At 43.5% G+C, this 72,089-nt stretch overlaps 2 protein-coding genes and 1 pseudogene across 3 annotated transcripts; 2 read left to right on the forward strand and 1 right to left on the reverse strand.

Annotated features, from left to right (window-relative positions):
* The first annotated feature begins 29,325 nt into the window (after positions 1-29,325).
* Positions 29,326-34,511, forward strand: LOC125510066 (PTI1-like tyrosine-protein kinase 3). Of its 2 annotated transcripts, none has more exons than XM_048675156.1 (8): positions 29,326-29,520; positions 30,804-30,939; positions 31,615-31,850; positions 31,960-32,086; positions 32,219-32,492; positions 32,888-33,020; positions 33,794-33,880; positions 34,001-34,511. In XM_048675156.1, the coding sequence occupies exons 2-8, from the start codon at positions 30,852-30,854 to the stop codon at positions 34,148-34,150; spliced, it is 1,095 nt and encodes a 364-aa protein (XP_048531113.1). In that variant the 5' UTR covers positions 29,326-29,520; positions 30,804-30,851; the 3' UTR covers positions 34,151-34,511. The 2 variants fall into 2 exon arrangements, with proteins under 2 accessions (XP_048531113.1, XP_048531114.1); XM_048675157.1 differs by having other exon boundaries at positions 29,326-29,505.
* Positions 34,512-34,796: 285 nt separating this feature from the next.
* Positions 34,797-38,109, forward strand: LOC125510068 (U11/U12 small nuclear ribonucleoprotein 35 kDa protein). Its single transcript, XM_048675158.1, has 8 exons — positions 34,797-35,156; positions 35,284-35,381; positions 35,490-35,541; positions 35,912-35,982; positions 36,078-36,168; positions 36,251-36,326; positions 36,452-36,530; positions 37,052-38,109. Exons 1-8 carry the CDS (start codon positions 35,009-35,011, stop codon positions 37,772-37,774), a joined length of 1,338 nt encoding a protein of 445 aa, XP_048531115.1. The 5' UTR covers positions 34,797-35,008; the 3' UTR covers positions 37,775-38,109.
* A 4,061-nt stretch (positions 38,110-42,170) lies between these two features.
* LOC125556417 lies at positions 42,171-44,024 on the reverse strand (annotated as a pseudogene).
* Positions 44,025-72,089: the final 28,065 nt, after the last annotated feature.

Consider the following 72,089-nt stretch of genomic DNA (forward strand, 5'->3'; position numbering starts at 1 on the left):
CATAGGAAATATCATCATACATGATTGCCTCTAGGGCATATCTCCAACAAAGTCCCTCGTACCTACACAAAACAATAGCTCAACGCAACCAACGCGCTTAGGGGTTGTCAATCCCTTCACGGTCACTTACGAAAGTGAGATCTGATAGAGATGATAAATAATATTTTGGGTATTTTTGGTATAAATATGCAAAGTAAAAAAAGTAAAAGCAAAGCAATAATAAAGTGATGGAGATTGATATGATAAGAAACAGACCCGGGGGCCATAGGTTTCACTAGTGGCTTCTCTCAAGAGCATAAGTATTCTACGGTGGGTGAACAAATTACTGTTGAGCAATTGACATAATTGAGCATAGTTATGAGAATATCTAGGTATGATCATGTATATAGGCATCACGTCCAAGACAAGTAGACCGAAACGATTCTGCATCTACTACTATTACTCCACTCATCGACCGCTATCCAGCATGCATCTAGAGTATTAAGTTAAAAACAGAGTAACGCCTTAAGCAAGATGACATGATGTAGAGGGATAGTTTCATGCAATATGATAAAAAAAAACCCATCTTGTTATCCTCGATGGCAACGATACAATATGTGCCTTGCTGCCCCTTCTGTCACTAGGAAAGAACACCGCAAGATCGAACCCAAAGCTAAGCACTTCTCCCATGGCAAGAACAACCAATCTAGTAGGCCAAACCAAACTGATAATTCGAAGAGACTTGCAAAGATAACCAATCATACATAAAAGAATTCAGAGAAGATTCAAATATTATTCATAGATAAACTGGATCATAAACCCACAGTTCATCGGTCTCAACAAACACACCGCAAAAAGAAGATTACATCGAATAGATCTCCACAAGAGAGGGGGAGAACATTGTATTGAGATCCAAAAAGATAGAAGAAGCCATCTAGCTACTAGCTATGGACCCGTAGGTCTGAAGTAAACTACTCACACTTCATCAGAGAGGCTTGGATGATGATGTAGAAGCCCTCCGTGATCGATGCCCCCTCCGGCGGAGCTCCGGAATAGGCCCCAAGATGGGATCTCGTGGATACAGAAAGTTGCGGTGGTGGAATTAGGTTTTTGGCTCCGTCCCCGATCGTTTGGGGGTACATGGATATATATAGGCGGAAGAAGTACGTCGGTGGAGCTCCGAGGGTCCCACGAGGCAGGGGGCGCGCCCTAGGGGGGCGCCCCCCACCCTCGTGACCACCTCGTGGCTTTCTTGACGGGGGGTCCAAGTCTTCTGGATATTATCTGATGAGAAAATCACGTTTCCGAAGATTTTATTCCGTTTGGAATCCGTTTGATATTTTGTTTCTCCGAAACACAGAAATAGGCAAAAAAAACCAGCAATTCTGGGATGGGCCTCCGGTTAATAGGTTAGTCCCAAAAATAATATAAAAGTGGAAAGTAAAGCCCAATATAGTCCAAAACAGTAGATAATATAGAATGGAGAAATCAAAAATTATAGATACGTTGGAGACGTATCAATTGACATGTGTTGTCATTTGATGAACGGGATCACATCATTAGAAAATGATGTCATGGACAAGACCCATCTGTTAGCTTAGCATAATGATCGTTTAGTTTTATTGCTATTGCTTTCTTCATGACTTATACATGTTCCTCTGACTATGAGATTATACAACTCCCGAATACCGGAGGAACACCTTGTGTGCTATCAAACATCACAGCGTAACTAGGTGATTATAAAGGTGCTATATAGGTGTCTCCGATGGTGTTTGTTGACTTGGCATAGATCGAGATTAGGATTTGTCACTCCGTGTATTGGAGAGGTATCTCTGGGCCCTCTCGGTAATGCACATCACTATGAGACTTGCAAGCAATGTTAATAATGAGTTAGTTACAGGAGATGCATTACGGAACGAGTAAAGAGACTTGCCGGTAACGAGATTGAACTAGGTATGAAGATACCGACGATCAAATCTCGTGCAAGTAACATACCGATGACAAAGGGAGCAACGTATGTTGTTATGTGGTTTGACCTATAAAGATCTTCGTAGAATATGAAGGAACCAATATGAGCATCCAGGTTCTTGGTTATTGACAGGAGATGTGTCTCGGTTATGTCTACATAGTTCTCAAACCCATAGGGTCCGCACGCTTAACATTTGATGACGATTTGTATTATGAGTTATGTGATTTGATGACCGAAGCTTGTTCGGAGTCCCGGATGAGATCATGGACATGACGAGGAGTCTCGAAATGGTCGAGAGGTAAATATCGATATATTGGAAGGTTATATTCGGACACTGGAATGGTTCCGAAGTGTTTCGGCTGTTTTTCGAAGTACCGGGAGGTTACCGGAACCCCACGGGGATAGTGGGCCTTAATGGGCTTTAGTGGAAAGGAGAGAAGGGCCGCAAGGGGTGCCCCCCATGGCTGGTCCGAATTGGACTAGGAGGGGGCGGCGCCCCCCTCTTTCCTTCTCCCTCTCTTCCTCCTTCCCTCTCTCTCCCTCTTGGAAAAGGAAGGGGACTCCAACTAGGATTGGGAATCCTAGTTGGACTCCCGTGGCGCACGCCCCTCCTAGGCCGGCCTCCTCCTCCACCCTCCTTTATATACGTGGGTGTGGGGCACCCCAAAGCACAGCAGACAATCTCTTAGCCGTGTGCGGTGCCCCCTCCACAGTTCAACACCTCGGTCATATCGTCGTAGTGCTTAGGTGAAGCCATGCGCTAGTAGCTTCATCATCACCGTCGCCACGCCATCATGGTGACGGAACTCTCCCTCGTCCTCAACTGGATCAAGAGCTCGAGGGACGTCATCATGCTAAACGTGTGCTGAACACGGAGGTGCCGTACGTACGGTACTCGGATCAGTTCGATCGTCAAGACGTTCGACTACATCAATTGCGTTAACCTAACGCTTCCGCTTTCGGTCTACGAGGGTACGTGGACACACTCTCCCCCTCTCGTTGCTATGCATCTCCTAGATAGATCTTGCGTGATCATAGGAAATTTTTGAAATACTGCGTTCCCCAACAATAACTACTCAAAAGATGTTACAAACATATCACACAAAACATGGGCTAACACAAACAAGACAATGATCTTGAACCATGATGCAACATAGAATATAACTGCTAATTGTAGGCCTACATCAAGCAATTTGCCACAAGCATGATTATGTTCTAAAATAATGTACCAACTCACGACAACTAATCTTCTTATCTAAATAGCTCGTCCCACTAACCTATTTATCTTAACATGCAAGTTGAAGGAAATATGCCCTAGAGGCAATAATAAAGTTGTTATTTATATTTCCTTATATCATGATAAATGTTTATTATTCATGCTAGAATTGTATTAACCAGAAACTTAGTACATGTGTGAATACATAGACAAACAGAGTGTCACTAGTTTGCCTCTACTTAACTAGCTCGTTGAATCAATGATGGTTATGTTTCCTAACCATAGACATGAGTTGTCATTTGATTAACGGGATCACATCATTAGAGAATGATGTGATTAACTTGACCCATCCGTTAGCATAGCACGATGATCGTTTAGTTTGTTGCTATTGCTTTCTCCATAACTATACATGTTCCTATGACTATGAGATCATGCAACTCCCGAATACCGGAGGAACACTTTGTGTGCTACCAAACGTCACAACGTAACTAGGTGATTATAAAGGTGCTCTACAAGTGTCTCCGATGGTGTTTGTTGAGTTGGCATGGATCAAGATTAGGATTTGTCACTCCGATTGTCGGAGAGGTATCTCTAGGCCCTCTCGATAATACACATGAAGGAAATATGCCCTAGAGGCAATAATAAAGTTATTATTTATTTCCTTATATCATGATAAATTTTTATTATTCATGCTAGAATTGTATTAACCGAAAACATAATACATGTGTGAATACATAGACAAACAGAGTGTCACTAGTATGCCTCTACTTGACTAGCTCGTTGATCAAAGATGGTTATGTTTCCTAACCATAGACATGAGTTGTCATTTGATTAACGGGATCACATCATTAGGAAAATGATGTGATTGACATGACCCATTCCGTTAGCTTAGCACACGATCGTTTAGGTTGTTGCTACTTATTTCTTCATGACTTATACATGTACCTATTACTATGAGATTATGCAAATCCCGTTTACCGGAGGAACACTTTGTGTGCTACCAAACGTCACAACGTAACAGGGTGATTATAAAGGTGCTCTACAGGTGTCTCCGAAGGTACTTGTTGGGTTGGCGTATTTCGAGATTAGGATTTGTCACTCCGATTGTCGGAGAGGTATCTCTGGGCCCTCTCGGTAATGCACATCACTTAAGCCTTGCAAGCATTGCAACTAATGAGTTAGTTGTGGGATGATGTATTACGGAACGAGTAAAGGGACTTGCCGGTAACGAGATTGAACTAGGTATTGAGATATCGACGATCGAATCTCGGGCAAGTAACATACCGATGACAAAGGGAACAACGTATGTTGTTATGCGGTCTGACCAATAAAGATCTTCGTAGAATATGTGGGAGTCAATATGAGCATCCAGGTTCCGCTATTGGTTATTGACCGGAGACGTGTCTCGGTCATGTCTACATAGTTCTCGAACCCGTAGGGTCCGCACGCTTAACGTTTCGATGACAGTTATATTATGAGTTTATATGTTTTGATGTACCGAAGGTTGTTCGGAGTCCCGGATGTGATCACGTACATGACGAGGAGTCTCAAAATGGTCGAGACATGAAGATTGATATATTGGAAGCCTATGTTTGGATATCGGAAGTGTTCCGGGTGAAATCGGGATTTTACCGGAGTACTGGGAGGTTACCGGAACCCCCCGGGAATCTAATGGGCCTTAGTGGGCATAGGTGGAAGAGAGGAGAGGCGGCTAGGGCTGGGCCGCACGCCCCTCCCCCCAGTCCGAATAGGACAAGGAGAGGGGGGCGGCGCCCCCCCCCCCCCTTTCCTTCTTCTCCGCCACTCCTTCCCCCTCCCAAGTCCTAATCCAACTAGGAAGTAGGACTCCTCCCGGCATGCCCTCTCCCTTGGCCGGCCGCACCCCCCCTTGCTCCTTTATATACAGGGGCAGGGGGCACCCTAGAGACACAACAATTGATCATTGATCTCTTAGCCGTGTGCGGTGCCCCCCTCCACCATAGTCCACCTCGATAATACTGTAGCGGTGCTTAGGCGAAGCCCTGCGTCTATAGAACATCAACATCGTCACCACGTCATCGTGCTGACAAAACTCTCCCTCAACACTCGGCTAGATCAGAGTTTGAGGGACGTCATCGGGCTGAACGTGTGCTGAACTCGGAGGTGCCGTGCGTTCGGTACTTGATCGGTCGGGTCGTGAAGATGTATGACTACATCAACCGCGTTGTGCTAACGCTTCTGCTTTCAGTCTACGAGGGTACGTGGACAACACTCTCCCCTCTCGTCTCTATGCATCACCATGATCTTGCGTGTGCATAGGAAATTTTTTGAAATTACTATGTTCCCCAACAGTGGTATCAGAGCCAGGTTTTATGTGTTGATGTTATATGCACGAGTAGAACACAAGTGAGTTGTGGGCGATATAAGTCATACTGCTTACCAGCATGTCATACTTTGGTTCGGCGGTATTGTTGGATGAAGCGGCCTGGACCGACATTACGCGTACGCTTACGCGAGACTGGTTCTACCGACGTGCTTTGCACATAGGTGGCTGGCGGGTGTTAGTTTCTCCAACTTTAGTTGAACCGAGTGTGGCTACGCCCGGTCCTTGCGAAGGTTAAAACAGCATCAACTTGACAAACTATCGTTGTGGTTTTGATGCGTAGGTAAGAACGGTTCTTGCTTAGCCCGTAGCAGCCACGTAAAACTTGCAACAACAAAGTAGAGGACGTCTAACTTGTTTTTGCAGGGCATGTTGTGATGTGATATGGTCAAGACATGATGCTAAATTTTATTGTATGAGATGATGATGTTTTGTAACCAAGTTATCGGCAACTGGCAGGAGCCATATGGTTGTCGCTTTATTGTATGCAATGCAATCGCCCTATAATGCTTTACTTTATCGCTAAGCGGTAGCGATAGTCGTGGAAGCATAAGATTGGCGAGACGACAACGATGCTACGATGGAGATCAAGGTGTCGCACCGATGACGATGGTGATCATGAAGGTGCTTCGGAGATGGAGATCACAAGCACAAGATGATGATGGCCATATCATATCACTTATATTGATTGCATGTGATGTTTATATTTTATGCATCTTATCTTGCTTTGATTGACGGTAGAATTATAAGATGATCTCTCACTAAATTTCAAGATAAAAGTGTTCTCCCTGAGTATGCACCGTTGTCAAAGTTCGTCGTGCCCAGACACCATGTGATGATCGGGTGTGATAAGCTCTACGTCCATCTACAACGGGTGCAAGCCAGTTTTGCACACGCAGAATACTCGGGTTAAACTTGACGAGCCTAGCATATGCAGATATGGCCTCGGAACACTGAGACCGAAAGGTCGAGCGTGAATCATATAGTAGATATGATCAACGTAGTGATGTTCACCATTGAAAACTACTCCATTTCACGTGATGATCGGTTATGGTTTAGTTGATTTGGATCACGTGATCACTTAGAAGATTAGAGGGATGTCTTTCTAAGTGGGAGTTCTTAAGTAATATGATTAATTGAACTTAAATTTATCATGAACTTAGTACCTGATAGTATCTTGCTTGTCTATGTTTGATTGTAGATAGATGGCCCGTGCTGTTGTTCCGTTGAATTTTAATGCATTCCTTGAGAAAGCAAAGTTGAAAGATGATGGTAGAAATTACACGGACTGGGTCCGTAACTTGAGGATTATCCTCATTACTGCACAGAAGAATTACATCCTGGAAGCACCGCTGGGTACCAGGCCAGCTGCAGGAGCAACACCAGATGTTATGAACGTCTGGCAGAGCAAAGCTGATGACTACTCAATAGTTCAGTGTGCCATGCTTTACGGCTTAGAACCGGGACTTCAACGATGTTTTGAACGTCATGGAGCATATGAGATGTTCCAGGGGTTGAAGTTAATATTTCAAGCAAATGCCCGGATTGAGAGATATGAAGTCTCCAATAAGTTCTATGGCTGCAAGATGGAGGAGAATAGTTATGGCAGTGAACATATACTCAAAATGTTTGGGTATCATAATCACTTGACTCAACTGGGAGTTAATATTCCTGTTGATAGTGTCATTGACAGAGTTCTTCAATCCTGCCACCAAGCTACAAGAGCTTCGTGATGAACTATAACATGCAAGGGATGGATAAGACGATTCCCGAGCTCTTCGCAATGCTAAAGGCTGCGGAGGTAGAAATCAAGAAGGAGCATCAAGTGTTGATGGTCAATAAGACCGCCAGTTTCAAGAAAAAGGGCAAAGGGAAGAAGAAGGAGAACTTCAAGAAGAATAGCAAGCAAGTTGTTGCTCAGGAGAAGAAACCTAAGTCTGGACCTAAGCCTGAAACTGAGTGCTTCTACTGCAAGCAGACTGGTCACTGGAAGCGGAACTGCCCCAAGTATTTGGCGGATAAGAAGGATGGCAAGGTGAACAAAGGTATATGTGATATACATGTTATTGATGTGTACCTTACTAGAGCTCGCAGTAGCACCTGGGTATTTGATACTGGTTCTGTTGCTAATATTTGCAACTCGAAACAGGGACTACGGTTTAGGCGAACACTGGCCAAGGACGAGGTGACGATGCGCGTGGGAAATGGTTCCAAAGTCGATGTGATCATGGTCGGCACGCTACCTCTACATCTACCGTCGGGATTCGTTTTAGACCTAAATAATTGTTATTTGGTGCCAGTGTTGAGCATGAACATTATATCTGGATCTTGTTTGATGCGAGACGGTTATTCATTTAAATCAGAGAATAATGGTTGTTCTATTTATATGAGTAATATCTTTTATGGTCATGCACCCTTGAAGAGTGGTCTATTTTTGATGAATCTCGATAGTAGTGATACACGTATTCATAATGTTGAAGCCAAAAGATGCAGAGTTGATAATGATAGTGCAACTTATTTGTGGCACTGCCGTTTATGTCATATCGGTGTAAAGCGCATAAAGAAACTCCATACTGATGGACTTTTGGAACCACTTGATTATGAATCACTTGGTACTTGCAAACCGTGCCTCATGGGCAAGATGATTAAAACGTCGTTCTCCAGAACTATGGAGAGAGCAACAGATTTGTTGGAAATCATACATACAGATGTATGTGGTCCGATGAATGTTGAGGCTCGTGGCGGATATCGTTATTTTCTCACCTTCACAGATGATTTAAGCAGATATGGGTATATCTACTTAATGAAGCATAAGTCTGAAACATTTGAAAAGTTCAAAGAATTTCAGAGTGAAGTTGAAAATCATCGTAACAAGAAAATAAAGTTTCTACGATCTGATCGTGGAGGAGAATATTTGAGTTACGAGTTTGGTCTACATTTGAAACAATGCGGAATAGTTTCGCAACTCACGCCACCTAGAACACCACAGCGTAATGGTGTGTCCGAACATCGTAATCGTACTTTACTAGATATGGTGCGATCTATGATGCCTCTTACTGATTTACCGCTATCATTTTGGGGTTATGCTTTAGAGACGGCCACATTCGCGTTAAATAGGGCACCATCAAAATCCGTTGACACGACGCCTTATGAACTGTGGTTTGGCAAAACCAAAGTTGTTGTTTCTTAAAGTTTGGGGTTGCGATGCTTATGTGAAAAAGCTTCAACCTGATAAGCTCGAACCCAAATCGGAGAAATGTGTCTTCATAGGATACCCAAAGGAGACTGTTGGGTACACCTTCTATCACAGATCCGAAGGCAAGACATTCGTTGCTAAGAATGGATCCTTTCTAGAGAAGGAGTTTCTCTTGAAATAAGTGAGTAGGAAAGTAGAACTTGATGAGGTAACTGTACCTTCTCCCTTATTGGAAAGTAGCTCATCACAGAAATCTGTTCCTATGACGCCTATACCAATTAGTGAGGAAATTAATGATGATGATCATGGAACTTCAGATCAAGTTGTTACTGAAACTCGTAGATCAACCAGAGTAAGATCCGCACCAGAGTGGTACGGTAATCCTATTCTGGAAGTCATGCTACTAGATCACGATGAACCTACGAACTATGAAGAAGCGATGGTGAGCCCAGATTCCGCAAAGTGGCTTGAAGCCATGAAATCTGAGATGGGATCCATGTATGAGAACAAAGTGTGGACTATGGTTGACTTTGCCCAATGATCGGCAAGCAATTGAGAATAAATGGATCTTCAAGAAGAAGACTGACGCTGACGGTAATGTTACCGTCTACAAAGCTCGACTTATTGCGAAAGGTTTTCGACAAGTTCAAGGGATTGACTACGATGAGACCTTCTCACCCGTAGAGATGCTTAAGTCTGTCCGAATCATGTTAGCAATTGCCGCATTTTATGATTATGAAATTTGGAAAATGGATGTCAAAACTGCATTCCTTAATGGATTTCTGGAAGAAGAGTTGTATATGATGCAACCGGAAGGTTTTGTCGATCCAAAGGGAACTAACAAAGTGTGCAAGCTCCAGCGATCCATTTATGGACTGGTGCAAGCCTCTCAGAGTTGGAATAAACGCTTTGATAGTGTGATCAACTTATTTGGTTTTGTACAGACTTTTGGAGAAGCCTGTATTTACAAGAAAGTGAGTGGGAGCTCTGTAGCATTTCTGATATTATATGTGGATGACATATTACTGATTGGAAATGATATATAATTTCTGGATAGCATAAAGGGATACTTGAATAAGAATTTTTCAATGAAAGACCTCGGTGAAGCTGCTTATATATTAGGCATCAAAATCTATAGAGATAGATCAAGACGCTTAATTGGACTTTCACAAAGCACATACCTTGACAAAGTTTTGAAGAAGTTCAAAATGGATCAAGCAAAGAAAGGGTTCTTGCCTGTGTTACAAGGTGTGAAGTTGAGTAAGACTCAATGCCCGACCACTGCAGAAGATAGAGAGAAAATGAAAGATGTTCCCTATGCTTCAGCCATAGGATCTATCATGTATGCAATGCTGTGTACCAGACCTGATGTGTGCCTTGCTATAAGTTTAGCAGGGAGGTACCAAAGTAATCCAGGAGTGGATCACTGGACAGCGGTCAAGAACATCCTGAAATACCTGAAAAGGACTAAGGATATGTTTCTCGTTTATGGAGGTGACAAAGAGCTCATCGTAAATGGTTACGTTGATGCAAGCTTTGACACTGATACGGACGATTCTAAATCGCAAACCGGATACGTGTTTACATTGAACGGTGGAGCTGTCAGTTGGTGCAGTTCTAAACAAAGTGTCGTGGTGGGATCTACGTGTGAAGCGGAGTACATAGCTGCTTCGGAAGCAGCAAATGAAGGAGTCTGGATGAAGGAGTTCATATCCGATTTAGGTGTCATACCTAGTGCATCGGGTCCAATGAAAATCTTTTGTGACAATACTGGAGCAATTGCCTTAGCAAAGGAATCCAGATTTCACAAGAGAACCAAGCACATCAAGAGACGCTTAAATTCCATCCGGGATTTAGTCCAGGTGGGAGACATAGAAATTTGCAAGATACATACGGATCTGAATGTTGCAGACCTGTTGACTAAGCTTCTTCCACGAGCAAAACATGATCAGCACCAAGGCTCCATGGGTGTTAGAATCATTACAGTGTAATCTAGATTATTGACTCTAGTGCAAGTGGGAGACTGAAGGAAATATGCCCTAGAGGCAATAATAAAGTTATTATTTATTTCCTTATATCATGATAAATGCTTATTATTCATGCTAGAATTGTATTAACCAGAAACATAATACATGTGTGAATACATAGACAAACAGAGTGTCACTAGTATGCCTCTACTTGACTAGCTCGTTGATCAAAGATGGTTATGTTTCCTAACCATAGACATGAGTTGTCATTTGATTAATGGGATCACATCATTAGGAGAATGATGTGACTGACATGACCCATTCCGTTAGCTTAGCACACGATCGTTTAGTTTGTTGCTACTGCTTTCTTCATGACTTATACATGTTCCTATGACTATGAGATTATGCAACTCCCGTTTACCAGAGGAACACTTTGTGTGCTACCAAACGTCACAACGTAACTGGGTGATTATAAAGGTGCTCTACAGGTGTCTCCGAAGGTACTTGTTGGGTTGGCGTATTTTGAGATTAGGATTTGTCACTCCGATTGTCGGAGAGGTGCCTCTGGGCCCTCTCGGTAATGCACATCACTTAAGCCTTGCAAGCATTGCAACTAATGAGTTAGTTGCGGGATGATGTATTACGAAACGAGTAAAGATACTTTCCAGTAACGAGATTGAACAAGGTATTGAGATACCGACGATAGAATCTCGGGCAAGTAACATACCGATGACAAAGGGAACAACGTATGTTGTTATGCGGTCTGACTGATAAAGATCTACGTAGAATATGTGGGAGCCAATATGAGCATCCAGGTTCCGCTATTGGTTATTGACCGGAGACGTGTCTCGGTCATTTCTACATAGTTCTCGAACCCGTAGGGTCCGCACGCTTAACGTTTCGATGACGGTTATATTATGAGTTTATATGTTTTGATGTACCGAAGGTTGTTCGGAGTCCCGGATGTGATCACGGACATGACGAGGAGTCTCGAAATGGTCGAGACATGAAGATTGATATAATGGAAACCTAGGTTTGGATATCGGAAGTGTTCCGGGTGAAATCGGGATTTTACCGGAGTACCGGGAGGTTACCGGAACCCCCCGGGAACCTAATGGGCCTAGGTGGAAGAGAGGAGAGGCGGCTAGGGCTGGGCTGCGCGCCCCTCCCCCCCCCTAGTCCGAATAGGACAAGGAGAGGGGCGGGCGCCCCCCCCCCTCCCCTTTCCTTCTTCTCCGCAACTCCTTCCCCCTCCCAAGTCCTAATCCAACTAGGAAAGGGGGGAGTCCTACTCCCAGTGGGAGTAGGACTCCTCCCGGCGCGCCCTCTCCCTTGGCCTGCCGCACCCCCCCTTGCTCCTTTATATACAGGGGTAGGGGGGCACCCTTGAGACACAACAATTGATCATTGATCTCTTAGCCGTGTGCGGTGCCCCCCTCCACCATAGTCCACCTCGATAATACTGTAGCGGTGCTTAAGCGAAGCCCTGCGTCGGTAGAACATCAACATCGTCACCACGCCGTCGTGCTGACAAAACTCTCCCTCAACACTCGGCTGGATCGGAGTTTGAGGGACGTCATCAGGCTGAACGTGTGCTGAACTCAGAGGTGCCGTGCGTTTGGTACTTGATCGGTCGGGTCGTGAAGACGTACGACTACATCAACCGTGTTGTGCTAACGCTTCTGCTTTCGGTCTACGAGGGTACGTGGACAACACTCTCCCCTCTCGTTGCTATGCATCACCATGATCTTGCGTGTGCGTAGGAAATTTTTTGAAATTACTACGATCCCCAACAGCACATCACTATAAGCCTTGCAAGCAATGTAACTAATGAGTTAGTTACGGGATGTAGCATTACAGAACGAGTAAAGAGACTTGCCGGTAACGAGATTGAACTAGGTATTGAGATACCGACGATCGAATCTCGGGCAAGTATCATACCGATGACAAAAGGAACAACGTATACCGTTATGCGGTTTGACCGATAAAGATCTTCGTAGAATATGTCGGAACCAATATGAGCATCCAGCTTCCGCTATTGGTTATTGACCAGAGATGAGTCTCGGTCATGTCTACATAGTTCACAAACCCATAGGGTCCACACGCTTAACGTTCGGTGACGATCGGTATTACGAGTTTATGTGTTTTGATGTACTGAAGGTAGTTCAGAGTCCCGGATTTGATCACGGACATGACGAGGAGTCTCGAAATGGTCGAGACATAAAGATCGATATATTGTAAGCCTATATTTGGACATCGGAATGGTTCCGAATGTTTCGGGCATTTTTCCGGAGTACCGGGGGGTTACCAGAACCCCCCAGGGAGTATATGGGCCTTATTGGGCCTTAGTGGAATAGAGGAGAGGGAAGGGAAAGGAGGGAGGCGCGCCCCCAAGCCCAAACCGAATTGGGAGGGGGGGCGGCCCCCCTTTCCTTCCTCCCTCTCTCCTCCTTACTTCCTCTCCTACTCCTACTTGGAAGGGCTACTACTTCTACTAGGAAAGGGGGGAATCCTACTCCCGGAGGGAGTAAGACTCCCCCAGGGAGCGCCATAGAGAGGGTCGGCCCTCCCCATCCTCCACTCCTTTATATACGGGGGAGGGGGCACCCCATGGACACACAAGTTGATCATTGATCTTTTAGCCGTGTGCGGTGCCCCCCTCCACCATAATCCACCTTGGTTATATCGTAGCGGTGCTTAGGCGAAGCCCTGTTCCGGTAGCATCATCATCACCGTCATCACACCGTCATGCTGACGAAACTCTCCCTCAAAGCTCTACTAGATCGTGAGTTCGCGGGACGTCACCGAGCTGAATGTGTGCAGATCGCGGAGGTGCCGTACGTTCGGTACTAGGGATTGGTCGATCGTGAAGACGTACGACTACATCAACCGCATTGTCATAACGCTTTCGCTTATGGTCTATGAGGGTACGTGGATGATACTCTCCCCTCTCGTTGCTATGCATCACCATGATCTTGCATGTGCGTAGGAAAATTTTGGAAATTACTACGTTCCCCAACAGTGGCATTCGAGCCAGGTTTATGCGTAGATGTTATATGCACGAGTAGAACACAAAGGAGTTGTGGGCGTGGGTATATACATATTGCTTGCCATCACTAGTTGATTCTTGATTCAGTGGCATTGTTGGATGAAGCGGCCCAGACCGACATTACGCGTACGCTTACGCGAGACTGGTTCTACCAACGTGCTTCGCACACAGGTGGCTAGTGGGTGTCAGTTTCTCCAGCTTTAGTTGAATCAGATTCAATGAACAGGGTTCTTTCTGAAGATCAAAAAGCAATCACTATACCGCGTTGTGGTTTTTGATGCGTAGGTAAGAACGGTTCTTGCTCAGCCCGTAGCAGCCACGTAAAACTTGCAACAACAAAGTAGAGGACGTCTAACTTATTTTTGCAGGGCATGTTGTGATGTGATATGGTCAAGACGTGATGAGATATTAATTGTTGTATGAGATTATCATGTTTTGTTAAAGTTATCGGCAACTGGCAGAAACCTTATGGTTGTCTCTTTATTGCATAAGATGCAAGTGCCATGTAATTGCTTTACTTTATCGCTATGCGATAGCAATAGTTGCAAAAGAAATAGTTGACGAGACGACCATGTGATGACACATTGATAGAGATCAAGATGATGGAGATCATGGTGTCAAGCCGGTGACGATAGTGATCATGACAGTACTTTGGAGATGGAGATCAAAGGCGCAAGATGATCATGGCCATATCATGTCACATATTTTGATTGCATGTGATGTTTATCCTTTATGCATCTTATTTTGCTTAGTTTGGCGGTAGCATTATAAGATGATCTCTCACTAAATTTCAAGGTATAAGTGTTCTCCCTGAGTATGCACCATTGCGACAGTTCGTCGTGTCGAGACACCACGTGATGATCGGGTGTGATAAGCTCTATGTTCACATACAACGGGTGCAAGCTAGTTTGGCACACGTGGAATACTCAGGTTAAACTTGACGAGCCTAGCATATGCAGATATGGCCTCGGAACACTGAGGCCGAAATGTCGAGCGTGAATCATATAGTAGATATGGTCAACATAGTGATGTTCACCATTAAAAACTACTCCATCTCACGTGATGATCGGACATGGTTTAGTTGATTTAGATCACGTTATCATTTAGATGACTAGAGGGATGTCTATCTAAGTGGGAGTTCTTAAGTAATATGATTAATTGAACTTTAATTTATCATGAACTTAGTCCCGATAGTATTTGCGTAACTATGTTGTAGATCAATAGCTCGTGATGTAGCTCCCCATTTATTTTTTGATATGTTCCTAGAGAAAAACAAAGTTGAAAGATGTTAGTAGCAATGATGCGGATTGGATCCGTGATCTAAGGATTATCCTCATTGCTGCACAGAAGAATTATGTCCTTGATGCACCGCTAGGTGACAGACCGATTGCAGGAGTAGATGCAAACGTTATGAATGTTTGGCAAGCCCGATATGATGACTACTTGATAGTTTAGTGCACCATGCTTTACGGCTTAGAATCAGGTCTTCAAAGACGTTTTGAATGCCACAGAGCATATGAGATGTTCCAAGAGTTGAAATTAGTATTTCAGACTCATGCCCATGTCGAAAGGTATGAGACCTTTGACAAGAACTTTGCCTACAAGATAGAGGAGAATAGCTCAGCTAGTGAGCATGTGCTCAGAAAGTCTGAGTACTACAATCACTTGAATCAAGTGGGAGTTAATCTTCCAGATAAGATAGTGATTGACAGAGTTCTCTAGTCACTATCACCAAGTTACTGGAACTTCATGATGAACTATAATATGCAAGGGATAACGGAAACGATTCCCAAGCTCTTCGTGATGCTGAAATCGACGAAGATAGAAATCAAGAAAAACATCAAGTGTTGATGGTTGACAAGACCACTAGTTTCAAGAAAAGGGTAAAGGGAAGAAGGGGAACTTCAAGAAGAACGGCAAGCAAGTTGCTGTTCAATTGAAGAAGCCCATGTCTAGACCTAAGCCTGAGACTAAGTGCTTCTACTGCAAAGGGACTGGTCACTAGAAGCAGAACGGCCCCAAGTATTTGGCGGATAAGAAGGATGGCAAAGTGAACAAAGGTATATTTGATATACATGTTATTGATGTGTACTTTACTAGTATTTATAGCAACCCCTCAGTATTTGATACTAGTTCAGTTGCTGAGATTAGTAACTCGAAACGGGAGTTGCAGAATGAACAGAGACTAGTTAAGGGTGAAGTGATGATATGTGTTGGAAGTGGTTCCAAGATTGATAATATCATCATCGCACACTCCCTATACTTTACGGATTAATGTTGAACCTAAATAAATGTTATTTGGTGTTTGCGTTAAGCATGAATATGATTTGATCATGTTTATTGCAATACGGTTATTCATTTAAAGTCAGAGAATAATTGTTGTTCTGTTTACATGAATAAAACCTTCAATGATCATACACCCAAGGTGAATGGTTTATTGAATCTCGATCGTAGTGATACACATATTCATAATATTGAAGCCAAAATATGCAAAGTTAATAATGATAGTGCAACTTATTTGTGGCACTGCCGTTTAGGTCATCTTGGTGTAAAGCGCATGAAGAAAATCCATGATGATGGGCTTTCAGAATCACTTGATCATGAATCAGTTGATGCTTGCAAACCATGCCTCATGGGCAAGATGACTAAGACTCCGTTCTCCGGAATAATGGAGCGAGCAACAGACTTGTTGGAAATAATACATACTGATGTATATAGTCCGATGAGTGTTGAGGCTCATGGCAGGTATCGTTATTTTCTAACCTACACAAATGATTTGAGTAAGATATGGGTATATCTTCTCGATGAAACATAAATCTGGAACATTTGAAAAGTTCAAATAATTTTAGAGTGAAGTGGAAAATCATCGTAACAAGAAAATAAAGTTTCTACGAACTGATCATGGAGGAGAATATTTGAGTTACGAGTTTGTTCTTCATTTGAAACAATGCGGAATAGTTTCGCAACTCACGCCACCTAGAACACCACAGCATAATGGTGTGTCTGAACATCATAACCGTACTTTATTAGATATGATGCAATCTATGATGTATCTAACCGACTTACCGCTATCATTTTTGGGTTATGCATTAGAGACAGCTGCATTCATGTTAAATAGGACACCATCTAAATCCGTTGAGACGACGCCATATGAACTGTGGTTTGGCAAGAAACCAAAGTTGTCGTTTCTTAAAGTTTGGGCTTGCGATGATTATGTGAAAAAGTTTCATCCTGATAAGCTCAAACGCAAATCAGAAAAATGTATCTTCATAGGATACCCAAAGGAGACAGTTGGGTACACCTTCTATCACAGACCCGAAGGCAAGACATTCGTTGCTAAGAATGGATCCTTTCTAGAGAAGGAGTTTCTCTCGAAAGAAGTGAGTAGGAGGAAAGTAGAACTTGATGAGGTAACTGTACCTGCTCCCTTATTGGAAAGTAGTTCATCACAGCAATCTGTTCATGTGACTCCTATACCAATTAGTGAGGAAGCTAATGATGATGATCATGTAACTTCAGATCAAGTTACTACCGAACCGTGTAGGTCAACTAGAGTGAGATCCGAACCAGAGTGGTACGGTAATCCTGTTCTGGATGTCATATTACTTGACCATGACGAACCTACGAACTATGAGGAAGCGATGATGAGCCCAGATTCCGCGAAATGTCTTGAGGCCATGAAATCTGAGATGGGATCCATGTATGAGAACAAAGTATGGACTTTGATTGACTTGCCCGATGATCGGTGAGTCATTAAGAATAAATGGATCTTTAAGAGGAAGACAGACGCTGATAGTAGTGTTACTATCTACAAAGCTCGAATTGCCGCAAAATGCTTTTGACAAGTTCAAGGTGTTGACTACGATGAGATTTTCTCACTCGTATCGATGCTTAAAAGTCTGTTCGAATCATGTTAGCAGTTGCCGCATTTTATGAAATCTGGCAAATGGATGTCAAAACTGTGTACCTTCATGGATTTCTTAAAGAGGAGTTGTATATGATGCAACCAGAAGGTTTTGTCGATCCTAAAGGTGCTAACAAAGTGAGCAAGCTCCAGAGATCCATCTATGGACTGGTGCAAGCATCTCGGAGTTGGAATATATGCTTTTATAAAGTGATCAAAGCATATGGTTTTATACAGACTTGCGGTGAAGCCTGTATTTACAAGAAAGTGAGTGGGAGCACTACAACATTTCTGATAAGTATATGTGAATGACATATTGTTGATCGGAAATAATGTAGAATTTTCTGGGATAGCATAAAGGAGTGTTTGAAAAGAGTTTTTCAAAGGAAGACCTCAATGAAGCTGCTTACACATTGAGCATCAAGATCTATAGAGATAGATCAAGACGCTTGATAAGTTTTTTCAATGAGTACATACCTTGACAAGATTTTGAAGTAGTTCAAAATGGAACAGTCAAAGAAGGAGTTCTTGCCTATGTTGCAAGGTGTGAAGTTGAGTAAAGACTCAAAACCCGACCACGGCAGAAAATAGAAAGAGAATGAAAAGTCATTCCCTATGCCTCAGTCATAGGTTCCATAAAGTATGCTATGCTGTTTACCAGTCCTATTGTATACCTTAGCATCTTTCTGGCAAGGGAGTACAATAGTGATCTAGGAGTAGATCACTGTACAGCGGTCAAAATTATCCTTAGAGGACTAAGGAAATATTTCTCTGTTATGGAGGTGATAAAAGAGTTCGTCGTAAAGAGTTACGTCGATGCAAGCTTTTTACATCGATCTGGATGACTCTAAGTCTCGATCTAGATACATATCGAAAGTGGGAGCAATTAGCTAGAGTAGCTCCGTGCAAAGCATTGTAGACATAGAAAATTTTCAAAATACATACGACTCTGAATGTGGCAAACCCATTGACTAAATTTCTCTCACGAGCAAAACATGATCACTCTTTGGGTGTTAATCACATAGCGATGTGAACTAGATTATTGACTCTAGTAAACCCTTTGGGTGCTAGTCACATGGAGATGCGAACTAATCACATAAAGATGTGAACTATTGGTGTTAAATTACATGACGATATGTGAACAAGATTATTGACTCTAGTGCAAGTGGGAGACTGAAGGAAATATGCCCTAGAGGAAATAATAAAGTTGTTGTTTATATTTCCTTATATCATGATAAATGTTTATTATTCATGCTAGAATTGTATTAACCGGAAACTTAGTACATGTGTGAATACATAGACAAATAGAGTGTCACTAGTTCGCCTCTACTTAACTAGCTCGTTAAATCAATGATGGTTATGTTTCCTAACCATAGACATGAGTTGTCATTTGATTAACGGTGTCACATCATTAGAGAATGATGTGATTGACTTGACCCATCCGTTAGCTTAGCACGATGATCGTTTAGTTTGTTGCTATTGCTTTCTCCATAACTATACATGTTCCTATGACTATGAGATCATGCAACTCCCGAATACCGGAGGAACACTTAGTGTGCTACCAAACGTCACAACATAATTGGGTGATTATGAAGGTGCTCTATAGGTGTCTCCGATGGTGTTTGTTGCGTTGGCATGGATCAAGATTAGGATTTGTTACTCCGATTGTCGGAGAGGTATCTCTGGGCCCTCTCGATAATGCACATCACTATAAGCCTTGCAAGAAATGTAACTAATGAGTTAGTCACAGGATGTAGCATTACGGAACGAGTAAAGAGACTTGCCGGTAACGAGATTGAACTAGGTATTGAGATACCGACGATCGAATCTCGGGCAAGTAACATACCGATGACAAAAGGAACAACGTATATCGTTATGCGGTTTGACCAATAAAGATCTTCGTAGAATATGTCGGAACCAATATGAGCATCCAGGTTCCGCTATTGGTTATTGACCGGAGATGAGTCTCGGTCATGTCTACATAGTTCTCAAACCCGTAGGGTCCGCACGCTTAACGTTCGGTGACGATCGGTATTACAAGTTTATGTGTTTTGATGTACTGAAGGTAGTTCGGAGTCCCGGATTTGATCACGAACATGACGAGGAGTCTCGAAATGGTCGAGACATAAAGATCGATATATTGGAAGCCTATATTTGAACATCGGAATGGTTCCGAGTGGTTCGGGCATTTTTCTGGAGTACCGGGAGGTTACCGGAACCCCCCGGGGAGTATATGGGCCTTATTGGGCCTTAGTGGAATAGAGGAGAGGGAAGGGAAAGGAGGAAGGCGCGCCCCCCAATCCCAATCCGAATTGGGAGGGGGGCCGGGCCCCCTTTCCTTCCTCCCTCTCTCCTCCTTCCTCCCTCTCTCCTCCTTCCTTCCTCTCCTACTCCTGCTTGGAAGGGCTCCTACTTCTACTAGGAAAGGGGGGAATCCTACTCCCGGAGGGAGTATGACTCCCCCAGGGCGCGCCATAGAGAGGGCCGCCCCTCCCCCTCCTCCACTCCTTTATATACGGGGGAGGGGGCACCCCATGGACACACAAGTTGATCATTGATCTTTTAGCCATGTGTGGTGCCCCCTCCACCATAATCCACCTCGGTTATATTGTAGCGGTGCTTAGGCGAAGCCCTGTTCCGGTAGCATCATCATCACCGTCATCACGTCGTCGTGCTGACGAAACTCTCCCTCGAAGCTCTACTGGATCGTGAGTTCACGGGACGTCACCGAGCTGAACGTGTGCATATCGCGGAGGTGCCGTACGTTCGGTACTAGGGATCGATCGATCGTGAAGACGTACGACTATATCAACCGTATTGTCATAACGCTTCCGCTTATGGTCTACGAGGGTACATGGACGATTATATCCCCTCTCGTTGCTATGCATCACCATGATATTGCGTGTGAGTAGGATTTTTTTGAAATTATTACGTTCCCCAACACAAGTATGTCACCACATCTTGCAGCTTGCAGGAGAAAAGACCCACCTCAGCATTTAATTATGTATGTGAAGTAACTCACCTCAACATGCAAACATGCATGAGTATTGTCATTTTAATTATAATGTTATTTATTTTTAATAAATGTTTTTGTAGAAATTACAACTATACTATTATATATATAAACATATGTATTATACATTCCAATTATCATATTATTACTTCAAATATTCATGTTCTGTAGAACCAAATCTAACTACTCCTTTTAGGTGTATAAGTCAATTTACGAAAACCAAATAATCCCAAAACACTTAGGCATGGTACATTAACTCCCACCTCGTTTCTTGTTTCATGACATATCAACCATTAAGAGATGTGGGTCGTGCATGCTTTCAATGACTTGAGACTACCAAACACGACATGCAGTGGTTAGTTCATTGCATGCAATGTTATTAATTAACAAAAAAATATCAAGTTCTCTCGTTTTTCCCTCTGTCTTGGTCGCGGTGCACAACCTAAGATGACTTATACACATTTCTACAACTATGTACGCGATATCAACAAGAATTCTGTTAATACATGACAGTTCTAGTCCATCACTGATTAATGAAAAACTGTCATGGGTTCCTTTCCATGACGGACTTGAAATCCGTCATGTATATCGCGTTATAATTTGACATGGTAGCTTCCATGACAGTTCTTGGCCGTCATGGATCTACGCCAGGCCCGCCCAAGCCCAATCTTCTGTGACGGAACAAGCCGTCATGGACGTACGCCATGTTGGATTTTTGCTTGACCAATTGGAATGACATGGCAACCTACGTGGACACTACTGGACAATTGTTTTTGTGTTTTTCTTCTTGAACCCACATCAGGTGGAGATAACAATTAAATATTTTTGTTATCTATAAATTTCACGCCTAATATTCAAACAAAGCCATAAATAAAATTTAATTTTCACATGACAGCCAAACTTATTACAAGCACGGCAATGTTCAGATACCAAAAATACATATTTACATAGATAGCTCATCAAGTATTTACAAACATTATTACTACATCACTTTGCATTTTCTTGGAACAGATATGTAAAAGGAGTCTCTAAACAAAATTACTACATTACTTTGCATTTTTCTTGGAACCGATCTGAAAAAAGGAGCCTCTGATTTCTCTATGTCTTTCACTGTGTATTCGTTTTGAAAAAAGGAGCCTCTGATTTCTTGGAACCCGCACTAAACAAAGGCATAAAAAGCAAGTTAGCTAGCATGTGGACAAATCTGGATAAGTGAAAAGAATTTTCAGCTAGCCAAATATGGATGCTCGGTACAAGTGTAGATACAAACTATGGCTGAACTATTTTAAGACGACTAAGCTTCAGGAACTATAGATATCTGACCGTACACCAGTTTCTAATAAGTACAACAGAGTAAAGTGCGGAAAAAGGGTTTTTTTTACGTGTCTAGATGTAGGTCTTTAGTGTAGAATCAGGAAATAAAAGATTATTGGGATAGTAGATCTAGTAATAACTTCCTGGCAAAAAAATTACAAGCATAAACTGCTACACTTTCTTTTATTTAAGTTGGCAATAAAAGATCAAAACTACATGAGGTAAAAAAATGCAACAATTGAAGTTTCGAAAACTAAACACTAAATAGCACTTGCTCACAAGATGCTTCTGGATACTCTGAAGTGGAACCACATGAACAAGCAATATAGAAACTTTGCATATTTTGGATCTGTAATAGACATCAAGAACCTTACAAGACCAGTGCCTGAAATATCAAATTCCAGATGAATACAAGAGCTATTCGAAGCCGGTTCCTGGAGTTCCTTCCGAACAACAACATTAGCCCTTGAAAATAAACAGCAAGACATTTGATCCTATATATACCTAAGAGAGTGATCACCACTACTTCTAATTATCCAACATGTGTGCTTTCACATCATCAAAATTTGTGTAGCGTTAGATTCACTAGCTTGATCCACTAGGATCCATCTAATCTATGCATGAGAATCCTCTACGATGCAACATGCCAACATGCATCAGTGCACTCTAAGTGAGTTTTAAATCACCTTGCATTTAGTTGTACCATGCCTAACTTTCATGTAAGATTTTTTTTTTTTGCTTATGTAGAAATTTCTCACATAGTTTAAGTGGTGAAGACTGAATTAGTATTCTACACAATATTTAGAAACTATATATCCAGTTCTGCGGCAACAAGCGAGGTATGGTCCGGTTTAGACAAACAACAACCTAAAGCATGGCATGACTTCAAATCAACAAAAGACGCATGCAACATGGATGAGGTGAAAATATTACACAGATTTAAGATATCTTCATGGTAAACAGGCTAAAATAATCAACAGGTATTCCATAGTAAATCAAATAAAGCTTAAAATAATTGTCCATAAATCTATGAATTGTATGGTACAAAGGCATATCATAGTACAGCATACTGCCCAAAAATAAATATCAACACGAAACCACATGTAAAAGAAATTTTAATAATTTAAACAATCCTTTTAAACATATACTGTATAAATGGAGTATTATGCTAGACTATGTTTGTCGCAAATATGTTTCATATTTTCTTTAATGTTTTACTCTCTCTCTTTTTTTTTTGCTTAATCAGGTGCGCCTAGATCCGTATCCAAAAATCCACACCGCCTTATTCACGCTCTAAAATATGACGATACCCAAACCCTTCCCCCGCCGCCCCCCTCAATTCCCATCTCTTCCTCGCCGGAACACCGCGAGTTGGTCCCCGGAGCACAGATCCGCCGCCCGAATCGGCCGTGCGAGGTGAGCCTCGGAGCACTTTGACCTCCTCTCTCTTCTTGTCCAAAGACGCCGGAACACGGTACCGCCGCCGCGGGGGGTTCGCAAAACCACCATAGCTCACTATCCTCCTCTGTCCGCCCCAGGGTAAGCCCTCTCGCCGGAATCCGTCAGGCTCCATCCTTACATTTCCTCGTTCCCTTTTCAGAGATCGAAATCGGATCTGACGGAGCCCCGGCAGCCAGTCGCCATGCCGGACAGCGGAGGCACAACCGTGCTCGACGACCTCCCGGAGTGGATCCTTGTGGAAGAGATTTTCGTCCGTTTGCCGCCCAGGGACATCGTCCGCTGCCGAGCCGTCCGCAGGTGGTGGCGAAGTGCCACCTCCACCGACAAGTTCATGCTGGACCACCACCGCCGCCAGCCCTTCCTCCCGATCCTCAGCCACGTCGTTGAACCGCAGAAAACCAGCCTCATGTTATCCTTTGACGCCGAAGCAGTCCAGCAACGGCTCTGCCCGGTCATCCGGACCTTATACTCCGGTATACTCGAGGCTACGTGTGATGGCCTCCTCATCGTCTCCCACGGAGCCACGGTGCATGAGTTCTTCAATCTGCAACCCGGTCACCCGCAAGTGTGCTCCCCTACGGACGCCTCGGAATCAACTGAACTATTACTACCAGATTGTCGGCTTCTATCGGCACCAAGCATCCGGAGAGTACCGAGTCCTTTGGGTCTCTTGTCCGACATACAACACAAATCACAGAACTTTTTACTGTGTCATGTCGGTGGGATCCAATTATATAAGACAAATCGGACAAGGATGCATCCCGCCGTTACGTGAGCGGCTTCCCAGTTCGTCTGGCTATCCGCCAATCGACCACCATGGCAGCTTGCACTGGACAATTGTAAAATACGACCGCTGTGATGCCGGCTACATAATGGTGTTCAAGACAGCAGATGAAACATTTCGGTTGATGTGTTGTCCTCCCCAGTTGCCCTCACAACAATTGCTGTTGGAGATAGATGGCACTCTTGCTTTTTGTGGCATCAGCAGTGATAGAGTCACCATAGATATTTGGGTGGTACAAGCCTATGATGCTGAAGCCTGGTCCTTCAAGCATCGGATTAATTTATCAGGGATGGATGAATCACCATTTGTTGACTTGAAGGTTCCTAGAATGGCTGTGCTCAGTGATGGTGAGCTGCTGATCCAGTTTGCTCCTACGCATGTGGTTCGCTATGACATCGATGGCAGATTTGTAGAATATGTGAAAAGCGAAGAGGACCAAGACAAGAACTTGTGGCTTACCAGGCATCGCCTCCAGGAGAGCCTTATTCCCCTTCCATTATCCAACGAGATGCAAGAAGGAGGTGCTGCAAGTGTGGAGCCTCCATTCTTCATACGGCTATAGCCTTGCTTCATCTGATGGTTTGCAGCCCGGTGTGAGAATTATTCTAGATAACTATTGTCATTATTCTTAGTTCTTCCTTTTAAAAGTACTAGTAGTAGAATGAAACACTTCGGATGATTCTGTATTCTCAAACTGCTTCTGTCCACATATTGTCACACCACATTTTTTCCTAGCAATTACACTGGCTGGTTGATCAACTGCCCTGAAATTGTACTAGTGTTGTGCAAATCGGAACACATACAGATTTTATCGATCCCTTCCCTTGTTTCCTTTTCCCGTTTCCAGAATAATTGGACAAACATGTGCTATGCTTACAGAGTTACAGTAAAAGAGCAAACGAAATTAGCAAATGATTCCCCACACTTCATTCTGTATCTTTGCATTAAAATTTTACTGTTGGAAAGGTTCTTACAAGATCTTCAAAATGTGTTTTTTGAGAAGCAGGTTCAGTGTGGGAAGAGCTTTAAGATATTTCCAAGGTATTTAGGGAACATGGTTTACATATAACAGAAGACAAAGACCAGAGTTTACTCAGCTGATAAATTATTTTTAGATTTTGTAGTGCTAGATCTTTAAGTAAATTTCATATTTTACCCTCTTTGGACTTCACGCGACTTCATTGCACAATGATAAGAACACCCACAGTTAAGAAAATATGAAAAGCTGGGTGCTGGGCCAAGCATATTTCACCCCTTACTTTGACCACCCTTGCAAATATTTCGTGTATAATAATACCGGGATCTACTTGCAGACACCATACGATGGATGCCATGTGCAAACTTCCTAAAATCTCAGGTGAACTATTAAACTTTTGAGGCATGACATTTATGCCCCGCGGCGACTGTTCTCTCGATGCTGGATGGTCTGTTATTTTCGTGTTCTTCATCCATCATATTCTGTAAATTTGTAGTCACATATACTGTTTGGATCAGCAGCTGCAACTCTTCTTTTATGAAGCTATGAGAAACCTTGGAAATATATGTGGCATGTCAAAGTTACTCACCGAATCATGGTTTTGCTTCTTCTCCTTTTTTCAAAGGATCATTGTTTTTCTTTGGTTGCTACATGTGGATAGGGATGCAGGGCGGCACCCGAACCCGTACGGCACCGTATACAAATTAGAAAATGTTAGTTCTAGCTAGGCTGTGATGCTATTAGACTAAATTGTACTAATGTGGGTCTACGCGGAACGCCGCTCTGCACCCCTACCTGTGGATGATGTAATGGATCAACAAAACATCTTTTTCTTTTTTACTTCAGCAGTAGCCAGATTTGTTAATTTGGAATAGTTAACGGAAAGTTGGGGCGAATGGTGATCAACTGAATAGACAATCTAATTATGATCAACTGTTAATTATGAGCAACTGAATAGACAATCTAATTCATATAGTGTTCGTCCTTTCTCTCTTTGGCCTACAGGTGTTGTATGCCGCCTATAATAAGTACAGGGAAAGATGGGGCGAATGGTGATTTCCTGAAACAGGAGGGAAGGAGACCTGAAACTAGAGCAACCTGTCTAATACAAACAGTGCCGTACTCGCATGGAATAACAAATTGGATCATAAAAATCAAAATAAACACACTCCAAATTTGTTAAACATAAAGTTGCTCACACCTCTCTAGGAAAAACAAATTTTCAAGTTTTGTTTTAAGGTGAACTTTTAAAGTTCGATGACCAAATATATTTAAAAAATACAAAATATTGTTTGAGGAAAAAATATCAATATCTACAATACAATATAAAAAATAATAAATTGAGAAAAAGCTCGATAGGCCAAACATGAGGCAAAGCACCGTTTTGATGAAGAGGCCACCATCAGGGCCCTCTTCCTGGTCTTCCTCTCAGAGGAGGAGACTTGAGGGGCGGATCCTATTCCGCGTGGAATAGTGACAAATGCAGATCCCATTTAGGTTTTTCATGAGATTTCTAAAAAAAAAGGTTTTCTCAGAAGGTATTGTTCCCTAGACCGGGTTTTTTCTGATGGTTTTTCATTTGGTTTTCCTTGGGCTTTTTTTCTTTTCCTTTTTTGTGTTTATTTTCCTTTTTCTACTTTTAAAATTTATGAACATTTTTAAAATTTTGGGAACGTTTTTAAACATTTGAGAATAGTTTTTTGATTTAATGAACATTTTTAAATTTGTCATAATTTTAAAATTTTAAGAACATTCTTCATATTAATGAATACTTGTTTATATAAGGGAAATATTTTAAAATTTAGGAACATTTTTTAAAATTTAGAACACTTTTTTATGTCCTAGAACATTTTTAAAATTCATGAATATTTTTGGAATCTAGGAACATTTTTAAATTCATATTTTTGAAACTTATTCATGCACTTGCGGTTATGTTATATCCCAAGAGCGATGCCCAAACGTTTTCCTTTCATTTGTTTGGTATTCTTTGTGTTGTTGCCAGTTTTTTCGAGTTCCTTTTTTTATTTTTTGGGTATTCGTTTATCTGGTTCCCGTTTATTTGTTTTTATATAAAAAAACTTCGTCCAAATATATTAACATGTGATCTAATTTCAAAGACCTCAACATAAGAAATCCAACGGTGAATATGGTCCGAGATTTGGACGCACGGTTAAAGAGATAAAATATTTAAAATAAACAAACCTATGAAAAAAGAAAAAAGCCTCCAAGGTTACAAACACATGTCGTGCGCTACTTGTCGGTCCTGAGAAGGCAGTGAACTTTGCAAAGGGGTAATCCTTAGTTGGTGATTTTGTCTTCCTTCGGATGCTAACAACGTACTAAAAGCAAAATATTGTAAGCTATTCATTCCTTAAAGCTTGATGGCTAGGGCTAACTCTTCCCTCCAGGCTTCGTTGGTGAGCCCGTGGATTTGTCTCCTCTTTGCCTGCCACTCTGGCAGCTGGTGACGGGAAGGGAAATGTCGGTGCCTTCTCTCAATTTAGTAGTTTGTGGTTTTAGTCATTGCAAGTGCGGCGCTCCAGCGGATGATGCCGCTTCTTCGTTGAGTTTATCTTTCTGACTTCGACCCCCCTCGGGTTCGTCCATCTAGATGTAGTCGACGGGGTTTTGGTGTAGACTCCTGATGTCTCCTTAGGACGGTGAGGTTAGGATTTCTCGTCGTGTGGCGAGATTTAGTGTCAGATGCTTCAGATCTATTCAAGGGTCCAACGACGACTATTGTGGTTCCAGGTGCTGGTCCTTAGAGGCACGTGTACGAAAACTTTTCGCCTGTCATCGACAAGGTCAAACGCGACTCTGATAAAGGAGCGGCGACGTCGGCTCGTTCTGATGGCGGCGGCAGTGGTTGTTCAGTGGTCTTGGAATCTCGCTCTAATTTTTATTATGTTTGAAGTGATTTGTATTTTATACTTTCGTGAACTTTGATACTTCCTCCGATCCATATTAATTGACACACACTTAGTAAAAAGTTATACTAAATATGCGTCAATTAATATGAGGGGGGTAATAGATTTTTTTTTTTGAAAAGAAAAACAGCGTGCAAACACACTTCCTAGCCATCCCAACTCCTCGAAAAGCACACCGCTGACCCAAAAGCACAATCTTATCAGCTGGAGGCACTATCTGCCCCGAGAGCTTTGCTAGAGTTACGGGATGATACTTACTGATTATAGTTACGGGCTGGTGGCGGCCTTATCTTATTGGATCACGTTGGGGCCCCAACCAGAAATCAGGGAGGAAGAGTTTAGCGTGGGCAGGACAGGTATGTCCGTACGACGAGTTCGTAGCTGATAGTCCGTAAGTGTAGGATTTTTGCTGTCCGATAAGGCCGCCACCAGTCCGTAACTATAATCAGTAAGTATCACCCCGTAACTCTAGCAAAGCTCGTCAGTGGCCAAACCAAAGCCCCGCCAACTCCAACGCGTCCAAATCAGCCAGCATAGTGAGCGCCGAGTCGGTCAGCCCGGGCGTATAGAGCCAGTTGGAGGAGCCTGGCCGAATCACGATTTTGTGACCGGTCAGGCCCGTCCACCTCCACCTGGACGATGCTCTAGCCATCCCAACTCCTCGAAAAGTACACCGCTGACCCAACGACACAGTCCTATCAACACGGAGCCGCTATCCTGCCCCGAAGTCAGTCGCCAAACCAAAGCCCCCGCCAACTCCCACGTACGCTCCGTCCAAATCAGCCAGCACGGCGGGCGAAGGCCCGGGGCCGGGTCTAGGCCGCTAAAAGGACACGCACGCACGGATGCTTGCGGTTGCAGCAACGAGCAAGCAACGCATCATCTTCATCTGCACTAGCCGCCTAGCCGGCTAGCAGAAGCCAACCAAACCGAACCGAAAGTGCAGCAGGAAAGGGGCGCGGCGGCGCGGCACACGGTGCGGATATCACACGATCATGGCGGTGACGGGTGCGCGGGTTGGTGGAGGCAGTCATGCGTCGGGTAAACGCGGGCGCGCACGGCACGGCACGGCACGGCTGGACCAGCCAGAAACAGCGGCCCCGCGTCCCCGCTGTCGCGCGACGACGGCTGTCGCCTCGTCGTCTCCTCCTGCCTGCTACGCCACGCCAACGACGCTCGGAATCGGAATTAAACCCCTCCCCCACCCCCACCCCCACCACCACCACGAACAGTTCGTAGTTCGTCTCTCTTCCTCCGCCCCCCCAGCTGCCGCCAGCCCGCCGTCCGCCCCTCCTCTCCCCCCCCGCCTCGCCGCCGGAGCGCCGGAGGCCGACCCCGATCGCGGATCGCGGGCCCGCCGCACGTCACCAGCCCAGCCGCCCTCCCGGGTTGACCCCTCGCAGGTGACGCTCCTGCTCCTCCCCTCTTCCTCCCTTCCTTCCGCGCGGCGAGTTTGTGTAGTGGGAGAGACCTGCCGCTGTATGTGTGCATATGCTTCGCTAGATTTTTCTTTAACGGTACGGCGGAGTTGTGCTGTGTTAGAATTGAGATGGTCGGTCGGGCCGCGTCCCGAGTAGAAGCGAGGTGGCGGGGTTCTGGGGATTCGAGGGGCAGGAGGAGGCAGCGGATGGCGCTCGATTTTGGCCTGAATTTGGTGTGTGGGCGCACCAAGGGGATTTTAGCCGTGCGGCGCGCATTGGGGGACCGGACGACCGGCGGCGGGGTCAGCGGGGGAAGGGGGCTTCGCGCGCGACTGAACCTACCGCCTTCACCTGCTGCTGCTTGTCATGATTGATTGGGGGGCGTCGTCATTTCACTCTCGTCGCTTTGGTGCCCAACTTGGTCTGGTTCAGGGAGGTCTCGTCGTCTCCAATTTCCGCTTTCAGTTCAGACTTCCACTCTTGGATTGTAGTAATTGAGGTTCTGCACCACTGGTTCATCATCAGCTTATGTTAGAAACCGAAATGACAACGCAGACAATGTGCACTTGTAGTTTGGCCATCAGCATAAGGTTGCGCATAAACTGAAACAAACAGTCCAACAGAAATAGCACGAGATTGCCTTGCCTGCGCCGGTCTGTCTAAGCTTGGCTTGCTCTGCTTTGTTCTAGCATGTCCAACTTGGTGCCATCAAACTACCCTGTTTCTCTTCGCCTCCATTTTCTGCTTTCAGTTCAGACTTCCAGAGCTGGATACTAACTGAGGTTTCTGCAGCAAGCACTGTTTCACCATCAGCTTATGGTAGAAACTGAAACTGAAAATGACAACGCATGAACGTGCACTCGTGGTTTGGCAATCGGCATGAGATTGCACATAGAGTCAACAGTGAAACAAAAAAGAGCATGGCCCATGTTATTAGTGAGTTTAGGACATGGATATATAAAAGCTTGCAGCTCATCACGTGTTCGTATCGAAAACCGTGGAAAGAACCAAAGGCACAACACGGCGCTGAGTGTTTACTTGTGGGACTGATTGTCAAAACTTGGTGCCAGCCTCTTCTCCATTTCCCAGTCAGTGCATATGTAAAACTTTGACCTATCATGAATTGCCTACAATTTATGTAGGAGTAATAGTTTTTGTCACTCGGATACTTTCATGCTGGCTATGAGTGTCCTGATTGAGATTGCTACTCTTGTAAGCATTTGTATTGATGCCAGAATGTTCTTGTATTTCCCCATTTTTCTTAGGAACCAGAGGCAGATAGATAGGAAGAAGTAAAATAGAAGGAGGTCATTATGCGTCGGTGGTTTTGTTGCAGCCAGTTTCATGCCTCATATCGTGAACATGAACATGAATTTCCTTCCAGCCCGGATGAGAAAGAAGGTACCCCTCCTCCTTTTTGCCTTCTGCTGTCTCGTAATTAATCAGCTTATATTCAAGCTTATTGATTTGAGGCCTATGTTCGATACTCATAATACCACCTGGAAATGGGTTTGAAACTCTTGTGCAAACTCAAGTTTTAGTTGCTGGATTTGAATGTAGTTGTTTTGGGTTCTCCAGAATCATCTTGTTCGCTTTCAGTTTATTTAATGTATCCATGATATCAGGATGTGCTTTGGAACATCACATAGTGTTTCCTCAACAATAAATTCTTCTAGTAACTTAACATCCATGTTGAAAAAAAATTGCAGTATCTCCACCCAGCATGTATTGACAATCTTTTGCTATTGAGTAGCAGAACAAGTTAGCATGAGCACCAAAATGGATATAGGATTTTAACGTTACAAGTGAGGGAAACATGGATAAGAAGGTGAAACCATGCTCTTTCACTTCAAGTTAGTGCATTGTCAGCATAGTTATCTGTCAACACCGTTTCAGATTATCTTACCTATCAGCTGAACCCTGTAATGTACGGACTAGGTATTTATTTCATTATAAATGAATGTTTATCAGAAGGGATTGTGTTGTGCATCTGATTGCTTTCTAGTTATCCTCTGTTTTCCTGTTGTGCTTTTGTTATTGGGGCCTAATGTTGTTTGTAAAACACATGGTTAACAGGAAATGGTTTTGATTCCAAAAGTGATCCAACAAAGGCACCTCCTCCCATTGAAATACCTGAATTGTCACTTGATGAACTGAAAGAAAAGACCGACAACTTTGGGTCAAAAGCTTTGATTGGTGAAGGATCGTACGGGAGAGTGTATTATGCTATTCTAGACAGCGGAAAACATCTTGCTGTTAAAAAGCTTGATACCTCAGCAGACCCTGAGCCTGATAACGAATTTCTGACACAGGTACTGAGTAATAACCATCTTTTGCTAGTTATGATAGCTTTATCTGCTAGTACTTTTTGTATGACTACAATCCTCAATTCTTGAACTTATTTTCCTCTTTTGGTTGTAGCTCTCGATTGTGTCGAGATTAAAGCATGAAAATTTTGTGGAAATGCTTGGCTACTGTGTGGAAGGAAATCAACGTCTGGTGGCCTATGAATTTGCTACGATGGGTTCTCTACATGATATTTTGCATGGTATGCTTGCTATGTTATGCAATCTGTTAGCCTGTGTCTTCATGAGGTCCTCATGATCAAAACAGTTCATGTGGCATGGTGGTCTGATCTACTCTGACGTCTTTTCTGCTTTTTTATTTTTACATACAAAAGGAAGAAAAGGTGTCCCTGGTGCACAGCCTGGCCCAGCACTTGACTGGATGCAGCGAGTCAAAATTGCTATAGATGCTGCTAAAGGGCTAGCATATCTTCATGAGAAGGTTCAACCTTCGATAGTCCATCGGGACATACGGTCTAGCAATGTACTTCTATTTGAGGACTACAGAGCGAAAGTTGCAGATTTCAATCTTTCAAACCAGTCTCCTGATATGGCTGCTCGTTTGCATTCCACCCGTGTCCTTGGAACCTTCGGCTATCATGCTCCTGAGTAATTACTAAACTTGAATACTTGCACATTAAATATATTTGCACTTTTTTTGTTTCAAGATTTTGAGATATCCCCACATAATTATTATTATAAGATACTCCCTCTGTCCCAGAATATAAGAACGTTTTTGACACTATGCTAATGTTAAAAATGTTCTTATATTTTGGGATGGAGGGAGTACCTGTTTATTCCATTTTATGTTAGGCACCAATGATAGGATTGTAGCATTAGTCAGACGACCTTCATTATAGCTAAACAAGTTGAATGAATAGCTGTAGTTCCACCAGTTCTTTAGTTTTTTTATATGCAGATCTGCCACTGCACTACCTTTTGTTAATTATTACTGTATATTCTTTCTTGCTTTGTTTAAGAAGTGCCCTTCCTTGACAATGCAGGTATGCCATGACTGGCCAGCTAACTCAGAAAAGTGATGTATATAGCTTTGGAGTTGTTCTTTTAGAGCTTCTAACAGGAAGGAAACCAGTAGATCATACAATGCCTAGAGGCCAGCAGAGTCTGGTTACATGGGTACGTATTTGGTTCCTAACAATCTGACAGTACTATATTTTGCCAACTAAAACTTAATGGTACAGAGAACTGCTTAATTTATAATATTGTTCTACATAATACAATGAGAGCATGCGTTAGCAACAAGAGTAGGGCATTAACAACGACGTAGTCAACGGTTTGAACTTCAGAGATGCTCATACTATACTGCAATATCATGTAAACAAGCATAGAAAATGGGAGGAATTTGAATCAAAAATTACTGTTCTTGATCTATGTCCTCCGGTTCAGAGTGCTTACTATATTTAGTGCTGCTTTGTGTTCCTGTACTATCGATTTACATAACGAAACTATTCTAAGTTGTCTGATTGGAGTAGGGCGTTTTGGAGCTCGGCCTCCATGGAGGCCGGATTTTTTGAAAAATTCAAAATTCGCATTTTTCAATTTCAAAAAAATCTGAAAAAAAATCATACAAGTAAACAAGGATGCTATGTGTAAGTATGTAAAATTTGAGGATGAAATACCCTAAAATGCGATCTGTGCAAAAAAGACAAATTCATGGACTTTGAGGATGAATAGTGCTCCTACTAAAAAGCCTCAGATTTGTTCTTTTTGTGTAGCACTCATTTTAAGGTGTTTCGTCCTGAAAATTTACACACACATGCTTTATGTCTCTAAGTATGTGTGTATTTTTTTCAAAAAATTTTGAAACGTGAAAATTTGAATTTTGATCAAGTCAAACTGGTCTGATTTGGACATTTCTGATTGGTTCCTGCTACTTTCTGTGGACACAGGCAACACCTCGTTTGACTGAGGATACAGTGAAGCAATGTATCGACCCAAGGTTGAAGGGCGAGTGTCCCCCAAAAGGCGTTGCCAAGGTCTGCCTCTCTTCTTCCCTCCCTTAAATGTTGCATGCTCCCTCTCTTACATGGTCATTAGCTAAGAAACAGCTCGAGACAAATTTGAACACTGAATGTTTCATCTGCTGTGGAATGCAGCTTGCGGCGGTGGCAGCCCTCTGCGTGCAGTACGAATCGGAGTTCAGACCCAGCATGAGCATCGTGGTCAAGGCGCTGTCCCCCCTTCTTCAGCAGAAACCTCAAGCTCCACCAGCCGCCGCTCCTAACACAACGACTTCAGACGCCTGACCTGTCCAGCTCAACAAGGATGTATGTAAAAAAAATGAGTGCTAAGACGCATGTCCTGGCGTGTGCGTTGTTTTGCTTTTACCGAGAGTACCGTTGCTAAGTTCAAGAACGGGGCTGTGTGGTTCTGCCGAGTGATGTGCTCTTGCTGCATTGGTTGGCGATCACCATAATAAGCTCTGTTCTGGGTCGTATATATATGCTGTGACTTGGGAACTTGGGAAGGTTGTAGTTGGTCCGCGGCTTGATGTTTCTGGGTTTGCCATTGTGATTTTGAGCTGACACCCATTGATTTGTATAATCTGCTGAACTCGAAGTTGGTGTGAGAAGTGAGAAATGGTAACATTATTGTCCATTTTTGTTACCTGCTTGCCTGATCAAAATTATGTGAGACTTGGTACTACTACTGCTTGTTGGCCTCTTGGGTAGGCAATTTTCCGCAGAAGTTGCGGAGAATTTTATGCTTTTGTATCGATCTCGTGTAGATGGATTGAATTTATCCGTGCACCTGTGATGCCTTGTAATGCCGGTGTCTGGTGAGATGATAGTGCAATACATGCGTAAATTGAATTTGGCAGCTTGTACTGTTGGACTCGCCAAAATAAGAAGTTCGTTCTTCGCAGAAAAAAAAATCGTTTGGAGTTCGAACTGCTGGCCTACTGCCTACTTTGGTCTGGTTGCCACGCTGTGAACACCACACCGCTGCACCGACCGAGCCAACCTGCCGATCCGGTCCAGTCCGGCCCATCTCTTCCCCTGGCCCTCCTGCGCAGCCGCGGCCCCCAGCTCGCCCTCTCTCTCTCTCTCCCACCGGCGGCGCAGGTTGGTCGGCAGGTAGCGGTCGGCGGCGTCGGCGGCGAGATGAGAGTCGGCGTCGGCGGGAGCGCAGGCGCGGTGTTCTACGCGGACAAGTACCACCCGATCCAGGCGGGCAGCATCGACGGCACGGACGTCGCCCCCCACGACAACGCCGTCCTCCGCGCCCTCCTCTGCTCCACCGCCGGCCTCTGTGCGTCCTCTCCGCCCCGCTCCCCCTCCTCTCCCCCCGTTCCGCTCTTCACCCATTCGCGCATCAACGCTGCGCGGCTCACTCACTCTGTATCTGTTGTTTCCCCCCTGCCCCCCTCTTTCTCTAGATGATCCGTTCGGGGACCCCAAGGCCGCCGGCGACCCCTACTGCACGGTCTTCGTCGGCCACCTCTCCCGCCTCACCGACGACGAGACGGTCCGGAAGGTGCGCGTCTCTCTCGTCTCTTTTGCTGCCGGTGTGTTGGGTTTGATGCTGTGACCTGCCTGTCTGACGGTCGGAGCTGCTGTTTCGTCTGTTCCCTGTGTGGAGCAGGCCATGGGCAGGTACGGGAAAGTGAAGAGCATGCGGCTGGTGCGGGATATTGGTGAGTTGAGCATTTTGTTCATCGATTTTTTTCAGTGTTAGTCGAGAGCGAACCTTGCTTTTGCAGAGCATGTTACCGTTCCAGTGAAAATAGCATCAGTAACTTCATCTCGATTGCAATTGCAGTGAGCACAGCGTTGAACAATGCGCTAAGAATGGGGAGTTTTCTATTCTTAATAATCTTAGAAATATAGCATGAGTTTTCAGTTTTTCAGATCAACTAGTAGCTATGTCGCAGCATTGCTTCAGTTGTTCTTGCCAGTAGACAATAAACATCATTGCTTCATTTTGTGGCTTTAGTTTGTACTGATCATGCTATGTATTTGCCTTCTGCAACTCTAGTTTGTATTGATCATACTATTTATTTGCAGTTACTGGTGCTTCCCACGGTTATGCGTTTGTAGAGTATGAAACAGACAAAGAGATGCGCCGTGCCTATGAGGTATTGGCTGCACAATGTTTTCAGGTTCCTTTGCCTGTTTGTTTGCTACTACTGTCTTCTAGGTATATGTGAAATCTAAAGGAAAACTATTCCAGGATGCACACCATTCCATTATTGATGGCAGTGAAGTGATCGTAGACTACTATAGGCAGCAACTTATGCCTGGATGGATACCAAGGAGGCTAGGTATGTGACCCTGCTGAAGTGTAATATAGAAGGCAGAATACTTGAGATCATCTTCATGCTACTTTGAATTGTCATTTTATAGGAGGAGGACTTGGAGGGAAGAAAGAGTCTGGCCAGCTTCGGTTTGGAGGTCGAGAGAGGCCATTTCGTGCTCCCTTGTATGAACCCAAGCATCTATTAATACATTTCAATATTTCTTACTAGAAGAGCCTTGACACTTGGGCGAATTGCATTTTGGAGTTTTTGGGCATGCAGTAACACTGTGCACTTCTATAAAACACAGGCGGCCGATTCCTTATGATGAACTCAAAAAGCTCGGGATCCCACCACCACCTGAGGGACGGTATATGACACGTTTTGAGGTATTTTTTTTACTTTGCCACTCTTACCTTGTACTACTTCTGAAGGGGGATGTTGTTTAATTTTACGAGGTATTACCACTAAAATGTTCTAAGATTAACCCTGTTAGAAATGTGAACATGTCAATTTAATCTTTAAATGGTAAAAGATGCAAAGAGCAAATTCATGATATTTCCAGAGAAAACATTTATGCATAAAAATTACAAAGAGAGAGTAAAACTGTTATTATCTTGAAATATTAAGAAGAAAGGGGTAATACTTCTTGTATGTACTTTTAGCCCACATATTCACCCATTGTTGTCATTATTGAACCCACATGAGGACATGAGGAGAACTGGAAAGTTAACCATTGCATTTGTTTGTTCTCACAAAGCAGACTGGATTTTTATTCACTCTGCTGTGCTATGATATGCCTTACATTTACATTCATGTGTGCTGTAATTGGGGTATGGTTTAGTTATTCCATGCCTGCTTACTGCCATGGAGTGGAGTGGAATAACGCTGTCAACTCCCACCATCACAGGTTCCCCCACCACCTAGACGAAAAGGAGGCAATGTTGACAGGGAAGAGTCGCCACCTCCTAGGAGAATATCCAAGGACAGGGCTGATAGCACCTACAGAAGACAGAGAAGTCCAACTGAAGACGAAGGCAGCCCACGCAGGCGCAAAAGCAGCCATGACCACAGGGAAGAATCGCAAAGGAGGATGAGGTCATCTAGGGAGGCAAGCACCTACAGCAGGCAGAGAAGCCCAACTGGAGACGGCGGCGACCATCACAAGCAAAAAGGCCACCGAGAGCAGGGCGATATCAGCAGCTATGATAGGCATGTAAGCCCAGCCGAAGACGACGGCGGTCATCACCGCAAGCGAAGAAGAAGCCGAGAGCCTGGAGATATCAGGAGGAGCCACAGTAGGCGGAGAAGCCCAACTGAAGACGATGCCGGTCGCCGCAAGCGAAGAAAAAGCCGAGAGCTTGGAGATACCAGTAGCCACAGCAGGCATAGAAGCCCAGCCGAATACGACGGCGGCGGTCATCACAAGCGGAGGAAGAGCCGAGAGCCAGGAGAGGTGTCGCCTGGCACGGAGGATGGCAGTGCCAGAAGAGGTGGAACCTCTGCTGAAGCAGACCACAGCCCTCGTCATCGATCTCATCGGGAGCAGAGGCATCATGGCGGCAGCAGCCGTTCCCGCCACGGCGACCGTGCTCGCTCCAGGAGATCCGAGAGCCGAGATTATAGTCAGTAGATGTCTGTCATTTCCGCGGTGTGAGAAACAAATGGATCCCTCGCCTATGTGCTGCTCGCTTGATTTGATGAGGTTCGTCACCGCCATGTGTAGGCTCTGTTCTGTTGCCGGGTGTTTGTCTTGCCAGGCGACACCGCCCGCCGTATGTGTTGGATCCACAGTTGGTTCCTGAGCAGCTGGGATAGTTCTAATTCTAGCTCTGGTAATTCAGGTTGGATCCCTGGCTGTAAGTATAGCTTGCAATTTTATGAAACGATCTTGGTATAGACGTTGCTTGAATAATTTTGATTTGATGACCCTGACTACAGTGTGGTACTAGCATTTGTTCCGATTAACAGATCTTGGTATCGATACATAGGCATCGTCTGAATAAAATTTATATCTCCGGACGATGATGTCCAAGCGCCAAGCTAAATCAGCACTTCAGTCCGGTCTCTAGCAGCAAACTTTCAGGTTGCTTACTCTCGGAAGGCAAAACTGAAGTGTGTCTAAACCGATCAAGGGATATGTGAAATTGGATGTTGAAGCCGCTTTTGACTCTGATTCTCTTCAAGGTGTAATTGGTGCAATACTGAGAGATGATAGAGGTACCCTCATAGCAACAATGAATGAGAAACTTGATGTTTGTGTGGATGCTTTTATGGCAGAACCTATGGCGCTGGGATTTGGTTTGAATCTAGCTCAATCTGTCAGCCGTAACCGAATGATAATCAACTCTGATAACGCGGATGTAATCACAACTATGCATGAAGGAGGTTCGTTTGCTGGTCTTACGGGTTGCGGCAGCTGTCTTTGAAGACTGTTATCACATGTCCACGGATTTTTCTCATGTAATCTATGAACATTGTCCTAGAGAAGCTAATGTAATAGCCCATGAATTAACCTTCATAGCAACAGTGATGTAACTATTGTGACCAATGAATAATGATGGATTTGAATGTAAGAAAAAGAGAACAATGTTGTGTGTGCGACAATTTTTTTGCCACACAATTGACTCATTCTCTCTCCATCTCTAAAAAAGGTCACTCAGACGTCAGGAGCTATCCTTTTTTTTAGCTTGGAACACTACAGTTCCACTCATTACTCAGGCACAGTGAGATCACTGGCCACCAAGAAGCTTACATCCGCTGGCACTCAACAAAGGGAAACAAGTAACAAGGTAGGGTTCTTGCCAAATCACAAAGGGAGGTGATAGCTTGATGATCTATGATGAGATCCTTCTCCCAAGATGCAGGTCTTGTGATATAGAGAGATCCTTCTCCCAAGATGGAGGTCTTGTTCCTCTAGGAGGAGGTACAAGGAGCAAAGATCTCTCAATTTAGTCTAGTATGCTTTGCTAACCCTATTTGTGAGCTAGGAGAGGAGAACTTATAGTCTAGGGGCGAGAGAGGAATACAAGGGTCATGGCTCTACACTCCGCGCACAGGCATGCCGTTAGTACCGGGGTGGTGCAGGTAGTACCGCGGTGATGGCCAATAGTAACGGCCACATGGCGGTTGTTCGGGTTGGAGCACTCAACCAGTAGTTCCAGTGTCAGGGCCGTAAGTACTGCTAATTCGAGGATAGGTGGTAGTTTCGTGCTAGCGCTAGTGAAGTGTCGCTTGCAAGTCAGAGGGTTCCGGGGTCGGCTGGTAGTGGAGTGGTAGAAAGCGCGGAAGTTTCGATGGCACCGAGGCAAGTAGTACGGGCCAGGGGAGCGACCGTACTACTTTGCGGCAGGTGTGGTAGTACCGCTCGGAGGGTTCATAGTACCGCCTGCTTCAGGACTTGGCTCCTTCTCTTCTTCTTCTCGGTATTCCTCTTCCTCCATGGCTTGGCCTTGATCCCTAGCTTCTCCATGGTCGCTCCCATGTACTTGAGTATTCACAATGTCTTCGCTTTAGGTAAGTAGTCATGTCTCAAGTGAAGTGAAAGCTAGTTCAAAGAGGAGCGAGTTAACCTCTTCTTGTATGGCGCTTGCACGTGCTCTAATCATTGGTCCATCTGGAGATTGGGGTGTTGGTGTAGAATCCATGGGGATGACCATTGGTTCCAAAATCGAGTTTTGCGCCCTGACCTCCGATCTGGAACTTTTTTCATGATCAATAGTACTTCCCCCTCCCCGACTGGCACTACTGCCCCCACCCACCCGGTACTTCCGACCCCCACAAATGGTACTTCCATTTCACACCAGGACCAGTACTACCGCCCCTGATAATTTCAGCCTCGGTTGATTCACCGTTTTGGCCATAACTTCTTCATTTGCACTCCGATTTGAGCGCTCTTGGGCTCGTTTTGAAGCTACTGATGTGCCCGAGGCTCTCGCATAGGTATCCACATCATTTGAGAAAACAATTTTTCATCGACACCGGAACCCCTCCACCCACCATCAGGCTTGTGCCACCAATTCATCACCAACGCTTCCCGGAGTGACCATTGGGTACCATCTACATAAAAACCACCAAGGGAAGATTGTAGCTCTCCATCGACTACATAAAATAATGACGCTCGACATCGACGACGACTATCCATCCTTTGACACCAAAAACCAGAAGCAAGGTTGGTTACCTCTGACTACGTGAAAGGTTAAGTGTGATGAAGGTATCCATTCCACCACAATCTTTTTCCTTCCTTGCCATTAACTTTGATAGCCCCACCATTCTTTGTGTACACCTTCATACCTACTGAGACTAGCTATCCAAGTATTGTTGGGGCTTCGCGAAAATTTGAGCACCTTAGTGATAGCGATAACATCATTGGTGTGACATATCTTATGATACATGACTTGCATATTTGGTTGATGCTCAATAAGAATAGTGGAAAGGAAGAGAAAGTGCAAAAAGAAACAAGAAAAAGAAAGATCAAAGCTTATAAGCAAAGAGTTGAGCATCAAAATATATACTTATACATAGGATATTTGGAAAGGAAACGTTATGCTTGCATGTATAGGTAATAGGTTGGTGCCAAGTAGCGAATCTTGCCCACTAGCGTCTCTCCTAGTGTTTATGCAACATGAGCTTAGTCTTTGTTAGGCAATTTTGTATTGCCCATTACTCCTATAAAGGATGCTGGAGTACCCGTCTCCTGAGGGCGTCCGCTGGCAAGAGTGCCCTCCGCGCTGTCCACTGCGCGGCGGTGTGCCGCAGGTGCCTCCCTGAGGCTCTCCGCACCATCCATTGCGCAGTGGTGTGACATGGTTGCCTCTTTGGGGCTCTCTGTGCCGCCTGATCTGTCCGGGCGGCATACCCCCGGCGATGTGCCTCGGGGGCCCATGACGGGTGCCCGCGAGGGCGCTCTGGGCCACTGTCATGTTGTGGGTTCGGTTGCGCCCATGTGCGACGTCCCACGCATGATGGGGAAGCCGGACCCACCTGTCAGCGTCCATCGCCCCCGCCCCCCACTCCCCACGGGGCTGCATCGCTCGCGCCAGCCGGGGCGTACGTCACGCCCGCGGGCGACGGCTTGCACGCGGTCACCTTCTACCGGGCAGATTTGCCTGCGCTAGTCGGAGATTGCGTGGCCTCCGCGTTGCTGGCTCATGCGCGGGCCCTGCCTATTAGTACTCTTGGTCCCACCTGTGTACGGGAGGGTGCAGCCTCATTCACGGCATGTCGGGTTGTTTCCTCCGCGCGAGCCATCTTGGGTTGTGGGCAACAGACCCGAGAGGTCAAGGCGTCTCGTCTTGTGTGAATCAGGGTGTTTCTTTTGGTTAAGAAGGTCGCATTTCCTATAAGTTTGTATTTTCATGCGGCACGCCGAACACGTTGCACACCGGCAGCGTGACGTTCCGCTTTGCCGACCCGGCCATTATCACATGCTTAGGGTACGCGATACAACATTTATATTTCCCTTGTTGCATAAACAACATTTATATTTATATCTCCTTTGTTGGTGCAAACACGAATCTCTTTGAGATGTCAATTATGCAATTCAGTCTTTTTTACTTATGAGCCAATTGCTATGCGATTCAGAAGTCCAAAGTTAAGCATAGGTCATGTCAAAAATTTCTAATGGCTAGGTATGAATTCATCAAGGGATGGGCATATGGGTTGTGAAATGGTCATATGTAATTTTGTCATCGTCGACTCGTCCTAGGTTGAATTCTTCCTAATTTTGTACAAAGCAACAAAGTAACACTCAACCCTCTGCAGTTTGTTGCCAAAATTATAAATTCCTCCCGTTTTTAGGCATTCACAAATACAAAGGTGTGCAAACACCATTTATACTTCGCCTTCACGGAGAGCAACTTCCTGGTTCGTGAACTAGAACAGTTCAGAATCCTCATAAAAAGAATGACATAGACATGATAGAGAGACAGAAGGTGAGATCACATCTTCATATTCTACACGTTGAGGCTATCACAATGCATTGTCACAAAGCATTCTATAAAAGCACAACACAATCTTCAGTCTCCATGGATAAAAGCACAACACAATCTTCGGTCTTCATGGATAGAAGCTACTCCCTTCGTCCCATAATGTAAGACATTTTTTGACACTACATAGCAAGCTAGCACAATACATTTTTAGGTTCCACGTACAGATAGCCAGCGCAACAGATTGTCATACGAATCTAACAATTAGGGAAATAGAAAAGTTGATAGAAAGTAGCATGCACATCCAAGCGAAACATAAGTAGAAGGAGCAACGTCCGTATTAATCTTGGGCCACAACGACGATGCAATGCATTGCACTCTAATTTAAGAGGTCCTTGAGATGGCAACGGATCAATGGAGGCACGTCAGGTGGCGTAGCTGCCGTCTAGCCTGCGCACCTCCACCTTGAGCACATGGTGATCGCCGCCGCCGTCCCCGGGGAGGGCTCGGAAGAAGCAGGTCTCGCCCACGCGGAGGCGGTTGTCGACGCGGAACTGCTGCCACCCGTACCGGAGGGACGTGCGGGGCCTGCCGGTAGACGTGAGGCCGTGCTTCAGGCTGACGGCCCACGAGTCGCCCCCCATCCGCAGCAGCACCTTCTTCTTCTCCGTGTACCGGTGCACAATGCCGAACTCCATCGGCACGTTCTGCGTCCGTCGGAGGCGGAGACGGAAGGAGTTGGTCAGAAGAACGGAAGTGCGCGTGGGATCGAGTAGAGAGTGAAGAGACGCTCACCAGGTACTGCCCATTCTGCTTGACAAAGTGGCATTTCTTGAGCTCGACGACGAACTGCGGCGCCGGCGCGTCGACGACGGTGTTGGTGTCCATTTCCTCCGACTCTGAGCTGCTGCCGCTGCCGCTTGACAAAGTAATTGGTGTTTTACCAACATGGGTCCTCGGCCGCAGCCTTCTCCCCCATGCCCCCTGCTCTCTGTCTTGTTCTGCCCGTCGCTGCTTCCTTCGCCCTTGCCTGTCAATGGCTGCTCCCTTTCACTGGGGGTGACTTGAGCTTGAGCTTCAGCTTCAACCTGATCAGGCAGCATCTCATCAGAGCTTGATGTCTTGCGGCACCTCCTGCTCGACGACCCCTCGCATCCATGGCCACGACCAGGCGCAGGTGCAGAGTGATTTGCAGAGTCTGCGCCGCCGCTGTGTCCCTGGGTGACCATCCCTTGGTCAACTTGCAGAGATGCGTCTACCTGCAGGTGCCAGCGTTCGTTGATCCCTTGGAACAGGAAAGCGTCCCGGACGGCCATGGAGTCGGCGAGGTGGAACCACGACCCTCCGTGCTCGATCTGCTCAAGAGTCAAGACAGCAGCAGCAGCAACATTGATCAGCGCGCGGCCATGTTAAAGTTGACGGATCAGCCAAATTCCTTGATGAATTGGATGGATAGTGATGCGTCCATACCTTGATGGATTGGACGGCGATCTGGCCAAGGTGGGGGAAACATGCGGCGTGCTCATGGCTCACTCTGCCTGGTAACCCGAACAAGGAAATTAAATCAAGATTGGGGTTTTTCCCCGCAAACAAAAGTGAAATAAATGAAGATTGGGGTTTTGTCCGAATTGATTTTGACTCGATTTGAAACCAAGAGAAAGAAGCAAAATGCAAGATCTGTTCTAGATGCAGGAGGACTTGTTCATCGCATCTTGAAGCGAGACAGACAGCCAGGTAGACAAGCAAAGAAGAGCTCAAAGAAAAGGGGTACGTACGCTTGAGGTCGGCGACGGTGGTGGAGGAGGCGGGGAAGGAGACGGCGAGGCGGGTGCCAAGGCTCATCTCGAGGAACACCGTCGCGACGTCGCCGGCGGCCATGGATCCCCCTCCTCCTTTCCCGAAATGGCAGTTCCTCTTCCCTTCCTTTGGCTAGCTCTCCGTGCGCGCGCGTGAGTGAGCGAGCGAGTGAGTGAGTGAGTGAGTGGGAGAGGGAGGAGGCCGATGAGTGAGGAAGGGAAGTGAAGGGCACGTGCCGGCTCTGTTCTTGTACACTTTGCATGCCAGCTCAAACATGCTCTCAAAATTCGCTTCAGAACCCCTTCTATTCATCAACCGGTGAAAATTATCACCCAAACCAATTTTTTTGTTTAATTTCAGAGATCATCTCTGTCTTCTGCAGCTCTGTGTTTGTAAAAGTTAGCTCAAGAAGATGCACCAAATATATACAAAATCAGTCTACAAAGCGCAAACATTTTTATTTATTCAGAGAACAACTGCGCCTGTATATTGAGCTAGGAAGCAACACGAAAAAGGTCATGCATCTGCGATTTCCATGCCCATAGCAGCAGAAGTACAGAACATCACATCTCTCTTTTCCAGTTCCTGTTCTGTTCTTCTACTACATTTTTGGGTTTGCTTCAGTGAGAATTTTTTTGCTACTGGTGAGGATTTCTAAGACTAGTTTCTACAACACTTTATCGCGTGGCATCCTTGTCAGTTCTGGGAAGCAAAGTTGTGGCATGATGAGCTCAAGATCGTTACACTCACTTTGGCAGTCCACAGCTGCTGCATCGTGCTACGGATGTTGGTTTCAGGCTATGGACTGTTACAGCATTTGACTACACACTTTTGATCGACTACTCTGCAAGAATTCAGCATCAATTCCTGATTGCTGTTAATTAATCATCATAATATCTGTAAACTTAATAAGATTTGTCGATCGATGGATCGACGTGTGAACTGTGGATGGCATGAACTGGCTGGTTACTGAATACTGATTGTTGGCACCAAGTGTTTGAGACGGCGCCGCGGACGGTCGAGGAGGCGCCAGAGCAGCTGACGAACGTCGACCGCGACTTGAGGAACCAGAAGTACACATTTGTTGCAGACTTGCACCCGCGCTTGCATTTGCTCCATGGAGCACTTCTTGTGTACTACGTACTCCTGATTGGTTGCAACTCAACTGAATTTGACTGAACTTGTGTGGACTTGTTGTGTTATGAACCCACATTCAGTCAATTCCTATGCTTTGAACATTATTTGTGGCTGATGTGCTCGTCCGAGTGACCCGGAGTTCACACCGCCAATCAACTATGCACATTACTCTTCTGGCATTTGTAACTACCACCCAAAGCGATAAAAATTACTACCAAAAGTATAGAAAGCCATCAATCAATAGTACTGTACGTATGCTCTTGTCTGTTTCTCTGCTTGTTCTGAATTTGTTCTACGATTCTGAATATTTAGCTGAAACTGTTACGAGTGTTGAGTACATTGATTATTAGGAAAGATGAAATAGATTAGGATTTGTTCTGGCTTGTCTTGTACTTCAAATAAATCACTGTACTCATATATATGCCCACGAGGCTCAAGCAATACAACAACTATTCCACCAAACCTATCTCTCCCTTCTAACATGGTATCAGTTTTTAGATCTTTTTTCGAGCTTTGTTAGGGTTTGTGTCCTGCTCAGGAAGACGAGACGGTGGCGGCTCCCTGAAGATGGAATAAAGGTCTCCCCGCCTAGCCCCCCTTCCGGTGATGCGTCTTGCATCGTTGGTGGGCGTGTGGAGTTGTGTCTCCGACGGATTTGCCTTTGGTGGATTTGCTCGGATTTGTTCGTCGTTCGTCTTCGTTCGTGTGTTTTCAGATTGGATCCTTTTGATCTACACACTTCATCCGCGGCGGTTGCTATTCTGGTGCGTTGGTTCTACGGGGCCTTAGCACGACGACTTCCCGACTGTCTACTACAACAAGGTTTGCCCGGCTCCGGCGATGGAGGGGCGATGACAGCGGCGCGCCTTTGGCTCGCTTCAGTGCTTGTAGTCGTCGCTAGGTGGTCTACGGATCTAGATGTAATTTTTATTATTTCTAGTGTTCGTTGTACTACCATGATTGAAGATGAATAGATTGAAAGTTTTTCCCGCAAAAAAAAACATGGTATCAGTTTCCGGGTTCTAAACCCAAGCCGCCCTTCGCTTCCCCACCGCGCGCCGCCCCCGGGGCGGTCGGCCTTCATGACCGTCACCGGGGCCGCGCCGCCCGTATCTAGGGTTCGTCCGCCGGTCCTGTCGACCAGCTGCTCTAGAGAGTCTTTTTCCCGATCCTTTGATCCGGATTTTTCTCTCTCGCCGGTCGCTTTGATCGGCGTCTACTTTTTGGTTCTCGATCCATTTGATCGGTTTGCGTCACCCACTGCCGCCGTTGACCCCCGCGCGCCTCTACTCCGTCACCGTCGCGACCGGCCGGCTCCTTCACCGACCCGGCGGCCTTGCGCGATAGGCGGCCCCTTACGACCGTCGTCTGCGCGTGATACGTCTCCAACGTATCTATAATTTTTTATTGTTCCATGCTATTATATTATCAACTTTGGATGTTTATGGGCTTTATTATACACTTTTATATCATTTTTGGGACTAACCTATTAACCCAGAGCCCAGTGCCAGTTTCTGTTTTTACCTTGTTTTAGGGTTTCGAAGAAAAGGAAAATCAAACGGAGTCCAATTGACCTGAAACTTCACGGAACTCATTTTTGGAAGGAAAGAAGCCCAGAAGACTTGGAGTGCACGTCAGGGGATCTATGAGGAGGCCACGAGGTAGGGGCGCGCCCACCCCCCTAGGCGCGCCCTCCACCCTCGTGGGCCCCTCGTGGCCCCCCTGACGTACTTCTTCCGCCTATATATCTCCATATACCCTAAAAACATCAGAGAACACAATAGATCGGGAGTTCCGCCGCCAGAAGCCTCCGTAGCCACCGAAAGCCAATCTAGACCCGTTCCGGCACCCTGCCGGAGGGGGAATCCTTCTCCGGTGGCCATCTTCATCATCCCGGTGCTCTCCATGACGAGGAGGGAGTAGTTCTCCCTCGGGGCTGAGGGTATGTACCAGTAGCTATGTGTTTGATCTCTCTCTCTCATGTTCTTGAGATGATACGATCTTGATGTATCGCGAGCTTTGCTATTATAGTTGGATCCTATGATGTTTTCTCCCCCCCTCTACTCTCTTGTAATGGATTGAGTTTCCCCTTTGAAGTTATCTTATCGGATTGAGTCTTTATAGATTTGAGAACACTTGATGTATGTCTTGCCGTGCGTATCGGTGGTGACAATGGGATACCACGTGATTCACTTGATGTATGTTTTGGTGATCAACTTGCGGGTTCCGCCCATGAACCTATGCATAGGGGTTGGCACACGTTTTCGTCGTGATTCTCTGGTAGGAACTTTGGGGCACTCTTTGAGGTTCTATGTGTTGGTTGAATAGATGAATCTGAGATTGTGTGACGCATATCATATAATCATACCCACGGATACTTGAGGTGACATTGGAGTATCTAGGTGACATTAGGGTTTTGGTTGATTTGTGTCTTAAGGTGTTATTCTAGTACGAACTCTAGGGCTGTTTGTGACACTTATAGGAATAGCCCAATGGATTGATTGGAAAAAATAACTTTGAGGTGGTTTCGTACCCTACCATAATCTCTTCGTTTGTTCTCCGCTATTAGTGAATTTGGAGTGACTCTTTGTTGCATGTTGAGGGATAGTTATATGATCCAACTATGTTATTATTGTTGAGGGAACTTGCACTAGTGAAAGTATGAACCCTAGGCCTTATTTCCTATCATTGCAATACCGTTTACGCTCACTTTTATCATTAGTTACCTTGCTGTTTTTATAATTTCAGATTACAAATACCTTTATCTACTATCCATATACCACTTGTATCATCATCTCTTCACCGAATTAGTGCACCTATACAATTTACCATTGTATTGGGTGTGTTGGGGACACAATAGACTCTTTGTTATTTGGTTGCAGGTTTGCTTGAGAGAGACCATCTTCATCCTACGCCTCCTACGGATTGATAAACCTTAGGTCATCCACTTGAGGGAAATTTACTACTGTCCTACAAACCTCTGCACTTGGAGGCCTAACAACGTCTACAAGAAAAAGGTTGTGTAGTAGACATCAAGATCTTTTCTGGCGCCGTTTCCGGGGAGGTGGGTGCTTGAAGGTATATCTTTAGATCTTGCAGTCGAGTCTTTTAGTTTCTTGTTTTATCACTAGTTTAGTTTATAAAATAAAACTAAAAAATGGAATTGAGTTTGTCTCATACGCTTCACCTTTTTAATATCTTTCGTAAGTATGATGGAAAGGATAATTGTGCTCAAGTGCTAGAAGAAGAAATCTATAAAATGTTTGGCACTAAATATTTGAATGATGAGCATGATTGCAATGTTGTTAGTATGAATTCCTTGAATATCCATGATGCTAATGATATGCAAAGCCACAAGCTTGGGGAAGCTATGTTTGATGAAGATGATATTTTTTGTCCCCCAAGTTTTGATGAGCAAATTTATTATGATGAAAGCATGCCTCCTATCTATGATGATTATTGTGATGACACGTATGCTTTAAAGAATAATGATAACCATGAAACTTGTCATCTTGATCTTAATTTTCAATCACATGATAGTTATTTTGTTGAGTTTGCTCCCACTATTATTCATGAGAAGAAATTTGCTTATGTGGAGAGTAGTAAATATTCTATGCTTGTAGATCATGAAAAGAATGCTTTAGATGCTAGTTATATTGTTGAATTCATTCATGATGCTACTGAAAATTATTATGAGGGAGGAACATATGCTTGTAAGAATTGCAATAATATCAAGTTTCCTCTCTATGTGCTTAAAGTTTTAAAGTTATGCTTGTTTTACCTTCCTATGCAAGTTGATTCTTGTTCCCACAAGTTGTTTGCTCACAAAATCCCTATGTATAGGAAGTGGGTTAGACTTAAATGTGCTATTCATATTCTTCATGATGCTCTTTATGTATCAATTCTTATCCTTTATGTGAGTATCATTGAAATCATCATGCCTAGCTAGGGGTGTTAAACGATAGCGCTTGTTGGGAGGCAACCCAACTTTATTTTTATTCCTTGCTTTTTGTTCCTGTTTAGTAATAAATAATTCATCTATACTCTGCTTAGATGTGGTTTTATGCTTTTAATTAGTGTTTGTACCAAGTAGAACCTTTGGGAAGACTCGGGGAAAGTCTTGTTGATCATGCTGTAAAAAACAGAAACTTTAGCGCTCACGAGAATTGCTGCCATGTTTATTTGGAAAGTTCTATTTAGTTAATTCTTTTTGCATATGATTAATAGATAAATTCCTCAGGTCCAAAAATTTATTTAAGAATTTTATGAGTTCCATAAGTATACGTTTGATTCAGATTACTACAGACTGTTCTGTTTTTGACAGATTCTGTTTTTCGTGTGTTGTTTGTTTATTTTGATGAATCTATGGCTAGTAAAATAGTTTATAAACCATAGAGAAGTTGGAATACAGTAGGTTTAACACCAATATAAATAAAGAATGAATTCATTACAGTACCTTGAAGTGGTGATTTATTTTCTTATACTAACGGAGCTTACGAGTTTTCTGTTAAGTTTTGTGTTGTGAAGTTTTCAAGTTTTGGGTAAGGGTTCGGTGGACTATGAAATAAGGAGTGGAAAGAGCCTAAGCTTGGGTATTCCCAAGGCACCCCAAGGTAATATTTAAGGACAACCAAAAGCCTAAGCTTGGGGATGCCTTCAGGGCATCCCCTCTTTCGTCTTCGTTCATCGGTAACTTTACTTGGAGCTATATTTTTATTCACCACATGATATGTGTTTTGCTTGGAGCATCAATTTATTTTGTTAGGATTTGCTTGCTGTTATTTAGAACAATGTTTTGCATCTTTTATTCCAATAAAAGTGGCATTGATAGTCTTTACCATGCCTATGTTACAAGTCTTCATGTTGCTGTTTGAAAATAGAAAGTTTACCGCTGTTGCAATAATTCCCTAGTAAAGTCAGAATGTGATAAAATGTTAAAACGTTTTGCATATTAAGCTCTGATAAATTTACTACAGTGTGAATTTTCTTTCATAATGTTTGGAGTTAGGGAAGTATGGATGTTGCTGCATTCTTTACAGACTGTCCTGTTTATGCAGATTGCTATTATGTTTGCATTGTTTGCATATGTTTGCTTCTTTAATGATTCTATTTGAGGATAGGACTATTAAATATGCAGAGACATTTAGTATGCAATGTTGAATAATAATTTTAGTGATTTGCTACAGTAGAGTATGATAAGGTTTTGGCAATGGTTTATACTAACTTATCTCACGAGTCCTTGTTGAGTTTTGTGTGAATGGAGCTTTTGAGATTTAGGGAGACCGTGATATGAGAGGAATTAAGGAGACACAAAAGCTCAAGCTTGGGGATGCCCAAGGCATCCCAAAATAATATTTCAAGAAGTCTCAAGCGTCTAAGCTTGGGGATGCCCCGGTTGGCACCCCACCTTTCTTCTTCAACAACTATCGGTTAGTATCGGTTGATCCTAAGTTTTTGCTTCTTCACATGATGTTTGCTATTCTTAGAATGTCATTTTTATTTTGATTTGCTTGCTATTTGAATACAATACCAAGATCTGAAATTATTAAATGTTAGAGAGTCTTCACATAGTTGCATAATTATTCGACTACTCATTGATCTTCACTTATATCTTTCGGAGTAGTTTGTCATTTTCTCTAGTGCTTCACTTATATCTTTTAGAGCACGGTGGTAGATTTGTTTTATAGAAACTATTGATCTCTCATGCTTCACTTAGATTATTTTGAGAGTCTTAAATAGCATGGTAATTTGCTTAAATAATCCTAATATGCTAGGCATCCAAGAATAGTAAAAACTTTCATATATAGTATTGAATACTAAGAGAAGTTTGATGCTTGATGATTGTTTTGAGATATGGAGATGGTGATATTAGAGTCATGCTAGTGGAGTAGTTGTGAATTTGAGAAATACTTGTGTTGAAGTTTGTGATTCCCGTAGCATGCACGTATGGTGAACCGTTATGTGATGAAGTCGGAGCATGATTTATTTATTGATTGTCTTCCTTATGAGTGGCAGTCGGGGACGAGCGATGGTCTTTTCCTACCAATCTATCCTCCTAGGAGCATGCGCGTAATACTTTGTTTTGATAACTTGTAGATTTTTGCAATAAGTATATGAGTTCTTTATGACTAATGTTGAGTCCATGGATTATACGCACTCTCACCCTTCCACCTTTGCTAGCCTCTCTAATACCGCGCACCTTTTGCCGGTACCATAAACCCACCATATACCTTCCTTAAAACAGCCACCATACCTACCTATTATGGCATTTCCATAGCCATTCCGAGATATATTGCCATGCAACTTTTCATCGTTCCGTTATTATGACGCGCTTCATCATTGTCATATTGCTTTGCATGATCATGTAGTTGACATAGTATTTGTGGCAAAGCCACCGTTCATAATTCTTTCATACTTTTCACTCATGCATCATAGCATTTCCCGGTACACCGCCGGAGGCACTCACATAGAGTCATATTTTGTTCTAAGTATCGAAGTTGTAATTGTTGAGTTGTAAGAAAAATAAAAGTGTGATGATCATCATTATTAGAGCATTGTCCCAGTGAGGAAAGGATGATGGAGACCATGATTCCCCCACAAGTCGGGATGAGACTCCGGACAAAAAAAATATAAAATAAAAGAGGCCAAAGAAGCCCAAATAAAAAAAGAGAGAAAAAAAGAGGCCATAAAAAGGGAGAAAAGGCCCCAAAAAATGAGAGAAAAAGAGAGAAGGGACAATGTTACTATCCTTTTACTACACTTGTGCTTCAAAGTAGCACCATGATCTTCATGATAGAGAGTCTCCTATGTTGTCACTTTCATATACTAGTGGGAATCTTTCATTATAGAACTTGGCTTGTATATTCCAATGATGGGCTTCCTCAAAATGCCCTAGGTCTTCATGAGCAAGCAAGTTGGATGCACACCCACTTAGTTTCCTTTTTGAGCTTTCATATACTTATAGCTCTAGTGCATCCGTTGCATGGCAATCCCTACTCACTCACATTGATATCTATTGGTGGGCATCTCCATAGCCCGTTGATACGCCTAGTTGATGTGAGACTATCTTCTTCCTTTTTGTCTTCTCCACAACTACCCTTCTATTCCACCTATAGTGTTATATCCATGGCTCACGCTCATGTATTGCGTGAAGATTGAAAAAGTTTGAGAACATCAAAAGTATGAAACAATTGCTTGGCTTGTCATCGGGGTTGTGCATGATTTAAATATTTTGTGTGGTGAAGATGGAGCATAACCAGACTATATGATTTTGTAGGGATTACTTTCTTTAGCCATGTTATTTTGAGAAGACATAATTGCTTGGTTAGTATGCTTGAAATATTATTGTTTTCATGTCAATATGAACTTTTGTCTTGAATCTTACAGATCTGAATATTCATGCCACAATTAAAAAGAATTACATTGAAATTATGCCAAGTAGCATTCCACATCAAAAATTCTGTTTTTATCATTTACCTACTCGAGGACGAGCAGGAATTAAGCTTGGGCATGCTAATACGTCTCCAACGTATCTATAATTTTTGATTGTTCCATGCTATTATATTATCAACTTTGGATGTTTATGGGCTTTATTATACACTTTTATATCATTTTTGGGACTAACCTATTAACCCAGAGCCCAGTGCCAGTTTCTGTTTTTACCTTGTTTTAGGGTTTCGAAGAAAAGGAAAATCAAACGGAGTCCAATTGACCTGAAACTTCACAGAACTCATTTTTGGAAGGAAAGAAGCCCAGAAGACTTGGAGTGCACGTCAGGGGATCTATGAGGAGGCCACGAGGCAGGGGGCGCGCCCTCCACCCTCATGGCCCCCCTGACGTACTTCTTCCGCCTATATATCTCCATATACCCTAAAAACATCAGAGAACACAATAGATCGGGAGTTCCGCCGCCAGAAGCCTCCGTAGCCACCGAAAGCCAATCTAGACCCGTTCCGGCACCCTGCCGGAGGGGGAATCCTTCTCCGGTGGCCATCTTCATCATCCCGATGCTCTCCATGACGAGGAGGGAGTAGTTCTCCCTCGGGGCTAAGGGTATGTACCCTACCATAATTTCTTCGTTCGTTATCCGCTATTAGTGACTTTGGAGTGACTCTTTGTTGCATGTTGAGGGATAGTTATATGATCCAACTATGTTATTATTGTTGAGGGAACTTGCACTAGTGAAAGTATGAAACCTAGGCCTTATTTCCTATCATTGCAATACCGTTTACGCTCACTTTTATCATTAGTTACCTTGCTGTTTTTATAATTTCAGATTACAAATACCTTTATCTACTATCCATATACCACTTGTATCATCATCTCTTCGCCGAACTAGTGCACCTATACAATTTACCATTGTATTGGGTGTGTTGGGGACACAAGAGACTCTTTGTTATTTGGTTGCAGGGTTGCTTGAGAGAGACCATCTTCATCCTACGCCTCCTACGGATTGATAAACCTTAGGTCATCCACTTGAGGGAAATTTGCTACTGTCCTACAAACCTCTGCACTTGGAGGCCCAATAACGTCTACAAGAAAAAGGTTGTGTAGTAGACATCAGCGCGTCGGCCCGCCCATCGATCTACGCCGACCGTGTCCGCCCTCTGTGACCGGGACACCTGCATCGCCTCCACCGACGGCCTTGTGCCATGCGGCGGCTAATCATATCCGTCGCTCGCGTGCCGGTCCGCCAATCGATTCACGTCACCCGCCTCCGCTGTGTTTGCACGGTGGCCCTGCGGGTTGCCTCACCGGCCTCGTTCCTGTTGCGTCGGGCCGGCCGCGTCAGGCCCGTTGGCTGCCTCGAGCTCGGGCGCCGCTGCTCCGTTGGTCGCTTGGGCCTCGGTGCCTGCACCGGCGTGATAACCCACAAGTATAGGGGGTCGCAACAGCTTTCGAGGGTAGAGTATTCAACCCAAATTTATTGATTCGACACAAGGGGAGCCAAAGAATATTCCCAAGTATTAGCAGCTGAGTTGTCAATTCAACCACACCTGGAAACTTAGTATCTGCAGTAAAGTGTTTAGTAGCAAAGTAATATGATAGTGGTGGTAGCGGCAACAAAAGTAAAGACAACAAAAGTAATGTTTTTGGTATTTTGTAGTGATTGTAACAGTAGCAACGGGAAAGTAAATAAGTGAGAACCAGTATATAGAAAACTCGTAGGCACCGGATCAGTGATGGATAATTATGCCGGATGCGGTTCATCATGTAACAGTCATAACATAGGGTGACACAGAACTAGCTCCAGTTCATCAATGTAATGTAGGCATGTATTCTGTATATAGTCACACGTGCTTATGGAAAAGAACTTGCATGACATCTTTTGTCCTACCCTCCCATGGCAGCGGGGTCCTATTGGAAACTAAGGGATATTAAGGCCTCCTTTTAATAGAGAACCGGAACAAAGCATTAACACATAGTGAATACATGAACTCCTCAAACTACGGTCATCACCGGTAAGTATCCCGATTATTGTCACTTCGGGGTTAATGGATCATAACACATAATAGGTGACTATAGACTTGCAAGATAGGATCAAGAACTCTCATATATTGATGAAAACATAATAGGTTCAGATCTGAAATCATGGCTCTCGGGCCCTAGTAACAAGCATTAAGCATAGCAAAGTCATAGCAACATCAATCTCGGAACATAGTGGATACTAGGGATCAAACCCTAACAAAACTAACTCGATTACATGATAAATCTCATCCAACCCATCACTGCCCAGCAAGCCTACGATGTAATTACTCACGCACGGCGGTGAGCATCATGAAATTGGTGATGGAGGATGGTTGATGATGACGACGGCGACGAATCCCCCTCTCCGGAGCCCAGAACGGACTCCAGATCAGCCCTCTCGAGAGGTTTTAGGGCTTGGTGGCGCTCCGTATCGTAAAACGCGATGATTTCTTATCTCTGATTTTTTTCTCATCGAAACTCAATATATGAAGGTGGAGTTGGAGTCGGAGATGCAACAGGGGGCCCACGAGGTAGGGGCGTGCCCTAGGGGGGGGGCGCCCCCACCCTCGTGAGAAGGGTGTGGGCCCCCTGGTCTTCATCTTTGGCGAGGATTTTTTATTGTTTTTTCTAAGATGTTCCGTGGAGTTTCAGGTCATTCCGAGAATATTTGTTTTCTGCACATAAAACAACACCATGGTAATTCTGCTGAAAACAGCGTCAGTCCGGGTTAGTTCCATTCAAATCATACAAGTTAGAGTCCAAAACAAGGGCAAAAGTGTTTGGAAAAGTAGATACGACGGAGACGTATCAACTCCCCCAAGCTTAAACCCTTGCTTGTCCTCAAGTAATTCAGTTGACAAACTGAAAGAAAGAAAGAAAAACTTTTACAAACTCTGTTTGCTCTTGTTGTTGTAACTATGTCAAGCTAGCATTCAAGTTTTCAGCATAGATCATAACTAACCATATTTGCAATAATTCTCAGGTCTCATAATTACTCATATCAATAGCATAATCAACTAGCAAGTCATAATAATAAATATCGGATGACAACACTTTCTCAAAACAATCATAATATGATATAACAAGATGGTATCTCGCTAGCCCTTTCTGAGACCGCAAAACATAATTGCAGAGCACCTTTAAAGATCAAGGACTGACTAGACATTGTAATTCATGGTAAAAGAGATCCAACCATAGTCATACCCAATATAAATTAATAGTGATGAATGCAAATGACGGCTGTGCTCTCCAGCTAGTGCTTTTTAATAAGAGGGTGATGACTCAACATAAAAGTAAATGGATAGGCCCTTCGGAGAGGGAAGCAGAGATTTGTAGAGGTGCCAGAGATCGGTTTTGAAATAGAGATAAATTGTATTTTGAGCGGTATACTTTCATTGTCAACGTAACAACTAAGAGATGGCGATATCTTCCATGCTAAACACATTATAGGCGGTTCCCAAACAGAATGGTAAAGTTTATACTCCCCCTCCACCAACAAGCATCAATCCATGGCTTGCTCGAAACAACGAGTGCCTCCAACATACATCAGGTCCCAGGGGGAGTTTTCTTTGCAATTAATTTTGATTTAGTTTGCATAAAGCATGGGACTGAGCATCCCGGTGACCAGCCATTTTCTCGTGAGTGGGGAGCGGAGTCCACTCCTCTTGAGAATAACCCGCCTAACACGGAAGATAAGGACAGCCTTGGTTGATACATGAGCTATTCGAGCATACAAAACAGAATGTCTATTTGAAGGTTTAGAGTTTGGCACATACAAATTTACTTGGAACGGCAGGTAGATACCGCATATAGGAAGGTATGGTGGACTCATCTGGAATAACTTTGGGGTTTAAGGGATTGGATGCACAAGCAGTATTCCCGCTTAGTACAAGTGAAGGCTAGCAAAAGACTGGGAAGCGACCAACTAGAGAGCGACAACAGCCATGTACATGCATTAAAATTAATAAACATTGGATGCAAGCATGAGTAGGATACAATCCACCATGAACATAAATATCATGAAGGCTATGTTGATTTATTTCAACTACATGCGCGAACATGTGCCAAGTCAAGTCACTTAAATCATTCAAAAGAGGATACCACCCCATCATACCACATCATAATCATCTCAATAGCATGTTGGCACACAAGGTAAATCATTATAGCTCATAGCTAATCAAGCATGGCACAAGCAACTCTGGTCTCTAATTGTTATTGCAAACATGTTTATTCATAATAAGCTGAATCAAGAACGACAGGCTCATCATATTTACAAAAACAAAAGAGGTCGAGTTCATACCAGCTTTTCTCATCTCACTCAGTCCATCATATATCATCATAATTGCCTTTCACTTGCACGACCGAACGGTGTGAATAATAATAAGAGTGCACGTGCATTGGACTAAGCTGGAATCTGCAAGCATTCAATAAACATGAGAAGACAAGGCAATATGGGTTCTTGGTTAAATCAACAATAATGCATATAAGAGCCACTTCAACAATTTAATTATGGTCTTCTCCTACTGACCCCCAAAGAAACGAAATAGAACTATTTACACGGGAAAGCTCCCAACAAGCAAAAGAAGGACGGGAAATATTTTTGGGTTTTCTTTTTAATTATTACTACTACAGCAGAAAAATAAACTACTACTAATTTTTTTGGTTTTTCTTAAGGTTTAACAAACACACAAGAAGAAAGCGGGAACAAGAAAATAAACTAGCATGGATATTATAGTGAAAAAGTATGAGCACCGACATTTAGCAATGAGTGTGTGTGAACATAAATGTAATGTCGGTGAGAAATACGTACTCCCCCAAGCTTAGGCTTTTGGCCTAAGTTGGTCTATGGCCACAGCTGGCCTGGCGGATATCCATAATAATAGTTGTTGGGGTCGTACTATGATGAAGAAGAAGACTCTGACTGCCACTGGCTGACAGTCATCTCTGGATCCCAAGAATAAACAGATTGTCGTGGAGGCTCATCTTGTGGTTCCTGTTCTGGCTCCTCGACTGGTGCAGGGTTCCGGTGGGCGTGAATAGCCGTCAATGAAACAAGGTACGTGCCTGCAGTCAAATCAAACAAAGAAGGAGCAGGCAAGGTAATAGTCTCAGGATGATGTTTATTAAAGAACAATTGATATTTAAGCTCCACTGCCCTATTCTTAACAATAAAATCATGTGCCACCATACTTTTATGATCTAGATAAACACGGGGCAGCACCTTTTCTTCCTTCTCAGCATGCCTAATAGGTATGTTAAAATGTGCAGCTAGGCGTGTGGCATAGATGCCTCCAAAGATGGGGCCCTTAGTAGGGTTCATATTTAACCGTCTAGCAATAATACCGCCCAAACTAAAAGTGTTATCACTGTATAAACCTTGGAGCAGAATAATTAAATCAGGGATACTAATGTTTTCAGAATTTCCGCGTCCAATTAAACAACGACTAGCAAATAATGCAAAGTAACGCAAAACAGGGAAATGTATTCTAGTGATTCGTGCGTCGGAAACCTTCCTGGTTTCTCCTACAGTGATATTATCAATAAACCCAGCCACATCATCATGATGTGGTTCTTCTGTCTTGCCCTCAAAAGGGACTAAACAAATCCGACAGAAACATAAAGTGACATCTCCTTATGCTCATCATATAAATGAAACTCCACCGTAGGTGGTGAGTTCCTAGAATGAAAATGAAAGTTTTGCACAAAGGTATTTGTGAGTAAGAGATACTGATCGCATTGGTCGTGGAGGAAAGCGGTGAGGCCTGCATTGTGAGCCAATTCATGGAAATCTTCATAGATACCGGCTGCTCTCAAGAAATCATCAGAAGGCCATTCACACGCCCGAATCTCCGCGGTGCGTGGCAAATTATACTTAGGCTTCGGTGCCTTTTCCTTCGAGCTTTGGCTCGATGAGACCCTCAATAATCTCCTCATCATTTTCTGAAAAATTCTAAAAATTTAGTAACTTCAAAATAAAAGTGAACCAACTTCAATAATATTGATAGTAACTACTCCTACAAGTGCCTAGAGCCTATATCAAGCATTAGAACTACTTGGAACCATATAAATTTGACATGCAAGCTCAAGAACATGGTCACTTATGCAGCACAAATTTGCAAAGAATAAAGCACTAGAACAAAAACTAATTGGACCAATGGAGGAGTCACATACCAAGGAACAATCTCCCTAAGCAATTTTACGAGAGGTGCTTTGAGCAAGGAGATCGAAAATCGCAGCAAAAGTGGCTGGAACTCGTGCTTGAGTTGGTTTTTCGGGTTTGTGTGAGATAGAGGAAGAAGATGGGTGCTGGGATAAGTGGAGGAGGGCCACTATGGGCCCACGAGGCAGGGGGGCGCGCCCACCACCCTCGTGGCCAGGTGGCAGCTCCTCCCGCGGTAATTTTTGCACAGTAAATCCTCAAATATTCCCGAAAAATATCATATTAAATTGGCATGGCATTCTGAGGACTTTTATTTTCGGGATATTTTTATATTGCACAGATAAGTCAGGAAACAGACAAAAAAATACTATTTTTACTTTATTTAATATAAGTAACATAAAGTAAAAGTGGGGTACAGAAGGTTGTGCTTCTAGTTTCATCCATCTCATGCTCATCAAAAAGAATCCACTAACAAGGTTGATCAAGTCTTGTTAACAAACACATTCCGATAATCATGAAACCGGAGAAATTTCGAATAACACTAAGTTACCTCAACGGGGATATGCACATCCCCAATAACAAGAATATCATATTTCTTCTTGACATTAGGAAGAGGAAATTCAAAACCTCCAAATATAATCGGTGGAATTTTTCCAATAGAGTTGATACTATGAACTTGAGGTTGTTTCCTTGGAAAGTGTATCATATGCTCATTACCATTAACATGAAAAGTGGCATTGCCTTTGTTGCAATCAATAACAGCCCCTGCAGTATTAAGAAAAGGTATTCCAAGAATAATAGACATACTATCATCCTCGGGAATATCAAGAATAACAAAGTCCGTTAAAATAGTAACGTTTGCAAACCACAACAGGCACATCCTCACAAATACCGACAGGTATAGCAGTTGATTTATCAACCATTTGCAAAGATATTTCAGTAGGTGTCAGCTTATTCAAGTCAAGTCTACGATATAAAGAGAGAGGCATAACACTAACACCGGCTCCAAGATCACATAAAGCAGTTTTAATATAATTTCTTTCAATGGAGCAAGGTATAGTAGGTACTCTGGGGTCTCCAAGTTTCTTTGGTATTCCACCCTTAAAAGTTTAATTAGCAAGCATGGTGGAAATTTCAGCTTCCGGTATCTTTCTTTTATTAGTAATGATATCCTTCATATATTTAGCATAAGGATTGTTTTGAGCACATCAGTTAATCTCATACGCAAAAAGATAGGCCTAATCATTTCAGCAAAGCGCTCAAAATCCTCATCATCCTTTTTCTTGGATGGTTTCGGAGGAAAAGGCATGGGTTTCTGAACCCAAGGTTCCCTTTCTTTACCATGTTTCCTAGCAACAAAGTCTCTTTTATCATAACGTTGGTTCTTTGATTGTGGGTTATCAAGATCAACAGCAGGTTCAATTTGTACATCATTATCATTACTAGGTTGAGCATCATCATGAACATTATCATTAATATCTCTACTAGGTTCATGTTCATTACCAGATTGTGTTTCAGCATTAGACATAGATATATCATTTGGATTATCAGGTGGTTCAGCAATAGGCTCACTAGAAGTTTGCACAGTTCTATCATTTTTCTTTTTCTTCTTTTTGGAAGAACTAGGAACATCAATATTATTTCTCTGAGAATCTTGCTCGATTCTCTTAGGGTGGCCTTCAGGATACAAAGGTTCCTGAGTCATTCTACCAGTTCTAGTAGCCACTCTAACAGCATAATCATTTTTCTTACTATTCATTTCATTAAGCACTTCTTTTTGAGCTTTAAGTACTTGTTCTACTTGAGTGGTAACCATAGAAGCATGTTTGCTAACAAGTTTAAGTTCACCTTTAATATCAGCCATATAATCACCCAAGCGTCTAATCATATAAGCATTTTCTTTTAATTGTCTACCAAAATAAGCATTGAAGTCGTCTTGCTTATACATAAAGTTATCAAACTCGTCCAAGCATTGACTAGCAATTTTAGTAGGAGGGACTTCAACTTTATCATATCTACAGAGAGAATTTACCTTTACTACCTGTGTCGGGATATCGGGATCAGGAGGTTCTTCAGTAAATAAAGAATTGAGATCATAAGTTTCTTCAATAGGCGGTATATTAAGACCATGTATTTCTTCAATAGGAGGTAAATTCTTAACGTCTTCAGCTTTAATACCTTTTTCTTTCATAGATTTCTTTGCCTCTTGCATATCTTCGGGACTGAGAAATAAAACACCTCTCTTCTTCGGAGTTGGTTTAGGATTAAGATCATTAATTGGAGCAGGAGCTCGCTCAGGAGGTGCCCAATTATTTTCATTTGTCAACATATTATTCAATAGAATTTCAGCTTCATCCGGTGTTCTTTCCCTGAAAAGAGAACCAGCAAAACTATCCAGGTAATCTCTGGAAGCATCAGTTAGCCCATTATAAAAGATATCAAGTATTTCAGGTTTCTTAAGAGGATGATCAGGCAAAGCATTAAATAACTTGAGAAGCCTCCCCCAAGATTGTGGGAGACTCTCTTCTTTAAATTGCACAAAGTTTTATATTTCCCTCAAAGCAGCTTGTTTCTTATGAGCAGGGAAATATTTAGCAGAGAAGTAATAAATCATATCCTGGGGACTACGCACACAACCAGGATCAAGAGAATTAAACCATATCTTAGCATCACCCTTTAATGAGAACGGAAATATTTTGAGTATATAAAAGTAATGCGATCTCTCATCATTAGTGAACAGGGTAGCTATATCATTTAACTTAGTAAGATGTGCCACAACAGTTTCAGATTCATAACCATAAAACGGATCAGATTCAACTAAAGTAATTATATCAGGATCAACAGAGAATTCATAATCCTTATCAGGAACACAAATAGGTGAAGTAGCAAAAGCAGGGTCAGGTCTCATTTTATCTCTAAGTGATTCTTTGTTCCATTTAATTAATAATCTCTTAAGCTCATATCTATCTTTGCAAGCAAAAATAGCGGCAGAAGATTCCGTATCAAAAAGATAGCCCTCAGGAATAACAGGCATATTTTCATCATCACTATCATCATCGTATTCAGATTCAATAATTTCTTTTCCTCTAGCCCTAGCAATTTGTTCATCAAGAAATTCACCAAGGGGCACAGTAGTATCAGGCATAGAAGCAGTTTCATCATAAGTATCATGCATAGCAAAAGTGGCATCATCAATAACATGTGACATATCAAAACGAATAGTAGAAGCAGATGTAGGTGTCGCAAACTTACTCATAACAGAAGGTGAATCAAGTGCAGAGCTAGATGGCAGTTCCTTACCTCCCCTCGTAGTTGAGGGATAGATCTTGGTTTTTGGATCTCTCAAGTTCTTCATAGTGTCCAGCAGATATAAATCCCAAGTGACTCAAAGAATAGAGCTATGCTCCCCGGCAACGGCGCCAGAAATGTGTCTTGATAACCCACAAGTATAGGGGATCGCAACAGCTTTCGAGGGTAGAGTATTCAACCCAAATTTATTGATTTGACACAAGGGGAGCCAAAGAATATTCCCAAGTATTAGCAGCTGAGTTGTCAATTCAACCACACCTGGAAACTTAGTATCTGCAGCAAAGTGTTTAGTAGCAAAGTAATATGATAGTGGTGGTAGCGGCAACAAAAGTAAAGACAACAAAAGTAATGTTTTTGGTATTTTGTAGTGATTGTAACAGTAGCAGCGGGAAAGTAAATAAGCGAGAACCAGTATATGGAAAACTCGTAGTCACCGGATCAGTGATGGATAATTATGCCGGATGCGGTTCATCATGTAACAGTCATAACATAGGGTGACACAGAACTAGCTCCAGTTCATCAATGTAATGTAGGCATGTATTCCGTATATAGTCATACGTGCTTATGGAAAAGAACTTGCATGACATCTTTTGTCCTACCCTCCCGTGGTAGCGGGGTCCTATTGGAAACAAGGGATATTAAGGCCTCCTTTTAATAGAGAACCAGAACAAAGCATTAGCACATAGTGAATACATGAACTCCACAAACTATGGTCATCACCGGGAGTGGTCCCGATTATTGTCACTTCGGGGTTGCCGGATCATAACACATAGTAGGTGACTATAGACTTGCAAGATAGGATCAAGAACTCACATATATTCATGAAAACATAATAGGTTCAGATCTGAAATCATGGCACTCGGGCCCTAGTGACAAGCATTAAGCATAGCAAAGTCATAGCAACATCAATCTCAGAACATAATGGATACTAGGGATCAAACCCTAACAAAACTAACTCGATTACATGATAAATCTCATCCAACCCATCACCGTCCAGCAAGCCTACGATGGAATTACTCATGCACGGCGATGAGCATCATGAAATTGGTGATGGAGGATGGTTGATGATGACGACGGCGACGAATCCCCCTCTCCGGAGCCCTGAACGGACTCCAGATCAGCCCTCCCGAGAGGTTTTAGGCTTGGCGGCGGCTCCGTATCGTAAAACGCGATGATTTCTTCTCTTTGATTTTTTTTCTCATCGAAACTCAATATATGGAGGTGGAGTTGGAGTCGGAGACGCAATAGGGGGCCCACGAGGTAGGGGGCACGCCCTAGGGGGGCGCGCCCTAGGGGGGGCGCCCCCCACCCTCGTGAGAAGGGTGTGGGCCCCCTGGTGTTCATCTTTGGCGAGGATTTTTTATTGTTTTTTTCTAAGATGTTCCGTGGAGTTTCAAGTCATTCCGAGAATATTTGTTTTCTGCACATAAAACAACACCATGGTAATTCTGCTGAAAACATTCAAATCATACAAGTTAGAGTCCAAAACAAGGGCAAAAGTGTTTGGAAAAGTAGATACGATGGAGACGTATCACGGCGCTGCTTTGATGGCTCGGGTGCCGGTGCTGACGCGCTCGTCTGCACTTTGTCCCACGCTGTCCATCATCGCCGGCTTCATTTTGGACTCCGCCACCACCCCGCCTCCACCGGGCGGCGTCCTTGACCTTGCGCGCGATCGGGTTGATCACCCGCCCACCACCGTCGCCTCATCTACGCTGTGCGACCGACCTGGCACGTTGGTTACGCGCGCCTTCGCAGGCCCCGTGAAGACCGTCCCGAATTCCGCGCACCCCTCCACCAATCGAGTAACGGGCTACCACTGCGTCGCCCCATCGGGCCGCAGCACCGCCGCCCCGTGGTTCTTCTCCCGGATGCACCTACCCGTGTCACAGCTGCGTCGCCCCTTCGGGCCGTAGTGCAGCGGCCCGCGGTCCACCGCCTTGATAACCCACAAGTATAGGGGATCGCAACAGTTTTCGAGGGTAGAGTATTCAACCCAAATCTATTGATTCGACACAAGGGGAGCCAAAGAATATTCTCAAGTATTAGCAGCTGAGTTGTCAATTCAACCACACCTGGAAACTTAATATCTGCAGCAAAGTGTTTAGTAGCAAAGTAATATGATAGTAGTAGTAACGGTAGCAAAAGGTAATGATAGCAAAAGTAATGTTTTTGGTATTTTGTAGTGATTGTAGCAATAGCAACTGAAAACTAAATAAGCGAGGAACAATATATGGAAAGCTCGTAGGCAATGGATCGGTGATAGAGAATTATGCCGGATGTGGTTCATCATGTAATAGTCATAACCTAGGGTGACAAAGAACTAGCTCCAATTCATCAATGTAATGTAGGCATGTATTCCGAATATAGTCATACGTGCTTATGGAGAAGAACTTGCATGACACCTTTTGTCCTACCCTCCCGTGGCAGCGGGGTCCTAGCGAAAACTAAGGGATATTAAGGCCTCCTCTTAATAGAGTACCGGACCAAAGCATTAACACATAGTGAATACATGAACTCCTCAAACTACGGTCATCACCGGTAAGTATCCCGATTATTGTCACTTCGGGGTTAATGGATCATAACACATAATAGGTGACTATAGACTTGCAAGATAGGATCAAGAACTCTCATATATTGATGAAAACATAATAGGTTCAGATCTGAAATCATGGCTCTCGGGCCCTAGTAACAAGCATTAAGCATAGCAAAGTCATAGCAACATCAATCTCGGAACATAGTGGATACTAGGGATCAAACCCTAACAAAACTAACTCGATTACATGATAAATCTCATCCAACCCATCACCGTCCAGCAAGCCTATGATGGATTTACTTACGCACGGTGGTGAGCATCATGAAATTGGTGATGGAGGATGGTTGATGAGGACGATGGCGATGGATTCCCCTCTCCGGAGCCCCGAACGGACTCCAGATCAGCCCTCCCGAGAGGTTTTAGGGCTTGGCGGCGACTGCGTATCATAAAATGTGATGAATCCTTCTCTGTGATTTTTTTCTCCGCGAAAGCAAATATATAGAGTTGGAGTTGAGGTCGGAGGAGCTCCAGGGGGCCCACGAGGTAGGGGGCGCGCCCCCACCCTCATGGCTAGGGTGTGGGCCCCCTGGTCTTCATCTTTTGCAACGATTTTTTATTATTTTCAAAAAGATGTTCCGTGAAGTTTCAGGTCATTCCGAGAACTTTTGTTTCTGCACATAAATAACACCATGGCAATTCTGCTGAAAACAGCGTCAGTCCGGGTTAGTTCCATTCAAATCATGCAAGTTAAAGTCCAAAACAAGGGCAAAAGTGTTTGGAAAAGTAGATATGACGGAGATGTATCAACTCCCCCAAGCTTAAACCATTGCTTGTCCTCAAGCAATTCAGTTGACAAACTGAAAGTGATAAAGAAAAACTTTTACAAACTCTGTTTGCTCTTGTTGTTGTAAATATTTAAAGCCAACATTCAAGTTTTCAGCAAAGATCATAAACTAACCATATTCACAATAACGCTTAGGTCTCATGTTTACTCATATCAATGGCATATTCAACTAGCGAGCAATAATAATAAATCTCGGATGACAACACTTTCTCAAAACAATCATAATATGATATAACAAGATGGTATCTCGCTAGCCCTTTCTGAGACCGCAAAATATAAATGCAGAGCACCTTTAAAGATCAAGGACTGACTAGACATTGTAATTCATGGTAAAAGAGATCCAGTCAAGTCATATTCAATGTAAACTAACAGTAATGAATGCAAATGACAGCGGTGCTCTCCAACTGGTGCTTTTAATAAGAGGATGATGACTCAACATGAAAGTAAATAGATAGGCCCTTCGCAGAGGGAAGCAGGGATTTGTAGAGGTGCCAGAGCTCGGTTTTAAAATAGAGATGAATAATATTTTGAGCGGTATACATTCATTGTCAACATAACAACCAAGAGATGGCGATATCTTCCATACTACACACATTATAGGCGGTTCCCAAACAGAATGGTAAAGCTTATACTCCCCCCCACCAACAAGCATCAATCCATGGCTTGCTCGAAACAACAAGTGCCTTCAACTAACAAGAGTCCCATGGGGGAGTTTTGTTTGCAATTATTTTGATTTGATTTGCATAAAGCATGGGACTGGGCATCCCGGTGACCAGCCATTTTCTCGTGAGTGAGGAGTGGAGTCCACTCCTCTTGAGAATAACCCGCCTAACATGGAAGATACAGACATCCCTAGTTGATACATGAGCTATTCGACCATACAAAACAGGATATTTATTTGAAGGTTCAGAGTTCGGCACATACAAATTTACTTGGAACGGCAGGTAGATACCATATATAGGTAGGTATGGTGGACTCATATGGAATAACTTTGGGGTTTATGGAGTTGGATGCACAAGCAGTATTCCCGCTTAGTACAGGTGAAGGCTAGCAAAAGACTGGGAAGCGACCAGCTAGAGAGCGATAACAGTCATGAACATGCATTAAAATTAATCAACACCGAATGCAAGCATGGGTAGGATATAATCCACCATGAACATAAATATCGTCAAGGATATGTTGATTTTGTTTCAACTACATGCGTGAACATGTGCCAAGTCAAGTCACTTAAATCATTTAGAGGAGGATACTGTTGGGGAACGTAGTAATTTCAAAAAAAAATCCTACGCACACGCAAGATCATGGTGATGCATAGCAACGAGAGGGAAGAGTGTTGTCCACATACCCTCGTAGACCGAAAGCGGAAGCGTTAGCACAACACGGTTGATGTAGTCGTACGTCTTCACAATCCGACCGATCAAGTACCGAACGTACGGCACCTCCGAGTTCAGCACACGTTCAGCCCGATGACGTCCCTCGAACTCCGATCCAGCTGAGTGTTGAGGGAGAGTTTCGTCAGCACGACGGCGTGGTGACGATGATGATGTTCTATCGACGCAGGGCTTCGCCTAAGCACCGCTACAGTATTATCGAGGTGGACTATGGTGGAGGGGGGCACCGCACACGGCTAAAAGATCGAACGATCAATTGTTGTGTCTATGGGGTGCCCCCTGCCCCCGTATATAAAGGAGCAAGGGGAGGAGGCGGCCGGCCAGGGAGAGGCGCGCCAAGGGGGAGTCCTACTCCCACTAGGAGTAGGACTCCTCCTATTCCTAGTAGGAGTAGGAGAGGGGGAAGGAAAGGGAGAGGGGGAGAAGGAAAGAGGGGGCCGCCCCCCTTGCCCTAAAACAATTCGGTTTGGGCCTTGGGGGGCGCTCCCCACACTCCCCTTGTTGCCCTCTATTTCCACTAAGGCCCATTAATCCCCCGGGGGGTTCCGGTAACCTCCCGGTACTCCGGTAAAATCCCAATTTCACCCGGAACACTTCCGATATCCAAACATAGGCTTTCAATATATCAATCTTCATGTCTCGACCATTTCGAGACTCCTCGTCATGTCCGAGATCACATCTGAGACTCCGAACTACCTTTGGTACATCAAAACATATAAACTCATAATATAACCATCATCGAACATTAAGTGTGCGGACCCTACAGGTTCGAGAACTATGTAGACATGACCGAGACATGTCTCTGGTCAATAACCAATAGCGGAACCTGGATGCTCATATTGGCTCCTACATATTCTACGAAGATCTTTATCGGTCAAACCGCATAACAACATACGTTGTTCCCTTTGTCATCGGTATGTTACTCGCCCGAGATTCGATCATCGGTACCTCAATACCTAGTTCAATCTCGTTACCAGCAAGTCTCTTTACTTGTTCCGTAATACATCATCCCGCAACTAACTCATTAGTTGCAATGCTTGCAAGGCTTATAGTGATGTGCATACCGAGTGGGCCCAGAGATACCTCTCCGACAATCGGAGTGACAAATCCTAATCTCGAAATACGCCAACCCAACAAGTAACTTCAGAGACACCTGTAGAGTACCTTTATAATCACCTAGTTACGTTGTGATGTTTGGTGGCACACAAAGTGTTCCTCCGGTAAACGGGAGTTGCATAATCTCATAGTCATAGGAACATGTATAAGTCGTGAAGAAAGCAATAGCAACAAACTAAACGATCAAGTGCTAAGCTAACAGAATGGGTCAAGTCAATCACATCATTCTCCTAATGATGTGATCCCGTTAATCAAATGACAACTCATGTCTATGGTTAGGAAACATAACCATCTTTGATCAACGAGCTAGTCAAGTAGAGGCATACTAGTGACACTCTGTTTGTCTATGTATTCACACATGTATTATGTTTCCGGTTAATACAATTCTAGCATGAATAATAAACATTTATCATGATATAAGGAAATAAATAATAACTTTATTATTGCCTCTAGGGCATATTTCCTTCAGTCTCCCACTTGCACTAGAGTCAATAATCTAGTTCACATCACCATGTGATTTAATACCAATAGTTCACATCACCATGTGATTAACACCCATAGTTCGCATCGACATGTGACCAACACCCAAAGGGTTTACTAGAGTCAATAATCTAGTTCACATCGCTATGTGATTAACACCCAAAGAGTACTAAGGTGTGATCATGATTAGCTTGTGAGAGAAGTTTAGTCAATGGGTCTGCCACATTCAGATCCGTAAGTATTTTGCAAATTCCTATGTCAACAATGCTCTGCACGGAGCTACTCTAGCTAATTGCTCCCAATTTCAATATGTATCCAGATTGAGATTTAGAGTCATCTGGATCAGTGTCAAAATTTGCATCGACGTAACCCTTTACGACGAACCTTTTTGTCACCTCCATAATCGAGAAACATATCCTTATTCCACTAAGGATAATTTTGACCGTTGTCCAGTGATCTACTCCTAGATCACTATTGTTCCCCTTGCCAAAATCAGTGTAGGGTATACAATAGATCTGGTACACAGCATGGCATATTTTATAGAACCTATGGCCAAGGCATAGGGAATGACTTTCATTCTCTTTCTATCTTCTGCCGTGGTCGGGCTTTGAGTCTTACTCAGTTTCACACCTTGTAACACATGCAAGAACTCTTTCTTTGACTGTTCCATTTTGAACTACTTCAAAATCTTGTCAAGGTATGTACTCATTGAAAAACTTATCAAGTGTCTTGATCTATCTCTATAGATCTTGATGCTCAATATGTAAGCAGCTTCACCGAGGTCTTTCTTTGAAAAACTCCTTTCAAACACTCCTTTATACTTTGCAGAATAATTCTACATTATCTCCGATCAACAATATGTCATTCACATATACTTATCAGAAATGTTGTAGTGCTCCCACTCACTTTCTTGTAAATACAGGCTTCACCGCAAGTTTGTATAAAACTATATGCTTTGATCAACTTATCAAAGCATATATTCCAACTCTGAGATGATTGCACCAGTCCATAGATGGATCGCTGGAGCTTGCATATTTTGTTAGCACCTTTAGGATTGACAAAACTTTCTTGTTGCATCATATACAACTCTTCTTTAATAAATCCATTAAGGAATGTAGTTTTGTTTATCCATTTGCCAGATTTCATAAAATGTGGCAATTGCTAACATGATTCTGACAGACTTAAGCATAGATACGAGTGAGAAACTCTCATCGTAGTCAACACCTTGAACTTGTCGAAAACCTTTTGCGACAATTCTAGCTTTGTAGATAGTAACACTACTATCAGTGTCCGTCTTCCTCTTGAAGATCTATTTAATCTCAATGGCTCGCCGATCTTTGGGCAAGTCAATCAAAGTCCATACTTTGTTCTTATACATGGATCTCATCTCAGATTTCATGGCCTCAAGCCATTTCGCGGAATCTGGGCTCATCATCGCTTCCTTATAGTTTGTAGGTTCGTCATGGTCAAGTAACATGACCTCCAGAACAGGATTACCGTACCACTCTGGTGCGGATATCACTCTGGTTTACCTACGAGGTTCGGTAGTAACTTGATCTGGAGTTACATGATCATCATCATTAGCTTCCTCACTAATTGGTGTAGTAGTCACAGGAACAGATTTCTGTGATGAACTACTTTCCAATAATGGAGCAGGTACAGTTACCTCATCAAGTTCTACTTTCCTCCCACTCACTTATTTCGAGAGAAACTCCTTCTCTAGAAAAACTCCGAATTTAGCAACAAAAGTCTTGCCTTTGGATCTGTGATAGAAGGTGTTCCCAACAGTCTCCTTTGGGTATCCTATGAAGACACATTTCTCCGATTTGGGTTCGAGCTTATCAGGTTGAAGCTTTTTCACATAAGCATCACAGCCCCAAACTTTCAGAAATGACAACTTTGGTTTCTTACCAAACCATAGTTCATAAGGCGTCGTCTCAACGGATTTTGATGGTGCCCTATTTAAGGTGAATGTGGCCGTCTCTAAAGCATAACCCCAAAATGACAGCGGTAAATCAGTAAGAGACATCATAGATCGCACCATATCTAGTAAAGTATGATTACGACGTTCGGACACACCATTATGCTGTGGTGTTCCGGGTGGCGTGAGTTGCAAAACTATTCCGCATTGTTTCAAATGAAGACCAAACTCATAACTCAAATATTCTCCTCCACGATCAGATCATAGAAACTTTATTTTCCTGTTACGATGATTTTCAACTTCACTCTGAAATTCTTTGAACTTTTCAAATGTTTTAGACTTATGTTTCATTAAGTAGATATACCCATATCTGCTTAAATCATCTGTGAAGGTGAGAAAATAACGATATCCGCCATGAGCCTCAACATTCATCGGACCACATACATCTGTATGTATGATCTCCAACAAATCTGTTGCTCTCTCCATAGTTCCGGAGAACGGCGTTTTAGTCATCTTGCCCATGAGGCACGGTTCGCAAGTACCAAGTGATTCATAATCAAGTGGTTCCAAAAGTCCATCAGTATGGAGTTTCTTCATGCGCTTTACTCCGATATGACCTAAACGGAAGTGCCACAAATAAGTTGCACTATCATTATCAACTCTGCATCTTTTGGCTTCAATATTATGAATATGTGTATCACCACTATCGAGATTTAGCAAAAATAGACCACTCTTCAAGGGTGCATGACCATAAAAGATATTACTCATATAAATAGAACAACCATTATTCTCTGATTTAAATGAATAACCGTCTCGCATCAAACAAGATCCAGATATAATGTTCATGCTCAACGCTGGCACCAAATAACAATTATTTAGGTCTAATACTAATCCGAAGGTAGATGTAGAGGTAGCGTGCCGACTGCGATCACATCGACTTTGGAACCATTTCCCACGCGCATCGTCACCTCGTCCTTAGCTAATCTTCGCTTAATCTGTAGCCCCTGTTTCGAGTTGCAAATATTAGCAACAGAACCAGTATCAAATACCCAGGTGTTACTGCGAGCATTAGTAAGGTACACATCAATAACATGTATATCACATATACCTTTGTTCACCTTGCCATCCTTCTTATCCGCCAAATACTTGGGGCAGTTTCGCTTCCAGTGACCAGTCTGCTTGCAGTAGAAGCACTCAGTCTCAGGCTTAGGTCTAGACTTGGGTTTCTTCTCCTGAGAAGCAACTTGCTTGTTGTTCTTCTTGAAGTTCCCATTCTTCTTCCCTTTGTCCCTTTACTTGAAACTAGTGGTTTTGTTTACCATCAACACTTGATGCTTTTCTTGATTTCTACCTTCGTTTATTTCAGCATCACGAAGAGCTTGGGAATCGTTTCCGTTATCCCTTGCATATTATAGTTCATCACGAAGTTCTACTAACTTGGTGATGGTGATTAGAGAATTCTGTCAATCACTATTTTATCTGGAAGATTAACTCCCACTTGATTCAAGCGATTGTAGTACCCAGACAATCTGAGCACATGCTCACTGCTTGAGCTATTCTCCTCCATCTTTTAGCTATAGAACTTGTTGGAGACTTCATATCTCTCAACTCGGGTATTTGGTTGAAATATTAACTTCAACTCCTGGAACATCTCATATGGTCCATGACGTTCAAAACGTCTTTGAAGTCCCGATTCTAAGCCGTTTAAGCATGGTGCACTAAACTATCAAGTAGTCATCATTTGAGCTAGCCAAACGTTCGTAACATCTGCATCTGCTCCTGCAATAGGTTTGTCACCTAGCGGTGCATCAAGGACATAATTCTTCTGTGCAGTAATGAGGATAAATCTCAAATCACGGATCC

This window comes from Triticum urartu, chromosome 5 (assembly GCF_003073215.2).
Source record: "Triticum urartu cultivar G1812 chromosome 5, Tu2.1, whole genome shotgun sequence".
In the NCBI taxonomy this organism is placed as follows: Eukaryota; Viridiplantae; Streptophyta; class Magnoliopsida; order Poales; family Poaceae; genus Triticum; species Triticum urartu.

Bases quoted from the DNA above. Each gene is read 5' to 3' on its own strand.
- LOC125510068 (XM_048675158.1), top strand. From the start codon at position 35,009: ATGAGAGTCGGCGTCGGCGGGAGCGCAGGCGCGGTGTTCTACGCGGAC. The intron at 35,542-35,911 runs GTGAGTTGAGCA...ATTTATTTGCAG, and splicing joins GCGGCTGGTGCGGGATATTG to TTACTGGTGCTTCCCACGGT. The intron at 36,327-36,451 runs GTATGAACCCAA...TATAAAACACAG, and splicing joins AGGCCATTTCGTGCTCCCTT to GCGGCCGATTCCTTATGATG.
- LOC125510066 (XM_048675156.1), top strand. From the start codon at position 30,852: ATGCGTCGGTGGTTTTGTTGCAGCCAGTTTCATGCCTCATATCGTGAA. The intron at 32,087-32,218 runs GTATGCTTGCTA...TACATACAAAAG, and splicing joins TCTACATGATATTTTGCATG to GAAGAAAAGGTGTCCCTGGT. The intron at 33,021-33,793 runs GTACGTATTTGG...CTGTGGACACAG, and splicing joins AGCAGAGTCTGGTTACATGG to GCAACACCTCGTTTGACTGA.